This window comes from Eutrigla gurnardus (assembly GCF_963514095.1).
Source record: "Eutrigla gurnardus genome assembly, chromosome: 9".
NCBI classification, from domain to species: domain Eukaryota; kingdom Metazoa; phylum Chordata; class Actinopteri; order Perciformes; family Triglidae; genus Eutrigla; species Eutrigla gurnardus.
This window is the reverse complement of record NC_139923.1, coordinates 19750662-19811609: the sequence shown is the minus strand read 5'-3', so window position 1 is coordinate 19811609 and position 60948 is coordinate 19750662. Positions and strand designations below refer to the sequence as shown.

Below are 60948 nucleotides of genomic sequence, written 5' to 3'. Positions count from 1 at the left end.
CACTTTCCATTGTGTTAAATACGATAGAAGCGACTGCGCGCGGTGGATTGAATGAATACAACAGCCTGAATGTGTATGAAAAACATTACACAATGTATTCACACACAAAAAAAGTTACTGTTACAGACATTGATTTTGTGTGTTAATAAAGTTGATTCAAACTGATGACGTCATGGATTCCACGTTGGCCAGGCCGGACGTGGCAGTCGGCAGTAGTCCTGCAACCGGATCAGTTAGTGTAAAACTATCACACGTCGCGGTTGTAGTGGCTGTTATCATTGCTTCTTTTATATAATATATTCAGACATCATCGGTCAGCTATGGGACTCACTATCTCGGGAATGTTTGAACGGCTTTTTGGTAAAAAACAGATGAGGATTTTGATGGGTGAGTGAACGCTGTTTAGGCTAACTAACGTGAGAGAGGGGCACGGTTTTTTTACTAGCTTTAACGTTAGCTACTTTGATGAGCTTTGATGAGCTTTGAAAGGCAGTGTTATCAAACTTTGACAGTATTACATTGGGGCAGAAGTGGAATCAAACCCCAACTTAGCCATTTGATGAATTGTAGTTGCATAATATGTGTACATACATGATTAAACTAGCTTTCCACTACGAGTTACGTTAGCTTTTAACGTTAGCCAAATGTCGGGTGTTTCTTAAAGTTTGAGAAAGGAGTTGCTAACGACTTCTTTATTCGATTTAAAGTTTTAAGTAAAACATAACATTTTATTGACTTTTAATAAAACATGGTGGCTTCAATTGCCAAGTTGGTATTTTTGCCACTTCGTAACGTAACTTTTTATCTAGTTGGGATGTAATTGTTTGTCGTTAGTGATCATTTGAATTCGTTCACTTCAGTTGACTTAACTTCTCTACTTTGTATAACTTGTTATTGGGCAACGCGGTCCAGCTCATTATGACGTTGATGGGCAACTGTCAGCAGGCGGAAGCAGCAGGAGGCGGAGACACACAGCTGCGGTCCAGTCGGACGGTTTCACGCAGCCTCCACATAATTTACAGGAAGTTATAGAAGTAGTTACGTCCGGTTAGATGAAGTCCGTACGGTATCTGTAGTTTGTGATCTCGTTGGGATTGATAAAAGAAAAATGGTAATGTGTGTGTGTGTGTGTGGCATCGGATTCTCTTCTTTCTACTTGTAATGTCTGCACACTCCAATTGCTCGTTTTGATAAGGGCTTTAACCTTTGTTGTTGTTGTTGTTATTATTATTATACGCAACATATGTTTGTTATTGCTATTCTCTCCTGATCACACCCTTTTTCTTGTAGTTGGTCTGGATGCTGCCGGAAAAACAACCATCTTGTACAAATTGAAGCTCGGTGAAGTTGTGACCACCATCCCAACCATCGGTAAGAGACAAACTACTAATCACTTTAAGTCCACATAGGGTGGATTTAATGCAAAGCGTCTTTGAGTATTAAAAATATGTTTTTTTAAAATTGTTATGAGTTTATAATTTAATACACTGCTCAAAAAAATGCTCACATCAGATCTTGATGAATGGATTATTCAAGTTGAAAAAATGTTACTGATGTACATTGTATAATTTGTAAAGAACAAAATGAAAGAGACCAAAATCATCAACCCATTGAGAACTGGATTAAAAATCACACTGAAAATCAAAGTAAATACTTTAATCACAGGCTGATCCAAACTTGATGAATTAATTTCATCATAGTGACTCGGTCCTGGCCTGGGAGATCTCCTCCCAGACCTGGATCAGGGGATCAGTGAGCTCCTGGAGAGTCTGTGCTGATACTTGGAGGCATAGGATTCACCGATGCATAACGACCCATAGGTGCTCAATTGGGTACAGGTCAGGGGAACATGAGAGCCAGTCAACGGTATCGGTGCCTTCCTCATCCAGGACCTGCCTACACTCTGCCCACATGAGGCCGGGCATTGTCCTGCACCAAGAGGAACCCAGGGCTGCTCTGAGGAATTCATCCTTGTACCTACCAGTAGTCCAGTACTGTTGGTTATGACATGGAGGTCTGTGTGACCCTCCAAGAATATGCTTCCCAGACCATCACTGACGGTGGTACAGGCAGCAAATCTTTCACCACAGGTTCTCCAGACTCTTTCACGCCTGTCACATATGCTCAGTGTGATCCTGCTCTCATCAGTGGAGAGAACATGGCTCCAATGGCAGTCCTGCCAATTCTGGGGTTCTTTTGCAAATGCCAATCGAGCTGCTCGGTGCTGGGCTGTGAGCACAGGTCCCTCGAGCCCTCATGCCAACTTTAATGATTAGGTGTTCCCTTCATTTTTTTGAGCAGTGTATATACCTCAACACCGTGGACTCATTTAACTTTGTGTGCAATGTTATTAACATCTGTCCTTTCTCTTTGATCTGTGAAGGTTTCAATGTGGAGACAGTCGAATTTAAAAACATCAGCTTCACTGTATGGGATGTGGGTGGCCAGGACAAGATCAGACCTCTCTGGAGACATTACTTCCAGAACACACAGGTATGAGTGTGACTGCCCCACTGCTGGGGGACTACTTTGGTTTCATAATGCAAAGCTAAGAACATGTTTTATATAAAAACGTCTCAGATCACCACATAAAACTGGTTCAGTCCAGTACTTAAACCTGTACTAATGTCGTCAAAGTATGATGCTGAAGCTTCACCAAGTAGACCAGACTAGTTCCAAAGCAGCCACAGATGCAGCTTGGCTTGATATTATCTCATGTATTTAACACATTAAAAATATATATTTCTGTTGAATGTATGATTTTTTTTTCTGGCTAAATCAGTGCCGTCAGTAAAAATAGATGACTGTAATATTCACATCTCAAACTACATGCTTATACTCTAACATATTACTTATTTTTTAAAGGTTTTTATTTTATTCAATGAAGTTATACAATACTGTTGTACTATATATATAATATATATATATATGGGTGTGGGTCTTAGATCAAATTCAATAATTGGCAATTTCCCAACATCCTACATTGTAAACGCTAAATCCCATTTTAATCTCTGTCTATAAATCTACTCACTAAATTAAATACTCCCTGTATGGAGTGTTTTAAAGATTCATCCGTGGTTTATTTTCACAATTACTTAATGCATTTTTATGTCCAAAAAATGCCAGAAAATTGTGAAAAAATGTCCATCACAGTTCCCCAGAGTCCAAGGTCAAGTCTTAAAATGTCTGTAGAGTTATTCAGCTCACAACTGCAGAATATCAAAGAAAGCAGCAAATTATTCATATACAACTAAAAATGAATGTAAATGTTTTGATTATCAAAATTGTTGCCGATGTAATTTTCAATGATTATTGTACTAATTGTTGCAGCTCTAAAATTGAAGAAATGGAAACTCACCATTTTGCTACTATTTTATCTAGGGCCTCATCTTTGTGGTGGACAGCAACGACAGAGAAAGAGTGGCAGAGTCTGCAGATGAGCTCATCAAGATGGTATGTATTTAATATGTTCCGTTCAGCAGTGTTCATTTTGGCAATTATTGTAGATTTAGTCTTACTCTTCAGGTGAAAATGCTAACCCTAACCCTAATTAGTTTTAGTCACATCATTATCCTTCATAGTTTTAGTCTGTTTTTTTCTAGTAGTAGTTTAGTTACTAGATTGTAATCAAATTTGAGTCATAACTTTGTAAAATTCTTTCTTTCTTAATGATTTTAGCTATTTTTTCTAGTCTTAGTCCTGTGTTAAATGTCTGTGGGACTCCCTAACTCATCCTATACCATAGATTTTTATTTTTTGTGTTTGTTTTTTTTATTTTATGGAGCATATACTACGTATACTACAACCGGCATTTTGTTACGCAACCCGCATGACAGTACGAACCTTGCAACCTTGTATCTTATCATTGTGTGGTGACAAACAGATTGAATGATTAAGAATGCGGCTTTGCTACCTGGAGTCCTCCTGACTTTCGCATTAGGAGTGCATGGCTGCACCCACTGGCCTGTAATGAGAGCCAATCTGCCAAACATGCAAAAATATGCAGCAATCAACCACCTGAGCTCAACCGAAACCGCAAACGTGTATTATAATAACACAGTACAAGTAAAACCCACTGAGCGCCGCAGTATGTGTGGTTTAGAGAGAGAGGGGAAGAGAAGGCATTTTTGGAGGGACAGAGAGGGGGTATGCTGCATCTTTTTACGTCGCATTTACATCAAAGTAAAACCTATATTTGTTCATTTGGAAAATCGAAATGTGTCAATATATCCAAAAAGAGAAATCATTGGATAATCATGCTGACTTTTTCTTAGCACATTAAAATAGAGTTACCCAATCGTCTTAACCCTCATATTATAATTACCTTGTGCTACATCAGTGTTACTTACATAGCCTGTTCATTACAGTAGGTGTGGTCACTTCTTGATGAGTCACCCAAATATTCTTGTGAGAGCAAAGAAAAGAAAATGGACTCAATGAAATGCCACTTCACCAGGGCCAAAATGTTTGTAACAGTGCCTGGCACTTTTTTTTATTTGTTTTTACAGATTAGTTCATTGTATAATCAGCTCACATTGTCAGTCATTTTTTTTTCTTTCCATTACGTTGCCTGTATTTTTTTATTTAAACCTTTAAGTGCTGTAAGTTTTTTTTTTTTTTACGTATATTTTCTGGGGTTTCTTTGCTTTATTTGGCAGAGGACTCGCATACAACAAGGTTTTCCTAACTACTTTGATCTCGAAGGAAAACATCATGAAGTCAAGCAAAGATGTGAAAGAATTCATAATGACTTAGGAAAAGACAGCTGTGGTGCTAAGAGAATGTGACTGCACTTTCACTAAGCTACGTAGTTATGCAGCGGTGGATGGAATTAACCCAAGTCTGTTGTGGTGAAACTACAGTGTTCTGAAGATGGACTACTTAAAGCACATCTTAGGGCTTTTGTTTTGTTTTAATTGTTCTTGATGAAGAGAGAGCGAATGGGGCCCCCTGAGAAAGGACGCTGCACCCAGCTTCTTTTATCTCAGTCCTGCACCTTTACATATTGTATACAAACTTCCTAAAGTACTCATGACAAACAAGAAATGTCACTCTATGGATGCAATGTTTAATTTTAATTCATTTGTAGTTTTTAGCCCTAATATGAACTCTTGTAGCTGATGTTCCAATCTTTTCTTGCCCCTCTAGTTGAATGAGGACGAGTTGAGAGAAGCCGTTTTGCTGGTGTTTGCTAACAAACAGGACCTTCCCAATGCCTTAACTGTCAGCGAACTCACAGACAAACTCAACCTACAGGGTCTCCGCAACAAAACCGTAAGTAATGTGAACAACCACGCTCCTGCAGTAAGATTCACATCTGTAAGCATGTGCAGAGTTGCATTCATATCTTTCAGATATCTAATTTACACCATACAATCTCTGACCCCACAGTGGCACATTCAGTCAACCTGCGCCACCCAGGGCCACGGGCTCTATGAGGGACTTGAGTGGCTTTCCAAAGAGTTGTCCAAGAACTAAAGAAGGCACCGCTGGACAGATGACAAAGGAAGAGACTAAACACCACAGGACAGGAGAGACAGACATTCAATCCAGGATCAATTGGGTTTCTAGCACCAATGTTCACGTTGAGGACGAGGCTGGTGGACTTCATGTAATCATCTTTGGAAAATTTTAATATTACTTTTTTTTCTCTTTTTATTATCAATAAGGTTACCATATTATCTCTTGACATAGTCTTTATTTGTATCCTCCTGTTCCCCAAAAATCTACTACATGGCAACAACTTGGTGTTATGATGAGCAAACGGCCCCTTCGGGCATTTCTATGGAAACCGTGCCTGGGAGTACTGGGAGTTGTTTTCCCACTTGACAATTATGCTCCTGTCTACGCAGCATTTAATTTATAGTAATCGACCACTTGTATAATTGTTGGACTTACTTCTAACCATAACTGAGCGCAAGTATTGAGCCTGACGGACAACTTGTTCGTCTCCCCAGTCCCTTTGTGGATATTTGACTCCCTCACAGACCTGACCCTTTGCTCTTTACTGCTAATGTCTCACGTCAACTCATTTCTGTAGAATGAGATTAATGAGGATGGATTATATTTCACAGATATATTCTGTTGGTAGTGTGGAACCACGTGGCCTCCCACTAAACTGATCCAAAAAGGAACATTGTGCCTTCTGGTCCCTCTTAACGCAAATCTGAGTAATCCTTTTCACATCTCATTCTGAAAGTCATGCTTCCTCATAAGATGCTTTGGTGACTTTACTTTTTGCTTTTGAAAGTCAGAATAATGCAATAAGACACTCACTTTGTTCTGCAATGTATGCTGAGTTGCATCAGAACCACACTAGTGTGAGTGTACATCTTTACAACTTCACTATGAACCAAGTTTTTTTTCCTATTTACTTCTTTCCTTTTCTAATAACCACCGTGCATGAAAAAGGATTTAATTAAAATTTCCAGTTCTTTCTGACACTAACAGAAAATGATTTTTTACCCTAAAAGGAGGAAGGAAGTGTCTATTCAGTGTTGACACATGACCGATGTCTGTGTGACGCTGTGAAGTAGCATGTTTTTGATGTTGGAGTTGTACTGTATGAAGGCAAATACTTGTAAACAAAAACATCCCTGCACATCAGTTTATTTTTGTGTATACATTCCAACCTATGCTTGCAGATACTAGAGCTGCCACTCTTAAAATGATTCCCGAAATATATTTTACATAAAAAGCTCTGAATAAAGATGATGTTTAAAACAAAAGTGTGTTTGGGTTTCAACTCTTGGGAACAAATAAATCTAAATATGTTGAAAACATTTTGTGATTACTGTATTCAAGGAAGGAAAAATCAAATCAGGTTTACACCATTTTCAAATGTTTCATAACAACTGGCATCTTCTATCAGGAACTGTGATAAGAGGAAGTTAAAAATGTAGCTCTGTGACTTAAGACAGATCTTGGAGTGTCCAGTTATTACTCCCTTTCATACCACTACTTTTTTTTTTGTCATATTGAGGTCGGTGGAAACTCAGGAAATTAAGCAACAGCAAATGTGAAGTTAAGAACAAAGCCCATAGATGCAAACACACAATCAGACATTTATCTTTATAGAGTTTATTTATTTTTTATTTATTAAGTATAATAAAGAAAGTACACTACAAAAACATTAAGGTGTGCATGGAAAAGGCCTGTTAGTCCTTAAGATGAAGACATTAAGAGGAATAAATGTAATGTTCTTTAGGAAGTCAGGATTTTAATAGTTTTTCTAAATACCTTTAGGGTTGTTCTTCCTCTCATCCACTGTATCTTTAAATCTGTTCTGATAATATTAAGCCACGATAGATGAAAAACATTAAATTGTTCTTGCATCTCTGCATCACAATCACAGTAAAATCATATCTGAAGGTTTAGCTGATGCCAAGTAATTAGAACGTTCATATGGCGTCTATAGGTGGAAGTATAAGCATTATATAATTGGCTTGCTATCATGTTTGAATGTCCATCCTAAAGTATTTATGACAGCTAATCAGGCTTAGTGGAGCTGGGTCATCACTGTGTGTGTGTGTGTGTGTGTGTGTGTGTGTGTGTGTGTGTGTGTGTGTGTGTGTGTGTGTGTGTGTGTGTGTCTGTAAGCAGCAGTGTGGGTCAGCATAGAGGAGCACATGTTTGTTCTGCTTATTTCAGTACCCTTTTTCTTCAGTTTCCTGCACTATCGAAGCCTGGGAATACATTAAATGGGATTTACAGCTTCACTGACTAACATAATAAAAAAGGTACGTTCTTACTAATTGCATTATATTTTAAATATGTATTTTATATAATATTATATAATAACTATTCTGGATAAGTTAGTATTTTCTATATCCTATCCTTTATTATTTTTTTATTGTTTTTGCTAACTGAACTTCAGTATTGAAATGCTTGCCTACGAGGCTAAATTACAGCAGAAATGCAAATAACTCTACAAAAATCTTCAGTTTAGCAAACTGTGTTTTTGTCCAAACCTCAATTACAGTTTGGCAGCGTGATATCTCAGGCTGATCTAGGCCCTGTTGCAGGATGATGCCGACTTTGATACCAGTACCACAGCCTTCCTACTCGCAGGCCAGGGAGAACCTGGTGAAGGCTATCCCACCCAAGCTCCTCTGCCTGCTGGCCTGTGGAGGAATAGATTGCCGCTATGAAGGACCAGAGTGTTGGAAATTAAATCAACAGGTCATCAGAGGCCTTTTCTCCTCCTGGTGAGACTCTAGATGTTGCTGTGTTTTATATGCTGAGTAAAAAAATATTAGAAAAAGTGGCAATTTCCTGATTATGAACTTCTTGCTGGTGCAGGGTGACAGATGACATTATTGCCATGGCACGACCATCAAATCATCTAATTGAGAAGTACAATATCATAGAACAATTTCGAAGGTAATCATTGTTTTTTTAATTATTCGTGCACTGTTTGTGCTCATTGTATGTGTATGACACATGAGCAGTTGTAGGAATTATGAGCCTTCTTAATAGGTGTGACAACATTATTGTACATCTCCCTGTAAAAATCAGGTGGGAAAACTTTTCTAGATGAGAAATGTGTAAAATAAAATGCTACTTTGATTAGATAAAATAAGGATAATTAATCTGACCTAATTTAATAATAAATCACATTAATCAATTCATACAAAATTGCCTTTTTTTTAATGCTTTATCAAGAAACAAATGCAGCACTAGTGCCAACATTTTCCTCATAATGAAAAAAACCTGACTTTTTCCCAGGTTGAAGATCAGATCAATCATCAACATGCAGATCCACGGAGAGCATGCTCACTGTGGACCCCCCCTAGACCCGGAAAGTGGTTTCACCTACTCTCCACAAATCTTCATGGACAATGACAGTGAGATCTCGTTACAGTAAATACACAACATGGAAAACTGTACCATTGACATCGTGGGAAATGTAAATAAACAGGAACAGATAAGGTTGAACAAATAATATTAGAGACAGTTGTAGCATGTACTGTGTTTCTACATTATGAAATTGTCTACTAACAGAATTGGTCCTTACTTATGTCCATTATGATCCTACCTGCATTAATGTGAGAACATATCTGTACATTTGCAGTTTACTTTTACAACTTTGGGATGCAAGATTTCGGCGTGTCCTCTCTCGTCAGTATAATTGATGCGGTGAAGGTTTTGGCCTTTGCAGTGAGGGAAGGGAGAGTGGCTGTGCACTGCCATGCAGGTCTGGGCAGGACAGGTAGGAATCCTGTATCTACTGTTCATAGGAACACATGTCACGTCTCATGTATATTCAGTGTGTTCCCTTGTATGTTTTTACTTCCCAACAGGTGTCCTGATAGCCTGTTATTTGATTTACACTTTGCGCATCAGTCCAAGTGAGGCCATACACTACGTACGGATCAAACGGCCACGCTCCATCCAGACCCGGTCACAGCTCAGCCAGGTGTTTGACTTTGCTCGCCTGCTCGGCACGCAGCTGGTCCAATATCCAGACCACAACCTGCGGCATGGAAACCCTTTCACCCTGCAGCACTACCTAAACCGACAGGCAATACTGTTGCATGGTCAGGAGGCACGCACCCTCAGACAAACACCCAAGGTCAGGACTTTCATGGTACTGCATCAGCGCTTTGTCATGGACACGCCTGACTGCACAGGCGTACCTCCTCTTCGTTTTTGTCCTCCCATTAGGTGGTGTACCTCCTGTGTGTGCATCTCTCCTGCTTAGCCGTCGGTCTCCCTGCGCCTCCAGAGATCCAGGCTGAGCTGGAGAAGAGGTCAGTGCTGAGGACCCTGCACAGAACTGTGAGGGAGACTCTGGTGGCCAAACAGTACTTGCCCTTACTGAGGGAGGGTCGCAAGGGGTCCTGGGTGAGCTCAGACTCGGTGTCCTCCTGGGACGAGCCACTGGGATTCTTGGAGAGGAAGAGAGAAGTGCTGCTGGACAAACACAGCTACAGTGACTCTGACCTCAGCAAGATCACAGTAAATGAGGTCCAATTTTTACATTATTCATCCACATTTACATCAAGTTTCTGAATGTCTTCTGTAAATTCAAACTGGCCTTTGAGGTTGTTTTTTCCCCCTCTGTTGTATTCTGTCCTGAAGGATCAGGAGTTGAGTCCATACTGCACCCCAGCACTTGGAAGTGAGAGACAGTGGTGTGTACAGGATCTGATACGACCTGATCTGAGATCAGGTACTCCAATGCTTGCCACAGTTTCACCGGGCCACAGGACCACCAAACAGGAATCTCATACATGCAACATCCCAACATCTAGCATGACAACAAGCAACAACTGTGCTAAGAGGCCTAAGTGCACTGCTAAAAAGTCTCTTCCCAAATACAGCTCGAACATTGAGGTATGTGATTCTTGGTATGAAAATAAATAAAGCTAATAAAGAAAGCTTTGATGTGACTGCTTCAAACATTTTGATATCATATAAAGCTGTGCAGATATCCACATAATCCAAGCCCAACTTCAGTCGCCCGTGCTGTTGCTAAGGCGATGGCAGACCAAAGTCCTCCAGGAGAAACCATCCTACAAAGATCGGCTCTGCTACAGGTGAAAAACACTGGTGCATACCTGGCTTTACATCAGAGCACAGCGCTTTGATTTGAGGTCTAAAGCCTCTGAACTTACCATCACTCACTCTGTTAACAGGAAGAACTGAACAGTAGTGACTGTGGCTGGGCTCTGCTGGTCACTGAATCAGATCCTCAGGTTCTCAGTTGTCTGTTGTGGACCTGGATGGACCATCTAAGGGTCAGTGGCATCAAACAATATTATCATTTAGCCTTTACATTTTGATTGTTCAGTTTTAACTTCCCCTACCGTGGACAATATATTTTTCTCAGTCCCATCTTTCTTTCTTCCAACCTCATCCAGGAGCCTGTTCTCAGTGCAGAGGATGTAGACAAGTTGAGTTGTGGAGCAAACAACAGGAAGCCTCTCAGTGTGCTCAAGAAGGTAAAGAATGATCCGTTGAGAAACCTTCACACTCTAGGGTAGAGTAGAGTAGAGTAGAGTAGAGTAGAGTAGAGTAGAGTAGAGTAGAGTAGAGTAGAGTAGAGTAGAGTAGAGTAGAGTAGAGTAGAGGGTTTTTATTTCAAACATGTCAAAATGAATACAGAAAGTGTCATACAGAAAACACAATATTACACAACTAGAAGGCATAGAGATATATGAAAATATCTCTAAGTCTATTTTTTAGGCAAGTAAAGTTTTTTAAAACATACAATTTTTTTCTTGTGTATTCGTAAAAGATATGCATTATAGTTTCTTGCATATTCATTTAATTTGACCAAAAAATATATAAAAATATTGAGATATTTTAGTATCCAAACTATAAATTAATTCAGAATTGAAAAATAATAACAAAAAAAGTAAATAAACCTGAGTGGGGGAAAAAACAAAAACAGGAAATTGAGAAAGTAAAAATTACAATCAAAATAAGAAAACACCAATAAACAAAGAACATTAATGATAAACTCTTTATTTCGACATTGCAGCCACAGAGACACACGATCTACTGTCTGCTGAGCTGTGTGAGCACTGTGACCAGCCTGTGTCCACACAGAGAGGACGCAGTGCTGCAACGGCTGATGCAGGTCCTTACAAGGGTAAGATACATGTGGACTTATAGTATGTAAACATACATAACTGCAGTTCTATTAAAACACCCCTAGGGTGTGCTATTGAGTTCCATAATAAGTCTTTGTTTTAATCAACAGCGCCCCCAGGAGGAACTGGGAAGCCTTGCAAAATTGATGGCGGTCCTGAAGGAGAGTATGAGAGAAACCTTCCACAACTACACACACCTCAGGAGGGCCTGCAGCACCAATGCTACACTTTGAAGAGCAGAGTCCATATCTGAATACAAAAGTTAACTAAGCAGTTTTCTGGGCAAAATCACGGTGTAATAGGTCCTTTTTACAGAAGATATTTTGTATTTCACAGTAGGAAACACAGTTGTAAATTATAAATAATAATTATAGCTAAATTCTATTTAGCTTATAACTATGTGCTTTTCCTACAACGACCAGTTCAAATGTCTGCTGCAGATCAGGACAGGTCTTCGTCTTTTTGGAGGCCGTGGTGAGATTTGACTTCTGTAACCCCCTTTCAAATCTTACTGATCCCATCCGATTACATTCTATATTTTTATTTAGATCCATCAAATAACTTGCCACAGCCTAAATTGAGTTTAACTGCTGTCTCTGGCGCTAATATGTTGTTTTGTGTTGTGTTCTTACTTTCACACATAACCCCTCGTTCAGGGCAATAGATGCTCAAAAATATGCAATCCCTAAAAAAGTAACATAAGAAGTCTTACAGATGTTTTGTATTTCCATCCCTATCCTTTTTAAACAATCATTGCCCTTTTATGAACAATTGGTACAACGTCAGTAGATAAAGAAGATTGATCCCTCAGACCCACCTCATGTATCAGGACACCACAATTAAATAAGTTGTGATTTTTTTTTTGTCCCAGGCCTAATTCATGTATGACATGGGCCAGTCCTTATTGACGTTAGAATTCAACAATGATACAGTTGTAAATTAATGTCAAATTTGTATAGTATGTAAGCTACAGTACGAGGTTACGAGGTTAAATCCAAACAGTGTGTCCAGAGTGTGATGCTGTGGCCTGTTTCAGCATTTCATGCATAATAAATCATTTCCAACATCTGCATATTGATATATACGCAATAATTTCCAACATTAGATTAGATTAGATTAGATTAGATTCAATTTTATTGTCATTGCACAAGTCACAGGTACACGGCAACGAAAAGAAGATTGCATCCAACCAGAAGTGCTTTAGCAGTAATAATAAAAATATAGAATATACAGTATTGACATATGTAAATGCTATTGCAACGGTTGAATGGTTATAAACAGGCGATAATATGGAATTAGGGTATTTACAGGTTATAAATATAATAAGTGTATACAATATAAATTAGCTAGCGTATATGTACAGTAGTGCATGGAGATTAAGCAATGTAACAATATATACATAGTATATACAGTATATAATATGAACAGATGAGGTTACATGATAAGAGTGTGTCAGGAGGCAGAGTTCAGGAGAGTGACAGCTGTTGGGAAGAAGCTATTCCGGAACCGGGTGGTTCTGGTCCGGAGGCTCCTGAAGCGCCTCTTAGAGGGTAGGAGGGTAAACAGTCCATGGGCAGGGTGGTAGGAGTCTTTGGAGATGGTCCCGGCCCTTCTGAGACACCTCATCCTGTAGATGTGCTCCACAGCAGGAAGTGGTGCTCCAGCGATGCGTTGGGCGGCTTTCACCACCTTCTGCAGTGCCTTCCGGTCCGTGACAGAGCAGTTCCCGTACCAAACCGTGATGCAGTTGGTCAGGATGCTCTCGATGGTGCAGCGGTAGAAGTTCACCAGGATGTCTGAGCTACACTACATTACGCTACATGCTACACTATGACTTTTTTCTAACTTTTATCAACATGCTATACTGTGACTTTTTTCTCACTTTTCTGCATACTATACTATGACTTTTTTATGACTTTTTTCAACATGCTATACTATGACTTTTTATGAATTTTTTCAACATGCTTTACAATGATTTTTTTCCTACATGCTATGCTGTGACTTTTTCGACATACTATACAATTACTTTTTATGACTTTTTTCATGTTATGCTATGACTTTTTTGGACATGCTATACTATGACTTTTTCAGGCGGCCCAAGTGTTAAATTAAATTAATTAAATTCTGTCTGAATCGGTTCAATTTCTTTTCTTAACATTTGCACTTATTTTTCAAAAGAAACTATTCAAAATTCAGAAAAAAGTTATATTATAGCATATAAAAAAGTCATAGAATATGTCGGAAAAAAGTCTGAGAGTAGCATGTAAAAAAAAAAATACATAAAAAAAATACATTTATAGCATTTCAAAAAAAGTCAACTCTGACATTTTTTGTCAAATTTTGACCAAAATCATGCAATTTTTTCGAAAAATTTGGCTTTGGCTTTTTATCACTGGTTTGGATTTACTATACTCAGATTGTGCTGGGCATATGATACCATGGGAAATTATGACTTTTAAAAAAACATTTTTACAACATTCTATGAATTTTGTCAACTGACTTTTTTTTGTAAAATTTTGACAAAACATTAAGTTTTTTCCCCCAAAACTTTCAAAATTACTTTACCATGACATTTTTATACCATATCATACTTTGACTCTTTAATGACATTGTTAATAAAAACTCAGTTGGGATATCAGCCTATGAACACTTTGTCTCTAGAGTCTTTGTCTCTTCTACACCATTTCAATTTGGGGAGAGTCAATACATTGATCTGGTTCATTATCACTTTTTGCTGTATTTGGCTGCGTAAAATAATTTTGTTACGACCATCGTTGCCTTAGAAACCAAGCCCTTTTGGGGATTTGTGCCAAAGCTTCTTTGTCTACAAGAGATCAGAAGGAGAGGGGATCAGTCTGGATAGTGTGGACACACTCTCTCTCACACACTCACACACACACACACACACACACACACACACACACACACACACACACACACACACACACACACACACACACACATACACGGTTTGTTCTTAGATAGGGGATGTGTTAATGCACATGTTGGACTGAGTTGGAGCTCACAGTGTTGGAAACTGAGCTTACAAGGTATTACTGCAGACTGCTGAGTCACAGACAAGCACACACACACACACACACACACACACACACACACACACACACACACACACACACACACACACACACACACACACACACACACACACACACACACACACACACACCTATACACACACACTCAGCCCTTTAATTAAGGCCTGAAGCCACCTTCACATACAGAGTATTACTTTAATCAGGTTCAGTCTCTGAGCTTCTCATCTGTGTTCTTTTTCTATGAGGGAAATGAAGAGAGTAGGATCACTGCAACCAAAGCGGAGCCAGATTACCACTCTGAATGATTTCCTTTACTTCTTTGGACATTTGTAAATCAAGGGACCCCATGAAGATTGTAGCTGGGCTGGCTGACCCGAAGCTGGTTACAAAACTACACCCTTTGATATCTGATATTACAATCAAAACATATGTCACAAGATCCAGGTCACGTTAAAAGCTTTGGTTCCCAACCGTGTAATACATACAAGGAAATACTGAGCCTGGAGAAGTAAAGCTACCCCAATATTTCACAAGAAAAAAAAAGGGAAAATAATAAAAAGTGACGTTTTTTTTTAATTTTCTTTCATGCCAGTAATTGTCAGATGAATCAACTTCAAATCTCAAAAAACAGCTGTAAGGAGAGCACATACACACTACTAGGATACCACCATCAATTCATATACTACCATGTGATCCCTTATTTTTTTTTGTTTTTATTGAGATTGAATCCGGTGTTGGGTTAAATGTCAATTTTTGCAGTTAGTTTGACGAATGTCACAAGAACATTTTCTGCTGATATATTTTTTAAAAGGGCATGTGTGAATAAATCTAGTTTCACAAAGCTGTTACTCTATATCCAGAGTCTTCAAAGTCAGACTCAGGAGCCTCACATAAAGGCCCTTAATGAATCTGTTATCAGCAAAGTTTTACTGTGAGCAAATTATTGATGGATAAATGTATTTGTCAGTTTCCAACCAATCGTCCACAATCAACCTCACTCACACTTCAAAGTCTCACTAATACCGGCAGGCTTCCGCTTTAAACCTCCTAAATTGTCCTTACCCAACATGCATGTATCCCCTTTTCTAGTTATAAGGATAGAAGGGTGAGTTGCATTTTTTTTCAACTTAATAAAGTAGCTTCCAGAAACCCAAATACAAGAAAACTGACACAGGCACTTATTAAAATGTACTAATCTCCAGTCATAATCACTCAAAGTACTAATATAGAACAGTTTGGTTGAAAATATAGTTTGTTTATAGTAAATTGACTTCATTCCAGCTGGGCTTTATGTGTTTGATTTTTCATTTAAAGTCCATGTCTGTAAATCACTGGAAATTGACTTTTTACATTTCCTTCTAAAATATTTTATGATCTACAACTGTTTTGCTCCGTCTGTCTCTATAAATAAAGTTATGTGACTGTAAATGAAACATCACTGATGAATAGAAGGACTCCAGATGGTTTTTAATATGTCCTCAGTGTGTTAATGATGGGTTCAGTTAACTCTAAGTGGGCCAAGCTCACTCTGGCCACAAATAGAAGTCACTGTGTAAGAAGATACCCAATCCGATAACAAAACCTACAAGGACATCTAGAAGGTCACCATGACCTCACACTTACAGTACAAAAAAATAGGCCTACGGTAAAATGTACTTCTCTGTACCTCTAAAACCAAGATTATACGAGGAGACTTTAGTTCATTAGAGGAAAGGTTGCTGAGTCCTTGTTGAGGACAGACAATAAGCCTCCCTCCCCCCTCCTCCCTCCTCCCCCCTCAATCAGGCTTTATAAATGAGGGCGCTCCAGACTCCAGTTGCTCCCGATGTGAGCCCCAATGAGCTCCGAAGTTTTCGCGTCTTTTTTTTTTTTTTTTTTTTTTTACCAGCGTGTTTTCTTATTAAAAAGGAAGGCGAGTGTGCAGATAGGAGGTAGCAGCCAAGACTGATGCTGCAGTCACTCCATCCATACGTGACAATTTGCACCATAAGATTACTTCAAAGCTGACGACTCCGACAGAGTTTTGACTTGATTGTTTCGCTTGAAAAGAAAAATATATATTGATCTTGTGAGATCCGTCGCACCCCGGACAGTGCGTCTCCACTGCGCCGCCATGTGTGTGCTGCTCCCGGCGTGGCTGTGCCTGCTTCTCGGCCTCCTGCCTCTGGAGATCCAGTCCCGGGCATCGACTCTACAGAGCCTCACTCACAGACAGAGGTACCATTCCCTCACTCAGCTCCCCCGTCGCTCCTTCTGGCAACCGCTCAGCAACCAGCAATCAGTTCTAGAATGAGGCAACCATATCCACACCACAGGATCTAGATTTAATTTTGCTGTTATGGTTTTATAATGCTTCAAATGTTGTTTTAAATTATAGAAAAGCAAGATAGCTATATATGCATATATTTAGCCCATTACATAACTGTCTGCTTTAGCAATCTGAACTATTTACATAACACCTTCAATTCTGAGTACCTTAACCAAATCATGAAGCTTTTGTGTTGCAACATATTTAATGTTATGATATAGTGCTTTGAGCTGATACTATAAGTGAATCAATCAGTTCATGAATCAATAAAACATCTTCAATGTAATGATTTAATGTTTTTTCTCTGTTTATTGTAAATTTAATATCTTTGGGTTTTTTATTTGGTTCCAACAAATCAAAACACATTGGACTATAGGACCATGGGCATTTGTCACTATTTTTAGACTCTATTATCAGTCAATTAGTCAAGAAAATAATGACGTTTTCATCAATTACGAAAATAAACATGAGTTGTGGTGAAGGGCAGCAGTCGGAGAACATTAGCCTACATGTCTGCGTCTTTGCCTTCTGGCAGTCACTAATGTGAGAAAAGGGGCCAACAGCCAAATGAGGCAATTCCTCTCAGCAGCAGGAGGTGAGACAGGTGAGGGTGATTTAATGGGATTTGGGACAAGGATGCATGTACATGCAACACAGTCTCACAGCAGTTTGTTATATAGTAGCAAAATTAAATTCAGTCATTTGTGGACATGGACATGAATTTTCCAAACAAAAAAAAAATAGGAAAAACATAGCAAATGCATCATTTATCATCAACACGTGAAAGTTGTGGATGTCTTCTTTTTACCTGTAAACTTTCAAAATAGCCATAACCTGCAGACCCATGAATCATCACGTTCTTTTAGCCTCATCATTTTTATTACATATTACTCTTGCATTACAAGCATGTCTGCTATTATCAGGTAATGATGGATATTTGCTTTGGGAAAGGAAAATAAGTATTAAGAGCTTTGGTAATATTCTGATAAACTCTCAACTTTTGATTTTTGCATCTGATGGTTAATTTAAATTTATTTGTGCAAAAGAACACAGCTTTATGAAGATTTTATATAGGTTGGGGCGCAGTAAGTGTCATTACAAAACCCCTGCTAAAAAGAAAGAGGAGAGAGGTGCTCAATGTTATTGAACACTGACGGATGTAATATAATACAAGAACAGATGGAGAAAAAAAATGAAAGGCTCCTGTTTTAATTTGGAAAAGACAGAGAGAAAAAGAGGAGGAGAGAGTAATGAGTAGATCCGGTAACAGTTACTGTAAGTGAAACAGTGGGGATCTGATGAGGACAAAAAAAGTCTTGGTGCTAAGTAGTTTTGAGGAGTTACGACAGGAAGGTGTGTAGGTGTGTGTGTGTGTGTGTGTGTGTGTGTGTGTGTGTGTGTCTGCGTGCGTTTGTGTGTGTGTGTGTGTGTGTGTGTGTGAATGTGTGAGTGTGCATGTGCATGTGTGTGGTGGTCTATTGTGAACCAGTGGAAAGTCTGAGAGCAAAAGGAGCTTCTCCAACATTCCTCCCAAGTTGGAGCGCAGCATGGGGTTCTTCACAGAGGAACTCAACACACATGCATGCACACACACACACACACACACACACACACACACACACACACACACACACACACACACACACACACACACACACACACACACACACACACACACCTACACACACACACACAAGAAAGAATAACATGCAAGAGAGGTCCAAATAGAAAGTGATAGAAAAGTACAGAAACAAATGTTTGTATTCATCTCAACTCATCAGTACGGTTATCATGCAGTGTTGTGACAGAACCTTTCCAGCCATGCTATCGATGACAACGTTGGCTCGTCGGTCGTCCACTGCTGTGGTTCGGACTGAAAATATCTGACTTGGATGGATTTATACAAAAGTTTGCATGGAGATGGAGAATCCTAATTTGGTGATTTCTCACTTATCGCCACGATGAGATTGACATGTTGCTTTTGACTGAAATACAACAACGATTGCATGATTGTTATCATGTATTCAAGATAGGATAAACATAAATGACTTCTGACTTTTCACTGCACTATCGTCATTTCAAAAGTATACTTTGGCTTTTGACCAAATACCTGCAAAACAAATTATATAAAACTATAAACTAATACTATTCTCATCTGTACTTTGTGTTTAGTGGTTAAGGGTTAGCATGCTCAACTTAGCTGTGTGTGTGTGTGTGTGTGTGTGTGTGTGTGTGTGTGTGTGTGTGTGTGTGTGTGTGTGTGTGTGTGTGTGTTGGCAGTGAGAGCACATTTGTCTGGCCAGCAGAGTAATCAGAATACCAGTCAGGATTAACAGGATAAAGATCATATGTTATTCCAACCCACTCCAAACAAACACAAACATTATCCCGCTGACCGTGTGCCTTGATATTTTGTTTCTCACCTCTTGAATAGCCAACACATGTGAATGGGGAATTATACACCCAATAAGTTTCCATCCATACAAACTTCAAATATTGCCCAAAACTAAATATCAAGTAAAGACATACAAATGCTAAGTTGTTTTCTACGTGAGTGTTAAAAATGAGTGAACAGATTAGGCTGTGACAACTTATTGTTCTGAGTTTATTTAACAATCCTAAACTGGGTGAAAGCTGTAGAGCACCAAATGCTCTTTGTCCCCTGCTACTTTACGTGATCTTTACTAAGTATTGCATCATTTCTGACCTGTCACGTGGCCAAACAGACTGGGTCTCTCTAGCGGCTGAACTCTCGAACCACTGAGAAAGAGAGAGGGAAAAAAAACAAAACAAAAAAGTGAGACTACGTGAGAAAAAAAAGTATGCCAGACAGCAGGGGAGGTGAGAGAAAGGACTTCAAACACACTCAAGAGGAGTGTAGGAGCCACCATCTACACCCCGCTCTGTGGTGTTCAAAGATTTGTCAGCTAAGATACTGTTTAACTGGAAATCATTTAGACTGATTGACAAAGAGACATGTGAAAGCTAAAAAACAGCTCATCACTCTTTAACTGTATTTGCAGGTGAAGATGAGTAAGCGGGACTTAGTTGTCTCAAGTGTTTAAAGGAACACCTTGACATTTTAGGAGACATGCACACACACTTAGGTGCTGGATTTGTTCTGCCAGCGAGCACTGACTTGTAGAGATATGTGCATTTAAGAGACTCAAAACCCCCTGCAGGGTGCCTCTCAGTGTGACGGGAGCCATGTTTCCATTCTCAATTGCAAGCGGAGGTTTTTACGCTCGCTTGAGGTAGTTTTTGAAAAAAGAAAGAAGAGCTTTGCTGACTTGCATGACTTTGCATGACTTTTTAGCTATTTCTACTGTCGTTGTCTTCTCGGATATTCCCATAACGTGCAAATGCTTGTCAATGACTCCTGACAAGATGGAACATGGCCATTACTAGCTGACATGACAGAACAATTAAAACTTGGAACAAATTCCTGAAGACCTCTCTCCATTTTCCTCTCATAGATGGGTTCGACATGGCCAAGCCGACTTGTTGTGTTTCTGGTTCGCATCCTCTCCTTATTCTCCTGTTTATTAAAGCCATGCTAGCCTATAGCACCAACTTCTGACCAAACCTAGCAAACCTCCAGCTGGTTGCTAGCCCTTGAAGCAGCAACGTGTCATATGAAAGAGAGATGGCGAAAGGAGGCTCCAGCATAAAATCACAGGCTGGATTCAAACCGGGGCTGCTGCGGAAATGACTCAGCCTTTGTACATGCTGTGTCCCTGCCTTATCAACTTGTACTAGTACTTTCTGTGCCAACAGTACACTGTACTGTGTAATAATCAACACACAACACCTTTGCTGAACTTCCAATTGCTTATTTGCATATCAGGCAGTTACAGAGAAACCTGGCCTCCTGACACATGTACGTCTAATATCCACTCTCTTGTAGCTCTGTTTTTGGTCTCTACCAACTCCTGAGAAAAATATCTGGCTCTTTACCTGCTACGTGCTCCACTATGTTCACCAGCTTACTGTGTCCGTCTGCCTTTTGGTGCTGAGCGGGTAGAGTGCAGTGGATTGTCTGAGCTTTTTTTGCTGAACAGTTGCCTGCTGAAGCCAAACATAATATGAGACTGGTGAGAGTGAACCAAAACAACTGGAGGGAATTTTATACTTAAACAAGTGGAATACATTTTTGCACAGAGCAAAGATTGTGGAATTTTCCCCCCATAAATTACAATGACTGCGCATGAGGGAGGGTCAAAAACTAAATCCTACATAGGCATTAGGTTCATCAGTGAAATCAGATGCAGAGATTACAGAAAGTGCAGCTGGAAAAGTGAAGAATTACACTCCCACTTGTTCACCACCCTCTGTCGATCTCTCCTACTATCTTTCCTTCTCACTTTCTCTCTCAATCCACTCTCTCTGTTCCGTTCCTTGAAAAAAAAAGAGACAGGGTTAGTAAAGTGGACATTCCTGCAGTACAAGCCTGACTTCCTGTGAGGCATTTCTACCTGTATAGCGATCGAGTTTCACTCAGAAACACAAGACGCCGACTGATGCTTGACCCAGCATCATATGTGAACAAATCATCTAATCATTCTCTCTCTCTCTCTCTCTCTCTTTCTCTGTGTCTTAGGTTGAGTTTACCCAGAACCTCAAAATACCCAAAGTCTTCTAACGCCGCCATCATGCCGACTGTGTCTCATGTCTCTGCTGCCGTTGACAACCACATCACCGAGGGAGACAGACATATCATCTGGAGGGCCCTGCTGCACAAAGAGCCCCCGCCAAGGTTGTCCGACCTGTTGCGTGACCAAAGAGACAGCGTGCTATGGGAAGCGCCGGGCCGGCGGCGTGGGACACGGGGTCGTCGCCACGTCAACAGCGGTGGCGGGAGGGGCCACGGCCATCTAATGAGGGTGGGGTGTGTCCTAGGCACCTGTCAGGTTCAGAACCTCAGCCACCGTCTCTACCAGTTAATTGGACAGAGTGGGAGGGAAGGCTCCTCCCCCATTAACCCTCGCAGTCCTCACAGCTACGGCTAACAGCTACGGCTAACAGCTACGGCTAACGCCTTCACCGTCAATCGCTTGCAAATCAGCCAGGTTGCCAATTCAACCTTTTCTGTTTGTACTAAATTGTTTTTCCAATTGTGTTTTCCCAAATCAAAAACAACATCACCGGCTGGACTATGTTCAGAGTTTTTTTTTTTTTTTTTTTTTTTAGTCAATGAAGCAGGTTCATAACATCTGCTTGCAAGATCCAAAATGTTTACCATCGCTAATAATCATCATCAATTACTGAGATTTGGGAATGTGGCGACATCACTCAAAACAATTCAGATGGAGCCGGAGAAGAAACACAAGCAGAAATACAGACTTTACCCCATCTTAGCCAAACTGACAAAACATTGAATTATAATCAATTATTTTGGCAAGTGAAATTTCGGTATTATTTAACATATTTAACATTACAGCTTCTATTTCTGTGGAGGTGTCAGCCAGTCTTAATGGGAGATTTCCAATTTGTTGCAGTGAAACTAGATTCCAGGGTGTTTTGGCATTGATACAGTAACAAGCATCCATTGTGTAAAGAAGGAAAACTGTGAATGAGAGAAGCCTCTTTCTAACTGGCCTACCCGACTAATGTCTACTATCGTCATCGTTGGAGATCCTGCCGGTCTAAATTCACCTTAGCTCAGAGTTAATCCACACCTGTCTCTCAAAAGGATCTTCATCTCCATCTGCAAACAAGTAGCTTTACTTCCGTGCAAACAGAAATCCAGAATAACCTCCAATTGAACCACGTTGATCCTTCACCCAAAACCCCACACAGCACACAATTAGCCAAAATAACCACTAACCCTAATCCATGATCTGCTGTGACGTAATCTAACATCTCTTAACAAGGACAGCTGTACTGTAGTGCTTTGTAAATCCGTGATGCATCATTTTGATTTGTGTCACTTTGAAGTCTATTTATCAGCCTTAATTGCTTTAATCACTAAACAGGCCTTGTTATGTTATGCCTTTCGCTTATCTCTCCTAAGCATCACTGTGAATGATGACTATCAAAGTGTTATTTAAAGCTTTATAGTCTCCTGCTTTTCTTTGTGTGCCAGTTCAGCATAAAAGTGTCAGTAGTTAAATATTAATAGGAACGCATGAAAGCACTTTATTCTTCTTTACATTCAGTATGACTTGAATTTAAAAAAAAATGTGTTATTTAACTTAAACTTAATAAAATAATTGTGCTGTAAATATCCCACATTACTAAATCTTCCCTTCAAGTGTCCTTTTGAACCTATGTCGCTTTCATGTAATACATTGTTTTTATAATAGCAGCATTGTGTAATAAAACTCCAGTCAAACTTCCATGTGTATTGTATCTGTCTATTAGCAGTGTGAGGTGCGAGTGTGACCTTTTTTGTGCTACAGAAAGGAGTGAAAAGATAGCCTCTATCACCCCCCACCTCACCAACCATGTGCTCATGTTTGTGCAGTTAAGGGTTTGGTGGACTTGAACCTGGAAGAGGTCGATCTTTTAGTCCCTAGTGTAGCACAAGCTCAAAAATCACTGGATCCTACATTTTACATAATACAACTATTTTATTAGAGCGCAAGAGCCAGTTTGTTCCACAGGCTTCCTGTTATATACTGTATCTATAGTCTCCACTCAAGCCGAGATTAACCCCGATGCTTGTTTCATTTGCACTTTGTCCTTTGATCTTTTATGTTAAGTGCTTTGAATTACCTTGTTGCTGAAACATGCTTTATAAATAAGCCTGTCTTGCCTTGATGATTGATGAATTTACGAAGAAGCTTCACAGCATTTTCTCCCAATTCACTTAAATAAGCGATCTGATAAGAGACATTTTAGGAAGAAACCAGAGTGTAATGTCACTGCAACATGTCTATTTCACAAATAAAAATATAGTAATGGAGAAAACAGCAATGTCATTTAAGGAAATGCTTAACTTATTGATGTACTTATGTCATATTTTGTGATCACACTTAAGAGATACAGACTGTGAATATTGCCTGGTGCAGTATATGTGGCAGGTATCTTATCAGTGGAAACGATGACTTATATCATTTCATGGTAAATAAATACAGGTTTATCTTCACTTCTTTAACTTTATCTGAGGATGACCTGAGGTGGAAACAATTCCAGTTATAACCACATCAAATTCAAATCATATACATGTTTCAATTCAATTGTATTCATAGTGTCATATCACAACAGAAGTAATCTCAGGACACTTAACACATTGAGCAGGACTAGATTACGCTCAAGATTTTCAGAGTCAATACAATTTCAAAGTCTCAACATCACCCACATCAAATAAAACACTTGGAGGGGAAAAGACAGCAGTGTTCATTTATTTATCATTTCTGAAATGACTCGCTTCTCACGTATTTTTTTTTTCAGTAAATACTACTGTACTGCTGAGTAACTTATACTTTTATTTTAGTACAATTTTTGGCTATCCTACCCACCACTATTGAATATTAAACTCGGGGTAATAAATGTCTGAATTAATACATTTGGAACTGAACATCCAACCAATCATAAAAAATGAAAAAAAATAGCTGGGGGCGATATTTTTAAAGGGGGAGTGAAAGTAAAAGTAAATTAACACGATTAGTTCAGAGTTCATGCGTTTTTCTGTGGCTAAATAATAATAATAATAGCAATATTAGTAATAATAATAATAATAATAATAATAATAGCAATGATAATAGTAATAGTAGTAGTAGTAATATAATAATAATAATAATAATAATAATAATAATAATAATGATAATAGTAATAGTAGTAGTAGTAATATAATAATAATAATAATAATAATAGTAATAATGATAATAGTAATAGTAGTAGTAGTAATATAATAATAATAATAATAATAATAATAATAATAATAATAATGATAATAGTAGTAGTAGTAATATAATAATAATAATAATAATAATAATAATAATAATAATAATAATAATAATAATAATAGTAATAATGATAATAGTAATAGTAGTAGTAGTAATATAATAATAATAATAATAATAATAATAATAATAATAATAATAATAATAATAATAATAATAATAATAAATAAAATAAAATAAAAAATGCATTGATGACTAGGTGCGTGTCACGTGCAAAAGTGCGCCGTTTCCTCATTTATCATGGACAGTTACGTGGCTGCGTTAGGACTGTTAGGAAGAGAGTACGCCAGTTTGGTAAGTATGCTTAACTCGCTAAGTCAATGTTTCGCCGCAGGAACGATGGTCTGTTCATGCAAACGGGCTGTTTGTGCAGAAAACAGGCGCAAACTGCTGCCACTCGACCACAGAGAAGTAGAGAAAAAGGGTCTCTGGTATGTGTAAACTTCCCCCATGTCGCTGTTGTTTTCCGTTCTTTTCCGCTTGAAAACCTACAACACCCAGAATACACTTGGTTCGCTGCAACCAAACAGAGATAGTGAGATAGATGCACAACAACTACAGTGATAGACGAAGTCCTGTAAACTCAAGCAAGCGTTCCTGTCACCTCCGAGGAGAAGTGTTTACAAAAGATCTTCTAGGAAATAGTATAACTAATAATCATAGGAAATAATAACACACACATACACAGTTTATCTATCAGCTCGGATGGTTTCGACGTCAAATCCAGTGTTGTCGTGTTGTTTCCTGCATTGGGAATTTAAGGCATCCTCACAAACACGTGATTAAAACCAATTAAATAAAACAACTGTGGAACAAAGAACTGAGTCATCCTTTATCTGCCCAAACCCTGATAGTGGAGCACTTCCTATAGACTCGACATACAGTATAGACACGCCTTTGCGTCGGGTGAAGTTTCTTTAAGTGTGGGTGCACTTTGTACAGACAAACATTAACGTTTAAACTGGCAGGAGAGGAGCAAACAGACAGACTTCTCCATTCAGCCATGAGTGTCGTCAACACTGTGTGTCTTTTACTAGTTTAACTTACTTTTAATACTGCTTTTACTTTGTTTTTTCATTTTGAAAGCATGTTACTTTGCTTTGCAACTCCTGAAAATGTCTCTTGTTGTTTCAAATGCAGGGTCCTGACCCGTCTCTGGCATATCGGCCAAATTTGAATATGACGGAAAGCAAAGACAAGGAAGGCTACAGGAACTATGAGGTAAGTATTCACAGCTCTCCTGTGTGCTTATTTACTCCCGGATCTCTGTTCCAGAGGCGGACTGTGGTTATTTGTCACAATTCTCTCAGTCATAATGAGGGGCAGACATTATCCCTTATTTGCCCAGCAGGCGAGGGATTTACTTACCAGTGTTTTAAAATCACATTTGTCATTTTATTTCTTATTGCAGAAATTGCTACACCAATCATTTTTGTGGTTCTTTTTTTTTCACACCATATTTGTAAATCAATTGTTGTGTGTGTTTCAGAGTGGAAAATTAATTGACCGTGTGTTCAACACATACAAGCTCATGCACACCCATCAGACGGTGGACTTTGTGAATCAAAAGGTGAGTAAATCAGGAGCTAATCAGGAGTCGCTGAAAGTTTAGTATGATGTTAAATGTTATTCGGCCTCAAAAGGTTTGTTTTTTCATCGTCAAAAAGTAATTATGCTGATTTTGTCATTTCCTTGTAATTTGCAAGTTCCTGTTTTTCTCTGGATAATTCAGCAAACAAACGTTGACCTCACTTTCACTTTCACAAACGTCACGCAGGGACACTGTCCTGTTATATATGTGTGACGCAGTTATTAGTAGCAGAGAAAGCTGATTCGTCTCATCTCATCGTCTACCGCTTATCCGGTGTCGGGTCGCGGGGGCAGCAGCTTTAACAGGGGACCCCAAACTTCCCTTTCCCGGGCCACATCAGCCAACTCTGACTGGGGGATCCCGAGGCTTTCCAAGGCCAGTGTGGAGATAGAATCTCTCCACCTAGTCCTGGGTCTTCCCCGTGGCCTCCTCCCAGCTGGTCGCACCTGAAACACCTCCCTAGGGAGGCGCCCGTGGTGCATCCTTACCAGATGCCCGAACCACCTCAGCTGTCTCCTTTCAATGCAAAGGAAGCAGCGGCTCTACTCCGAGTCCCTCACGGATGACTGAGCTTCTCACCCTATCTCTGAGGGAGACGCCAGCCACCCTCCACCCTGAGGAAAGTCATTTCGGGCCGCTTGTACTCGCGATCTAGTTCTTTCAGTCACGACCCATCCCTCATGACCATAGGTTAGGGTAGGACTGAAGATCGATCAGTAGATCGAGAGCTTTGCCTTCCGGCTCAGCTCTCTTTTCCTCACAACGTACAGCGAATGCAAAGATTGGGGTGTCTCTTACTTTCCTGCAGCAATCTTCATGGAGCGGCTGCAGCCACACTCAGATGGCGATGATGGACGCCGTCATGTCTCTGGACCGGCTCGTGGACGAGTCCGATCCTGATGTGGACTTCCCCAACTCTTTCCATGCCTTCCAGACCGCCGAGGGCATCCGTAAAGAACACCCCGACAACGGTACCATACTGGGAGAGAGACATAAATACACACAGTTTGTACAAGTACATATATAAATATCTGGATTCACTGTCGTCCCCCCCCAGACTGGTTCCAGTTGGTGGGTTTGATCCATGATGTTGGGAAGATGTTGGCTTTCTGGAACGAACCCCAGGTAGGACACATGGTCTGGTGTTACAGTTCTATCAGGCTGAACTTTGAACATCACTGAGGATTAAAGGTTACATTTTATGCTTTAATGTCACTTTATCAGATTTTGCTTTCCCTCAAACTGAGGGTTGTGACTATTTTTTTAATGCATGTTTGAATAGAGATATAATGAATAAGAAATACTAATAGCAAACTTAATGTATCTCTGCAGTGGGCTGTAGTGGGCGACACTTTCCCAGTGGGTTGCAAGTTTCAAAACTCCATTGTGTTCAGAGACAATAGCTTCCTGGATAACCCAGATGGGAAAAATCCCAGCTACAAGTTAGTATGTTCATGTTACATAATCTGTGAATAAAGGTAGACCCAAGTTTCCCCACATTCTTCACTTGTACTTTTTTACGTTTTGATGAATTTAATAAATACAATGTTTTGTATTGACGTCATATTGGCAAAACTACTTGTTTAAAGTATTGGGAATTTGTCCTGTTTTTCCACTCTTTAGTACTGAATACGGGATCTATGAATCAAACTGTGGGCTCGAAAAAGTCCTCATGTCTTGGGGCCACGACGGTAAGAGACGTCATTACAACAACACACACTGGAACATTTAAAAGAAGAAAACGTGTACCGCCATTGAAGCCTGTTGATCTGCGATACTGTACCTGAACCCTTGCATTGTCGTCTTCAGAGTATCTTTACAGAGTTCTGAAGTTCAACAAGTGCCTTATTCCAGAGCAGGTCAGTAAATGATTGAAACGGTGCAATTAGTTTTCCCTCCTCGCAGGGCTTACTGTACAGGTTCAGTTATGGATCTGCACCTTTTCTGTCTCTCTTCAGGGGTTGTACATGATTCGCTTCCACTCATTCTACCCCTGGCACTCCAAAGGAGACTACATGCACCTGTGCAACGAAAAAGACCTGGATATGCTGCCCTGGGTCCAAGAGTTCAAGTGAGCGTCTTCCTCTTTCACGTGCACATTATCCTGCTCTCTGCTTTAAAAGCTGCATCTTCCATCCTTCCCACAGCAAATTCGACCTCTACACAAAGAGCGCCGAGCTCCCCGACGTCGACGCGCTGAAGCCGTACTACCAGGCTCTGATCGACAAGTACTGTCCTGGAACGCTGAAGTGGTGAAACGGACAACGTTGAATTCATCAAGCAACACTATTTAGATATGGAGGGTGATTACATGCTGAGCAACTCGATGATTTAGTGAGCGGTTGCTCTATCATGATAAAATAGCTGGATTCAGTCTACACAGATTACTAAAACAAATCAGGTTAGACACACGTGTCTCATACATATGATTTTTAGATTACAAAAAAATACAGAAGAGCATCTCTATTTAATTGTACTTTAATATGTGATTTAAAAAAGACATTTTTAAAAAATACATCATTTTGTGTGATGCGTTTTATTTCTAACATAGACAGAAACAAAAGACACATTTGTGGGCGGGGGAAAGACAAAGTGCAGTTGCTTAAGTTCAGTATATACAGCAAGAGACAAGGGACCACAGTGATGAAACCAAAATAAAATACACAAAGCAAATAAACTCTCACATCAGTATTAATAAAGAAACACACATTTACTGTGAATGGGCAGAACAGAAGCTCGCCTTATATTTTAAATTCTATATTTCCTCTTTTCTTTCAACGTGATTGAATGTCCGACATGAGTCAGAACCGAACAGGAAGGTATTAAAATGTATGGCGAGATCTGCTGAATCAAGCACTTTGTTTCTGATGTAGACAACTGATATATGAAAAGGGTGTAGGTGGCGAAAGGCAAATAAACCTATTTTTCCATAAGTGGCTGATCAGGAAGAACAAATATGCACAGAACAACTTCTTTGGTCATTTTGAGAACATCTACATGAAGGCAGGTGGTGAGAACACTCTACTAAGAGATTACCTTTTTCTGTCCCGTTTTCTCCTCCAGTGTCTACTCCTTTTCATCGTCGTCAACAGTGTCTTTCTCCTCTCCTTCCTCGTCCTCCACCTCATCTTCACTGTCCTCTCCATCTTCCTCCTCCTCCTCCACTAACTGCTGTTCATCTGACTTGCCACGGTGGTCTGAAGAGCCGTCAGGTTCATCTTCTGTCTGATCGTTCACTGCGGCCTGATGAGTGAGCGGGGTCCTTTCTGTGTGTTTGTCCCTGTTTTGCAATCCCTGGAGCAGACAGAGGGTGGCGCTGCAGGCAATGATGGTCCAGATAAGTATGTGGGTTGGAACACCTCTGACCTGAGTGCGCACCCATCTCACTGCCTGGGCAACAGTGGTGTTAGATATACGTCGTGGCGGAGATTTGTCCTACAAAGATGAAGATTAATCAATATTCAATAGATAGAAAATGAAAAAAGGACATTTCCTACCCACATCCTCCATAATTTTTAATAATTTTAAGGTAAATTTACCTTGAGTCCATACTGATTGAGCATGCTCTCCAGGAAGGCGCTGCCCAGGTGCACTGTGGGATAGAATTCCTCATCGTAGACTCTCCTCCACCATCGCTTAGTGTAGGAACTGCCAACAAAAGACTAGCCAATCAGTAGACATCCTATGTTTTGAAGACATACGTTTCCACTGGAAAAAAACAAGTGAACTTTGATGTCTTATCTAAACCTGCTGAACTAAAAAAATCTGACAAAACTACTGAGAATTTTAATTAATCATATCATGTAGATGGGTTTGAATTTGGCTGTAACGTCTCAATGTGTGCTGAGTCACATCGTCGCCTCAAAGCCAAGAACAATCAGGTGTCTTCAGTGCCTAGAAACATTGAGACGGAGAGCGAGAGCGTGCACTGACCCGTCAGCCTTCGGTTCAGTAAACCAGTATCTGTAGCGGTGGGCTCGGAGGTAGGCAGGAGGCTGCTGGTGGAATGGATACTGCGATACATCCGTCTGGATCAACTCGATCACTGCACAACACAAAACGAAGCTTTCAGAGATCTACGTGTTCTTGGTAATGTAACAATGAATCGTTTAGGGTAGAGAAGAATTTTCCACAGTGTACTCTGAGTTGCAACATTAAAGGTGATTCAAAAAGGTGATTGGATGAACCATCCCTCGATCAAACTCTTGCTGAAAGCCAAGAGAAGAGCGAATACATCTGAGAAAAGTTTTGTGTGCCGTTCTTTTCTCTTCTTTCAATTAAGAAAAACTCTCCTGCTCTGTAACTGGCGGCAGAATCTATATCACACACACTTAAGCCACGCCATTAGCTCCTCGCACCACATTCATGTCACATGATCTTGTGTCATTGCCAGAATCCAGCTGCTGTGCAAAGTGTTCTTGTTGAAATGTCCTTTAAAAGATAAAGAAGTGACAGGAATACACAGTAAGAAAGTACATCGTCACTGTGAGGTTGCATACCATCTCTTTTGCCCTGCAGCAGTCTGTGTATGAGGCTGGTGAACCATGGAGCCTGTGTATGAGGCCCGAGGGCAGCAAACCACATTTGCCAGTCCAACCTGGGCTGGTGAGGTGCCACTACAGCAGGAGATGAACTTAGGTTGCCTGGCTTATACATAAACTCAATTTCCTAAAAGAAGAGGGGGAAAAACATACCGATAGGAATCACTTACTCACTACAGTGTAGCAGCAGCCAGTCTGCACAATTATTAACAATGAAATTGTTCAGTACTGGACTATTTTACTATATTATGTGTTAACACAGACTAGGTATCGTTAACCTTCCTTGTTCTCATCATCCAAAGTGAAAGAAGATAGGAGATCCTGTTTAAGCCACTGTTCATGAGAACCTATTTCGCTCACCGTCCATGAGATTCCATCGTTGCTTCCCTCAATGACAACCTCCGGCCGCCCAGCGACCCCAGTCATCCTTCTGAAAAGTCCGTACGAGTTCACCAACTGGTAGCGATCCACCAGGCCATACGCCCGACGCACGCCCGGCCACAACCGGGCGTTAGAGTCATACTCGATATAGGTGAATGGCACCTGGGAATATCAGAACACAGTCAACATAAAAGAATAACAGCACCCAGGTTTGAAGAAATATTTTTGAAATATGATGACGTCTAAGTTCAATCATCATTACTGTATTTCCAACAGCACCCACCAGACTAATAGTGAACATCGCAGCAGTGGCGGTAGCAAGCACAGTCCACTGGAGGGTTCCCCAAAACCTCTTCAGGAAACCGGAGACACACGCACACCTAGAAACATGTCGCATATATTGTGTTTGTACCAAACAACATGCAACATAATCAAGCACCCAGACTGGGAGAGTCCTACCTGAACATGGCAGTGACCATCTCCCAGGTGAGAGAGAGGACACCGATCCAGATGGAGGGGATAGTGACCGTCTTCAGAAACTGGTTAAACTGGTGGAATGTGAATTCTGCCAGGACAAAGAAAGAAAAGAAAAATATAAACTAAAAAAATGTAATTGTACCTATGGTAATGGAACTATAAGTACACAAGTACACACTTACCTGTCCTAGAGAAGATGCTTTTTTTTGTTGTATCCACCTTCAGGTTAAAGCATACTATTGATCCAAAGATCATGAGAGACCAGACTGCCAGCTCCAGCAGGTAACACAGCCACGACCGCAGCCTCGAGTCTGTCCAGATCAAAGAGAGAGCATGAAGTGTTCCTCTGTAGGCGGGATTCAGATTTTCATTTTAATAAAAGTATAGCCTGCATATACAGGAGTTATGTTATGCACGTGTGATGTGTACCATTGTTGCTGATCTTGTCTGTCTTGCGTAGCCAGAAGTGTACATGCTGGTCGTCCAGAAGCGACAGACAGAGGGCCAAAGTCAGCAGGTTGAAGAAATTGTAGTTACCCGTCACAATGATGAGCACTTGAAGAAACACCTACACAAGAAAAATAAATTAACCAATCACTTCTTCTGCTGCACACAACCAGCAGAAAGACACTTTACATGCAAACCCTCGCTATTATATCTGCTAATGGTAGATTTGAACCAGTTTGAGAGGAGCACTTGGATTTCCACCTACCTGTAAATAAAAAGCCCCAAGTCGGAGTCGGCGCAGCGGGCTGAAGAAAAGTAGAGGAACAGCGATCTCTATAACGAAGGCCCCCACCACACTCAGCTTCTGCCACCACACCGGCAACTGGTGGGCAAACCAGGCCAGCGGGGTGGGGATACACTGAGTCTCATAGTGATATGTCATCGCTGTTTAACACACAACAAACAAACAAAAAAGACATTTTATGAACGAGTCAAGATCCTGAAATACAAAAGGAAATATGAATTGTCTCATACATACCTGTGAGGCCCCACCATGTGGGACAACGAGACGTGAGTTTCACCACACCGGAGGCAAACATGAGCCTGAATAGTAGCCAGCGGATCAGCCAGAAGGTCACGCGATCGTGCTCTCTGACCCCCCTTGACCCTCTGATTAAGGTCAGCGGAGCAACAAGGATGCAGAGGAACCCCACCTCCAGAAGCAAGTTGTCCCTGGACAGTGGTGAGGAGAAAAGGGCAACGGGAAGCAATGAAAGAGGAGCAAGTAAAAGACAGACGGGGAGGACAAGGGAATCAGGGATGTCATTCTAGTTAATTGGTGTGAACAGTGTTGTTGCACAGCAGCAGAGCCAAACATTACCAAGATGTTACTAAACAGTGGACTGGGGATGACCATTGTGTTAATTACAAATAAAAATCACAAATCTACATCGCTCACCATTGGAAGTAGAGGAAAACCTGGCCCACCTGAAATGAGAAACAAACATGACCAATGAGATTAAGGCACACCATGACAGCAACCTGTGAAACAACCATCTTTCCTGTAAACTCACCTGGTACATGGACAGGTACAAGGCCCAGAGGCAGAAAAACACCACGCTGTCTCGGAGTCTCTCCACCAGCGTGGCGGCGAGGCTCAGCGCAGCACCTACGAGACACAGCAGCTCCATGGCGGTGTGCGTGTCCAAGCCGAGCCGAGGTCCCAGCCACAGCAGCGTGGGCGAGGACAGCAGCTGCTCCCCGAGAGTCTTACCGCCGTGTCTCAGCTGCCAACGGGCAGGTAACAGACCCTCGTTACCATAGAGACCTAGAAACAGATAAACAAGAAAAGCAACTATATGAAAATGAAGATTGCATGAAACCATCCGTGATTCACTGGCTTGTTCAGATGTTTGTTTATTCTTGCCCTGCCTGTCTCTGTCAGTGGATCCACTGTTGATAGTCTAGTACTGATGGATCCATCAGTACTAGACTATCATCAGGATCAATGCAGCTTGAGATGCCTGTGGTTAAAGCAGCCTTATAAACAGAAAATACCTGATATGTATTTTAAATGTTAAAATTTAAATAGTGTGTGTGTGTGTGTTATTTCAATACATATTCCCGGTGTGTGTACAAAACTTTGGAAATACATGTCTGGAATGGCTTTGAATGAATTGTGGAAAGCACTGTGGGAACATGTATGTACACATTTCCTTAAAGATTTGGGGCGTGGGGGAGGACTTCTGCTTAGCCAACATTCCGAAAATAAAGCTTCCTTGACCTATGAAAAGAGAGGGGTTGTGGGTACTGTAGTACATTACATTACTATTGTCTGCGTACATTTACAACAGGTCGGGTCTCTCCCGGCAGCTGTTTAGCTCGTAAAGTTACGTCAACGTTTCTGGCGGCAAACTTCACCACAGAAGACGAGGCGCCCTGTTGCTTTGCTAACAAGCTAACGCGCCCGTAGAAAGTAAGTGAGCTAGCTTCCACAGTTAGCGAAGTGGGTGACTCTCACCTGGTAACTGCACGTAGAGGGACACAAACGCAGTCAGGTAGATGGCCGCCATGCTCCAGAGGAACATGCGCCGTGGCAGGATGATTCCCCCCATGTCTGAGCCGTCGCTCTTGGAAGGGACAGGCGCTTCTGTCGCTGCCGAGTTGCCGCAGTCAACTCCTGGAAGCAGACAGCCGGACGGGAAGCAGCGAACCAGATTTAACCCTAGCCCGGGGTTACACGTAGCGATGAGCGGCCGATGAGAAGTTCGCCCAAACGGCCACAAGATGTCGCTGCAGTTATTTGAACCTTATGGTTAATTCACGTGGCATTGGATGAAACGAGTACAATCGTAAACTGTTGGTCGTTTGTAGCCAACACAATTTGACCAAAATATATATAAGTAAATATAAATATAAGTGGGCCTACATTTATGTAACAATTTCTACTTTATTCCTGAAAGAGGGGGAAAAAAGAGCATGTTCACTCATGAAAAGATGATGATCAAACAGATGCCTCTTGGTTTGACTAAGTTTATTGTGCAAGGCGAGCATAAAGATTCATGGCAATGAAAAGTGGGTCTGCATGCTGCTAGTCAGTAAGCAAAACCATCAAAGTATGTACATTCAAGTTTTAGATACATATATATATGAAAATTATCACAAACTGCACACAAACATATGAGATAGTACCACATATTCTCTGAAACAATGAGTCAAAACATCAGGAATAAGTTCCACAAACAAAAAATAGCAGTTGTTTCATACATTTTATATTACAAAAATACAAAAAATCTGATTTTAGAGAACATTTACAATTCATTTTCAGGTGGCACCTACAACAAGAGATGCTTTTTTTCCAGCATATGACATGAATGTCGAAGCAATATTATAGATTATTATTCCTAATATGAGTGCCAAAGCAACAGTGATGAAGCTGGATAAAGGTATGTGAAACCTTACACTGACAGGGAGAATCATCAAGAGGAAATGATCCTAGGGCTAGGAATCAAGGAAGAGTTTATCTTCTGAGACATTCCTGGTGTTCAACCTCAAAGTGTCGCATTACACCCATCACTATTTCAAAAGGCATTCACATTATGCCTTTTCATTTTACCATTTCACAATGAAGCAATTAAAAAAATATTTTAAAGGTGTTCATTTATAAAATACTCACTGGAATAAATGGTAATGGCTGTTCAAAAAAACTCTTTCCCTACAAAAATGACATGCATATACCAGTAACCCTGGCATGTTTTTTAGTATTATTATTATTATTATAGATGACATCGTTATTTGACACTTTCTGAAGACATTTGATTATTTGTATGATACTACCTGTGAGCAATACTGTGACAGTAAGACTATCCATAAACAAATACAATCAATTAATACAAATCAATACAAAATCTAATTTAGACATTGAAATTGGACTCCAATTAACAAGTAGATAATTATAACAAAATGGCTTTACAGGGTTGTCTTGTTTTTTTTTTAATTCTACCTTCAAATTTTGAGGAAGAGCACAAGCTTTGCTGACATTTAAATACTTGCCTTGTTTGACACATTCATAATGCAGCCACTCTGAATGAAAATAATCTGAGTAAGAATTTGATTGTTTTTAAATCATCTGGTAGTATATAGACTGTGTCCCTTTTAGCATGGCCATTTACTGACTCCTGTGAGCTGTGGATGGACAAATTAGTCATAGCTGCCTCAAGCGTCACTTGTGCCCAAACACAAAAGGAATGGACAACATACTGTAGCTCTGGACAGATGTAACACAAAAGTCAGACGCAGAGGGGTCCTGTGGCTGTTTTTCAAACACCCAGATGACCCAATTCAGTATCTCCTGGACAAAAGTTCTCTTTAAACATAGACAACACAGAAACATCCTGCACTCTCATATTAATCCAGACTGCATATTGTTGAGTGTGTGTGAGGATTTCTTTTTTATTACCTGGGTCCAAACCTTTGGACCTTTTACAGAGTTTTAAGGCAGGCAGAAATGACTCATATTTGGACGGCTAGACTTGTGCGAGGCTCTGTGTTTCATTGTCATGTAGCCCCGTTTGTTCCACTAGCACAGGGGTGTCCGATACTCGTCGTTGAGGAAGTGGGCTCCTGGTCCGTTTCCCTGACACAGATGACGGCATCGCCACTCACATTAATGAGACACTGAGCCTTAAAGAGGAACACATGTTTTACGTCAGATAATTTCACTTATTCTTTGTTATGGGTATGTTACGAGGATTTCAAGTAATATAATATAGAATCACCTACTCAACCTTTAATAACTGTGAGGTCTGAGGAGGTAGCTCATTTTACTCTCATGTATAAATAGACTGTAACAAGCAAATGTTTCAATTGTGTATTTGAGTACCTGGTTCTTGTTTGGATTTTCCATCAACATGCACTCTTTCATGCTGTAGGACACCACTGCATTGCCACCCAGGGCTGCTACGTGGGCTCGAACCATCGCAAACACCTCTGCTATGAATGTATGGAGGAAGCCACTGACACCACCTTCCTGTAGAGGACAAACACACACATTTCATGTTTACAGGCACAGCTACACTCTGCACGAGATCACGGGGCCTGTGCATGCTGTCGTGTGTACTTGTAGTCGTACCTCCCGTAACGACGTGGTCTCTCTGATAAAAAACATGTTGATGATACCAAGGTATTTAATGATGCGCGTCCCGGGGAGGAAGGAGATCGGCGTCATCTTCACCACGGTGACTGAACTGCCCCCGAATGAGCGGGTGGACCTCAGCGAGCGGGAACGTCCCTCGGGCAGTGGACTGCAGCGCTCCAAAGATGAGACTGCGGGTTCAGAGGGAGCAGGTAGACGTCCAAAAGAGGGAGACGTGAAAAGAAAACAAGAGGAAGGAGAGAGGGGGGGAAAAAGACAAAAAGGGAATGGAGATACCAGAAAACACTCAAAAACATTGGAAAAATAAGAGCAGCTGTGAACTTTAAAGCAGAACGAAATGTGGATGTGGAATGTACGTGCAAAAATGCGACGCTCTTGGCGTTTCCACAGCAGGAGTCACACGTGTTACATTTTTTGCAAGTATGTCAGGTGTCTGTGTGCATTCCACACACGTGTGTCTAGACATGCAGTGGAGTGGATGTGTGGTGCCAGGACAAATCACTTTTAAATCGTGCGCTGCCATGCATATCATGCAGTTGAAGCAAACAGACAAGACAAGTTTAACAGTGTCTGCAGACAGACAGACAGACCTGGGCACAGCTGTGTATGTTTACAAGTGTGAATACAGTATTTGCAGTACAGTGAAGTACACGAGAGAATAATTACATCCGTTTGCATCTGTGAAAGAGGCTTGAGAAATGGAGACGGACAGAAACAGCTATGAGCTCAGCTGGGCACATGTACACGAGCCAGAGTGTGAAAGATGCTCCAACGTCTTACTGCAAATTTACCTGATGTGGCTTACATCCATCAAACCAGGAACCTCCAGAGCCATACATTAGATTGTAGTTCACTTACTGTGCACAGGACTGAAAATCATACCAGATGATCTTGCAGAAAAGCATTGCCACCCCCCCGCCCTTGATCTCTACCACATTTTATTGGTTCAAATCTGTATGTGTACAGTATATATCCTCCAATCATGTGATGCCTTCATTCAAGTACATTCACTGATGCAAATGCAGAGAAAAATCAGAAGGAAATCTTCCAGTAACTGTCATCAGATTGCTGCAAACCCATCCAACCCTTACAGCGCTAGAAAAGGACAAGCACGCTGAATGTAAAAAAAAAATTACTTCCTATTAATTTCAAAGCCAAGCTGCTGATTGTGGATCCCTCTGAGGGGCGGGGCTTCAGCGTTCACACTCTAGCTAGAAAGCTGGTGCTTGATTTACGATGCTCCGCCCCCCAGCGGCATGCATGGAGGGGTGTGTGCGTGTATGCGAGCACATGTATGTGTGTATGTGTGTGTGTGTGTGATTGCTTGTCAAACTGTGTTCTGTATTTGTGGGTATGATCACCAGAGTGTGCTAGAGACTGTGTCCTCCTACTTGTCTTAACTGATCCTCGTCTTATGGTGTGAGCTTTCAGCCTAAGCAGCTCTAGCCAGGTGCTGCATCTGTCTGCAAAGGAACCGTAATCAACGGAGGTAGCTGGAGAAAACACACACACACACACAAGCACACACACAAACACACACACACACACACACACACAGGCCCACGCCCGAACATACACAAACGCAACAACAACGACAACAAGAGAGAAAAGAAAAATAAAAAAAAATAAAAACAGGACACAAAAAATGAACAGAAAAGAACAAAAGTGGATGAGGTTTGGGAGTGTTGCAGAATAACTGTCCAAGACAAAAGGATGGAAAGTCAAAACAGGGCAGTGTAGTAGTTTTGGTCGCAGGGAGAGATGGTTGTGGGGAAAGGGGCTCACCTCTGGATGAGACGTTGGTACTCTCTGGGACACCTGTCACACACACACACACACACAGACATCAAATTCTACCTTTACACTTAGCTGGGAGCGAAAAAGGGTTCAGGATCAATCCCTTGCCTTTGCCACAAGGCTTACAGAGCATCCGTTACTTAGCTTTCACCTCCAAATCGAAATATTTTGTAAATCAATATGCACCATCTATAGTCAGGACTTGCTATAGATGGAGCTAATTCCTTTGTCTTGTTACGGTGTTCATTTCATGGGAACAAAAAGGAAGCCATGCTGTCGTAGGAGCATGACATCTCGTCTAGACAACGTCACAGGGTCATCTAGGTTCACATCAAAGTAGAACACACTGGCCTACGACACGCCACTGTTTATTTACCTGGTGAACGAACCATAACCAGCTGATTTTGGCAGAGTTTTGCAGCTGGGGTGAGTAAAGAGACTGTACCTAAAGTTGTTAGTGGAGGAAATGGGCAATGCCTGTTAGTGAAGCAGAGCAGAGGACGAGGTCAGGGAGGGAGCAATTAAAAAAAAACATTGGCTCATGGCTACCTGAGGTTTTGGCTGTTGGCTGAGTGCTGGCAGACGATGAGTCGCCACATAACTCCATGGGGAACTGCAGCTGCTCTTCTGTCTCACTGCCTCCTAAAAAGAAGCACATATAATCACTCTGGTGCTTTCGCCTGATTCCTATGTGTTACACTATTTAGAGTAGGATAGTTCTGTTTTCTCCTCTTTTGGATGAGTGGAAAACTTCCCCAAAACCATACATTATCCCCTTTGACCAGACAAACCTTTGGTGGTGGGCTTGTCTGCTGCCTTCTCCAGAGTCTGGTCTTTGTCAAATGTCATGGCAACCGCTGTCACTGCAACCTGGGGGGGGCAGACAGGCAGGCAGACAGACAGGCAGACAGACAGTAGGTATAAGAACATTTAAATATAACTTATCAATCCGGTTCCGTTTGCACAAATCAGAGACGGCTTGAAACATCTTACCTGTATGAGTTCTTCTTCTGGCACTGCTACAGTGAAGTTGAGCTGACACAAACAGCAGGGGATCATGGAGCGCAACTTGAAGTAAAAACTCTGAAACAAACACAATGACGTTGAAACCGTGTATAACATGCCTAATACAAAAGGTTAAGCATGGCACCACACATGGCATAGTTACAAGCTGATCAATAACGGCTTCATACCTTCAGCAGATTCTCACATAGGTCAGTGAAGATCTTGTTCAAGCCTTGGTTAGTGAGATTGGCGTTACTCAACCTGAAGACCCTCACCGATGAAAACATCTGCAAGTCAGCAACAGAAACAAACAAAAAGACAAAAATTAATTCACATAATTAACTAATTTGCAGGACAACCTCTGCTGGTTGACAAAATACCAAATTTGCACAGTGGCACAATGTATATGCAGGGGAAAATGAATGGTGTTTGAGGAAGATTTGTTGTAATCTGTGAAGGCAGTGACACAATATTATGAAGAGTAACCTGAACTCCTGAAGTCCAGTTGTAAACCCCAGGCATGATCTCAGTGTTGCAGCTGTAGAAACCTGAAGACAGAAAAGTGAAAATGGCAACACAGACGATGAAGTAATGACATAATGACATTTGTTTGCGCTGACTGTGCATGTGCAGTGCATAATGATGCGGTGTAACTGCTGTGGAGTGAGGAGATAGAGCATACCTGCAGGGGTAGGAGCATCAGTGAGGAGGGAGTGGATGTCCTCCACAGCATCCGTGTCATCAATCTGTGGGAACGACTGCAAATGGTTACGCTTGTTCATGGAAATAGTTGCATATAAAACGTATTTATTATTCTAATCGATACACACCTCCAGGACAAAGGCGTCCTTCTTGCCATGGGAGAGATCCAGTTCTGACAGTTCATCTGAGCTTTCTGAGTGAGAGCGGAAAAGCCTGGATCGTTGCCTGGGTTCAGGGATCGGAGAACCCACCCCTTCCTCCGTCATCTCCTGCAAGCAAAGGGACACAAAACCCGAGCAGACGGGATGTCAATGTGAACGCCAGAACTCCAGAGCAACGTCGTCTCACATGTGCCCAGACTGTACAGCTATTAGAAAGTCTATGTTAATAACACACCACATGCTCACACTCACTCAAGTACCCAAATGAGCTTTTTATTCACACACACACACAAACACACACACGGCTGATGTTAATTTGAATATGGTTCTGGGAGAGTAAGGAGTGGCTCACACACACATAAAAACATACACAAGTGAGTGTGTGAATGGGCAGAGAAGATGGTCAAAATCCATTAACACAGATAAAAATGAGTTTACAGTGGGTTGCCCTTGACAGGTGACTCCGGAGTGGGTTACACATCTACCTGCTCCCAAACGTCCCCAGTTAAGAGCAGTTACAGTTATAGTAAAAGTGGTGTAGCAATTAATATCGTGAAATATTTGTCATGCTTTGCTGTGTCACACAGCTAAAAGTTGCTGTGCTCAGTACCATGTTTATGCCGCAGAACACCTCAGGGTCCAGGGCAAATAATTTCTTTAACGGCCAGAGGGAGACAAGAGGAGTAAGTTTATCACGATTCACAAAGAACAGACTGTAGAAAATGTAGGATTACGGACATGACTTTAAGACTAAAAAGAAGAGAGAATTATATCCAAAATAATGGAATCGGTTAAGCACGGAATGTATCTGTGTACGTTTTTTTTATATAAAGTTGATATAACACTGTATATGACAAGTACATGTATTTAAAGGCCATAAACTGTAGATATTATAAGCCCTAAAACATTTGCACATAACATTGACCTACGATACAGGTAAATTCAGTGTATCAGGGTAAATGTTATGTAAGCATTTTGATTGAAACAGGTTCCCAAATGTCTCTGTTTACAGTATTTACTTTCATGTAAAAGGGCTTCCACATCGACCATGTTGTGGGCTGTGGGCCCACATGACACCCTGGCTACTGTAGTGTTGAATGAAACCTACTTAACAGTGATAATCTGGCATACGAGGTGAACATTTGCAGGCTTAATCACAAAGCTCCTCTTCCATAGATTTATTTACCGGCCATGCATGTGTCGTGTGTCTCACCGGAGGGTTAATTTGATAGAGCTCTTTGTTCTTGGCTATGGTGTCATTGATCCTTTTCTGGATGGTGAGGATGTGGTGCTCATTGCTCAGGTCACCAGGAGTCTTCCCTGCAATCTGGATGCCCCCTGGTGCCGGCAGGGCCGTCAGGTACACTCCTGTAGCAGACTGAACGCACACATTTTAACGGGGTTGCAGCAATCACACGTACGGCTGATTAAGCTGTTAACCTAAAACGTCAACCTACAGCGAGACCCAGCAGCATGTTCTCCCCGACACTGATCTGGATGTGCAAGCCAAACAGAGCGTTCATGCTCCGCAGCTTCAGCTTGTTCATCAGCTGAGTGTGCAGCTCGTACTCCATGAAAGGCAGCAGGTTGGAGATGGCCGTCGCATTCACTTCACCCTGAGCCTTCTTTTTTAGACGACACAGTCTAGAAGACAATAAGCACCGGCATTAACTAACTTTGGTCAATGTGTTCCATGTGAGGCTCCTCTATTTAACTGTGTGGTGTTTCACCTGGCCTGGATGAGGCAGCCCTTCCCCGTTACAGCTGCTTCTGGTGGCAGGTCGATTGTTGTGAACAGCACATCAGGAACCTTGAAAAAACATAATTATCATATTTACTTTATACTGTTTTTTCCCCCACCAAATTGCATTCATGCACGGGACAAGTAAAGATATGTGTTACATGTAAGAGTCTGATTGAGGCAAACAAGAAAACATATTTGAGACCTTTTGTCGCCTGCAGTGGTAACAGTAGGTGAGCTGGGCAGGAAAGGGCATGTTGAGCTCATCATAAGGGATGTGGCAGAAGCCGCAGCTCGGGGGAGATGGCTCCTCAAACCTGGCGAACAAAACACACTAACAGTCACACTAACACACTAACAAACTAACAGCCTGCGTAGCTCAGCTGACATAGACTGTACACATACAAGGATTTACAATCATTAAGCTCAGTATCTGAATCATAACTACCTGTGTTCGGTGATTCCGATGTCTAAGCAGCCTTCGCGCATATAGCGAGGATTCAGGATGGCTGCTGTGCCCGACGCCGACAGGATACACACCTCCTCACTGTGTTAAAGGACGGTGCAAAGATCAAGACAGGAAGAAAGGCAGGAGGGCTGGTTTATAACATGAACATCGACCACAGGCTAATAAAAGGATGAATGTGTAATCATTTTTCATGTGTGTTACTATGTACTACTACTTCTACATACCAGATGCTAGTGCTCTCGCTGTACCCCACAACAGCATGGCAACCAAGGGCTTTGGCATGAGATTTGATCTCCTGGCGAATCTCCTCCCACCAGGCGTCACGAGTCTCCGGCTCATCTGCAAAACACAAAATCTGGAATCAGACCAATTTCACACAAAAAAAAAAATCTGATTGACTGAATAAACTATCAAAATCTCACTGAAGACTGACATCTAAGAAAGTTATGAGTTAACGCTAGACCAAGCAAACTTGTCAACATAGTTGAATAGCTTTAATACATTTTTAGAAAGACTACCTGACAAATGCAAACACTCTGAATGAGAAATCTGACTTTCTGTCTTTATCTAAACTAATGACATTACGTTGATTTGACAGAAAATAAACAGACATCAAACAGTACACTTTGTATTCTACCAATTATCAATTTGTGAAACGATGTGACAATGAAGAAATGGAGAGTTTGAGAATGATGATGAAGGCAAAGTCAAAGGTTAGGTTAATTGTGTGTGTGTGTCCTCACTGGCATTTCTTAAATGAACATTATCTAAAAAGGTATTGTCTCGCTGTTCTATGTCTCCTTTCAGTCAGGCACACTAACAGAAAGGACACAGGAAAGAGCCATTAGGGGTTATGTTTTGGCTGTGGTGGTCTCTGACGATGGAAAGAAAATCTTGCTGGCTGGTCAAAGACAAATTAAATTAAAGACCCTGTGCCTAATGTGTTTAGAGTGTTTCCTACCCTGGTGAAACGGATTTTAAATTCAAAGGGATTGAGCCTTCATCATATTTAGGCTAAACCATGGGTGTGTTTCAATAGTCTCATGAGGCTTTACTCCAATGCCACTTCTGTTTTTATTAACATTGTCCATGAGAACATGAGAACCTAATCATTGCCAGTTGTGAGTTTAATCTGACTCATTTCTGGATTACTGAAAAAAACAAAACATGAACGAAGCTACATTAGAGTATTGAGCCGCACCCCATGACTCCCTGAGAGGGTCACATGCTGACCGAGCCCCCCAAAAAGGAGAGAGGGGAAACTAAAAAACTCTGGGTGAGCCAGGGGAGAGGAATGAATGGGAGATCAACTGAAGAGATGAAGAAGAATGACTGATGGCCAGGCATCAGGCCCACCAGGTGGGTTCCTTTAAACCAGAAGCAGCATGTCACATGTCACACAGGCACAGGCTCACCAACGTGCACGCTCATGACTATGTGCACGCTCATGGGCAGAGAAGGGCCATATTCATTCACCAGAGTCCATCAAATCTACTACATGTTTTAATACTGAGTGATGTCATACTACCTCCATTTCCCGAGCTCACATCTTTCCTTCCATCCCCGTCATACACCCCAAATCCCAAATCATTATCCTCAACTTCCACCATTTAAATCAACCTGCCTTGCATGCATCCATCCATCCCTCCGTCTCTCTCTCTCTCTCTCTCTCTCTCTCTCCAGCTCTCAGTATGAATACGGCCCGGTGAGTTAGGGATGCACATGCCCGGTCAGTGGCTCTCAAGAGTAAACCTCCTAAACCTCCTCCGGTCTAGACAGGTTTGACGACGCTGCTCATTCAGGAAGCGTTAGAACAGCGTTGGGACAACATTAGGGAAGAGCTACTGCTCTTCTGTGCAGCAGGATGAGCTGGGTATGGGGGGGGGGGCCAGGCCAGGCTGGATGGGGTGGGGTGGGGACACAGCGCATGCTCAACTCAGCTCAGCACAGACACTCACACAGATTAGAGGGAGGATAATGGCAGCTCACTGAATTCATCAGTTTTCAGCGATATACTATACAGCTAACTTGTACGTGGATGTTGGCACTCTGCATTAGCTAAATGTCTGTGTTGGGCGGTTGCATGCTAAGAGGGCAGACGTTTAACTTCACTGAGCTGCCATCACTCCTGTGGGTGAGAGCAGTAAAAGGGGGGAAATACCTGCAGTGACACTATTCCAGTCTAGCAGTTTGTATGAGCGCGTGTTACCCAAGGCTTGGCCAGAACACACCGTTAGTACAGAAAAGAGAGAAAAAGAAAAAGAGAGAAAGAGAGAAAAGAGAAAGTCTAACAAACAAGCACAGCACAACAGCAGCACCCGACAATCACTATGCAAAGACAAACATCACCCAACACTCACTATGCAAAGACAGACAGCACTTTAAGTCACTACGCAAAGACAAACTATATTCAGGCCTACTAACACAATCTTGAAAGAAGAAGACTGAGGGGGGGGGAGAGGAGAATGGAGAGTAAAAGCTACAGGTCTAGCCAACATTTTAAAAAGAGTCTTGGAGAAGATAGACTATATATACCGGTATATATAATTTAAAAAGTTGCATGCAGCAGCAGTCTAACGCCAGGTTCAAACAAGACGCAGAAGCGCCGCGCTGTCAGTTGTCACACGAGCCTGGCTGATCACACCAGAAGCGCATTTCTCTGCATCTTATCGTCGTCGATATAGATCTCATTTAAAAAGTCTAGGAAATACAACAAAGGATTTCAACACAGAGATAAGAAGCCTGCTTGAAAACTCAAGGGCATATATATAAAACACCACAGTGCCAACTGCAGCCAATAACACCAGACAACAGAAGCAGCAGGCAACAGATTGGAGCCATGCACGACTATTGCACCTCACCACTTGGGGGCAGCACACAATTACACAGTGAGAGCACGCACACAGCACACACACTGCGCGCACACACACACACACACTTGATCTGCACATGATGATACAGAACACAAAGTCAGCCAGTCAAACCACGAGGTGAAAGTTGCCCCTATCTATATGAAACTTTTTGACACATCTGATGATGATAGCCTAAGCTAATTCCCATCCAAATGCTACAAAGCTGCAGCCTATAAGTGAGACCGGGAACAGCTTTCACCTGCTTTTGGACTTGTACGTAACTTAGAATAAAAGCCTCGACATAATGTCTCCAAACAGTCAGACAGATTGGGACTAGGACCATACACGGGAAACCCGTTTAACACAAGAGGATAATGGGCAGCATTAACTAACAGCCAGTTGCAACAAGACTGGACACTCACACGATACCGTAGGTCACTGGAGGAGCTCACGCGTATCGTTTCACAGGACAGTGGACATTGGGACATTGTGCGTTTGAGTGTGCTGCACTCACCAGGGTTGTGTATACGGTCCAGCAGTTTGACGGAGCGAGCACTGACCACTCCACCGACATGAACCAGAAAACTGGGTGGGAAAGACGCCAAGGTGAAGAAGGGGAACTCCTGCAAATACAAAACAGCCGGGTCACTCACAGTAAGGGAAACACATTTGGACTTTTTCAATGCATTTTTGCTTATCATATTTAGTGAGTGCTCCATGAATTTAACATTTTATCAAATATTATGGTATTTTCTACAACATCTGTGTCTTTCTGTTGACTGTTTCTAATGTTCCATGTTCTGTTTTGGCTAGATGGAGTAAAACATGTAAAAATAGAGACATAAAAGCACTTTGTTGTAGTAAAATTAAATGTTTTTTTAAATTTCGTTGTCTCTCTAGACTTATTGTAAAAATGTGTTGATTAAAGAGAGCGGATTTTCAATGCAGTGGATCTTTAACTGATGTCTGTAGACTTGGGTGATAACACTGCTACTGTTACACTCTGAAAAGTGCCAACATGCAGCAAGGATCGAGTGTGATGATGCCGCCCCCCCTCCCCCATGCAATGTTCACCCCAGACGAGACCCCACTCGCTTCATTCCAGCGTATACTTGTAGACACAACTCGAGAGCATTTCAAATAGATCTGGAAGCGATTCAGAAATTGTATATTCAATTAAGCGATTAATTAATGAAATCCTTACAAATCTATATAAATGCTTTAATTAGGTTTGTAGTTGAAAACACACACACACACAATCAGGACTCTGATTTAACATGCTTTTATGTCCACTAGCGTGACTGCTAGGCCTCTGCTTCCAGGCAAATAATGTGAATGCAAATCCATGCAATCACAAGAGTAGTTGAACATACTAGGAATGCCTGTTAGCATCATGGTATTCATTATTGGTGGAAGCGACGACCATCTTCTGAGGGACCTTGTGATTTCCAACCATGCAGGGATATATGAGGAATGGCTTTTGTGGGGGAAAAAAACAATTGGGTGGGACTACCCATACGTTTCTTTCTAGTTCAGTACTCCAGCAGGGAAGATAAGCCACTAATTTGACTGACATCACCTCCCACTCGGAGCAAGAATGAGGTGATACGGTGCACATGCTCATTCCTGTTGTTGACACAGGAAACCAAATCAGATCAGGAAAGGACGTCAGAAAGGGAGGGAGGTATTTGACATAAGTATCCAGAGGGCGCACACACGCAGTCACACACCCTTTCAAACATGAAAGGAACACAACTACTAGCAACCAGCCCTCCGCAAAACATGTCTGTGAATCTTTCAGTGTGGCGGCGGCCAAGCAAACACACAGGTGGGGTCACACAAGGACCCACTGCCATGTTGCTCAGCCCAGCCTGCTCCTCTGAGATCTACACACAGCAAAGGAGGGATGGGTTAGGAGTTGATTGAGATATGGTGGTGACCATCGGCTGGTCAGGGTGTTTGGGGGGGAAGGTGGAGAGAGAGCGAGAGAGAGAGTCACACTGATGGGACATACCCTGGCGTTTAACATTAACCCAGAGGAGGACGCTCCCTGAATAGCACAAATGATCAAGAGGACAGAGAAAGGGAACATTACTTGTTCATAACACCCGCTCCCCGTTAAACATTTAGGTGTAAATTAGTGATCTTTCACAAACAACGAAGCTGTGTGAAAAGTACCATGCAACACACAGTCCTAGTGTCCTATGTGGAGACATCTGAGGTGGATAGGCAATGCAAACTGGATGTCAAAGTAGTAACCGTCAAAAAATGCCATGCCTAGGTCGCAGCCTTGATTTGTGTTGCAGCTAGTTAGTCAATCGAGGCCCCACCTTAAACAATACACAATGTCTGCGCATATGAAATTCAGTGAAACTGGAAACCGTTTTTTTTACAGCGGCGTCTCAAATGTCTGCATATAGACTGAGTGAGTCAGTCAATACATGTATGAGCAATGCATATGTGAGCGTTGAGTCATCGTACCCTCTGCTCTAGAGCCGTCTGCGTCTGCTGCCTGAGCAGGGTCTTCAGAGGCCCTGCCTCCTTCCCGGCACTGCCCCCACTGCCCATTCCTGATCACAGAGGAGAGTCAAGCTTCAGTTTCAGCACTTTCAAAACACAGGTCAATGGACTAAAGAGACAGTAAAAAGTATATTATTACATTGTAGTATAAAAAATTATTATGACACACCAAGTGAAAGCAACCGCTGGAGTTGAGAACAGTCAATAAACCTGCTCTATCCTCAAGTTAAGACTAGTCTACTCATGGCATTTTTCCTATTCAGGCATAAATACTGGACCTGGCAGTCTGACATCTAACCACATGCTGGGGTAGGACAATCCTTAGTAGGGCTCCGAACTATCACTGTCAGTCATGTTGTTTCACAACAAGCTCCATGCACGCTGAGTTATTTGTTTGTGGATAACTCCAGTCAGGTCAGAGCAGTCCTCCTACAAGAGGCACCAACACTACACTGTTGTAAGGTTGTGTTACTTGATGACACACAGTGGTCCTACTATACCGGAGGCTGCCAGCAGCAGGTCCTCGGTGAAGGACACGCTCTTTCTCAGCAAGACAGTGTCTGAGTGGATGGTGGAGGAAGGGGGTGGGGTGGAGGCTCTGGGGACAGAGCTGTGACCACAGCCCACTGAGCCAGTACCAGGAAGGGACAGAGTGTCTGTAGAGAGGGTGGGGGAGCTGGGGCAGAGGAAGATCCCAGGCCTGCGTCTCACTGGCTCCACTATCCAGCAGAAAAACAGATGGAAGCGTGGAAGTGGAAGTGTACAGAAAAAACACAAATATATAGAGAGGATGGAGAGGCACAGCGATAAGGAGAGTGGTCAGAAGCACAACAGATATGGAGGGGGAGAAGGATGTGGTGGGGAGAAAGTAGACAGTAGGGTAGAGAGAGAATAGCCTGATAATTGGATTGAGGCCATTTTGTTTCACTTCATTTATTGAGCATGACACTTTGTTCATGCTACTCATTTTCTTGTTGATGTTGGTGTTTTGTTTCTAATCATGTCTAATCGCTCTGTAGCGAGTGACATAGCCATCCATCCTGTTTTTCAGGACAAAAGGAAGACGTTTAAGAGTTGTTGCTTTGCTTGAATCGCTCCCATGGATTCGGCTTGCAAGCTATGCAAAAAGATAACAGCTACAAAGATTCTGATTGGTCAACTGTTTCTCCAAGTGGGAATATATCATTAGTGGGCCCACCTCAGACCTTTGACTTGCAGAACAAATAGAGATGTGGGAGGCAATTCAGAGGTGTGGAACCAAGCTACAGAAAGGGTGTATGCAAAGGATAAGGACAGACAAGTTTACACAAATGAGTGAGAGAAGGTAAAGGAGAAGAAACAGGGGCAAGAAAAGTAAAGGACGAGGCAAAGAAAAGTAGTGGAGTGGAAACCAGGAGGAGTGAAGTCAGCTTGGGTGCTGCTCCCCTCCTGAGGGGTCACAGGAGCAGCTCTGGTGAGAAGGTTCTTAAGGTTATATAGTATTTATAGCTGATCGGCATTAAAATGTGCTCGAGTTGTCCTTGGGCAGAGTTGTCCTCAATTATTAACCATAATGGCTGCTAATGAAGAAGTGACCTTAGATTAGCAACAGCCCCTCATGAGACACAGTGCTTCTTTTAAAGACCACAACAACGAGGGGAGGGGGGGGGGGGGGGGGGGGGGGGGTCTGGTGTGTCAGACAATACTGTAGCACGTTCTATACAAACTTGAATATCTTTTAAATAGTGTGGAAAAAATAAGACACACCAGGCCACTGGGGACAAGGAGAGAAGATGGGACACAGCTAAATAAATATTTACAACACAATTTACAATAAAATAATGTTAGGCTCAACCACAAAAAGATGTGAAAATAAATAAATAAACGTAAATTCAAAAACCACCACCAGAGTAGCACCACAATGAGGTGAGGGAGAGATGAGAATGGGGGAGGGGGAGGGGGCCAAGTGTTCTTACCCGTCTTGGGCGTCAAACTGAGGTCTGTGTCTGATGATGAGGACTGGCGGCTGCATGGCTTGGAGGGAGAGAAGGGGGGAGGAGAGGAGGAGGTAGTGGGAAGGGCTCTGAAAGGGGTTGGCGGGCCGGAGGACGAGGTCAGGTCCTCACCAAATACCGGCCTGCCAGGAGAACATGACACACACACACACCCACGTCAGTCACCACCTCACCCTTTGAGAGTGTGTGTGTGTGTGTGTTGGCGTGTATGTTTATATATGGGATGCCATTAAATGGGAAGGTATCTGTTTTAATGTGTGATTTGTTTTGGGTGAGGTGTGTTTGAGGTGCTACGGATGGCTGGAAAACAAAAAAAAAGCAAGCATGGAAAGCAAAAATGTTATATTAACGCAAATTAAATGCACACACACACACATTAAAACGAAAGAAAGCAACATGAAGAACACAAAAGAGGTCAAATTCAACAGAAGATGAGGAGCTGAAGCATGTGTCCCAGTAGAGTGAAGCTTAGGTCAGGTGACTGCCGAGAGAGCACAGGCCCTTTGCTTGGAACCTGAGTGCCCACCCTCTATCATTGTAAAAATGATAGAGATATGAGGCTATATGGGAGTATTAAAGTTTGGTCTTTCTCTGAGAAAACGTATGTGGGTCTGCCTTCCTTCCTTTTTCTTGATGCCTGAGTCGACACTATTGCTGTATTGTTCCTCTGTGACTGTCAACCTACTAGACTCCAGCAAAAATATATTCACTGTTCTCCTTCAATATAAACATCACTGTCCACTTCTCTCTGCAATTCACTTTCGCTTGTATCTATTTCCTTTCCTGCCTCTGCATACCAGTGAAGATGAGTGTGGGAACAGAGACAGAGAAGTTCTGGGACAGTCTCTGGGAGCTGCAGGCCGAATGCACTGGGCTGTTGTGGGTGGAGCGGCATCCATGGGCAAGGGGAGACCTGGGCCAATCAGCACGCAGAGGGAGGAAGACAGAGGACCAATTTGGACACAAGCAGTGAGAAACGTCCCAATCCAAATGTAGCCAGAGAGCCAGAGAGGGAGAAAGAGACGCACACACAACAACAACCAACACCACAACATTGTAAGAGTGTTAAAGGAAAAATGTGTTTTTACTCCCTCTCTATGCCCCTGTTCTTCAATTTCAATCTATGTGAAAGCAGCAGGAAATTCATGCATAGCTCTCAGCTAAAACTCTCAGCATCATACAAACATGCACAACAGGGATGCAAACACTACAGGAAAATGTGGCAAAGTTCCAAACAGGCACAGGGACAAGCTAACCCGTTGAAACCTGATTAAGTCCCCATTACAGCTGAAACAACAACTATCAAATAAAGACGGTAGGTAGAACTATTGCAAAATCACCAAAAAGGTGTTCACATCCCTGATATACATAAACTCACGCTCTGATATACGCAAATACACTCTATAAATGCAAAAAAAAAAAAAAAAAAAGATGCACAAATGCACTCAACTGTAGTTATTCTAACAGTAATTGGATGGAATCACAAGCTAACCACTCAATAGCCAGGGTGAGGAGGACAACAGTACAAAGTGAAGGAGCACAATGTTAGAGGTTTAGCGGAACACGTGTGCTAGATACTCACTAAAAGACGCAGCACTAGAACATGCAGAGGCAGAGCAGAAAGCCATGCAAGACCGGTCTAAAAGAGCAGACAAGGCAGGAGGGGGTTTGAGGATGGCTGTGTGTGTACGGTGCATGTGTGTGTCTCAGGATATGTTGTGTGCGGTTAGTTTCATGATGCAATAGACGTGACACAATAGACAAACAGAGATTCTGAGACACACACACAGGAGTTACTAGACTACCACAGTTAGCATTCAGTATATTCCATCCACACGCTCTCCCTCTCATGCACACATCCATCTTATTTCCCCCATTCTCTCAAACTCAATTTGCAGTGAAACTTGCACATAAAAAGAAGCAGGGTCCATGCTTGTGTTGTTGGTTCACACTTACTCCTTTCCATCCTTAGAAGGGGAATTGCAGGCATTGGAAGCGGGGGCTGTGTTCGGGTGACTATGTGTGTTGGCGTTTCCAGTGCTCAGTTTGTCCAGTGTGCAGGCAGTACCAATGGCCCGGACCACCAGGCCTGACTCTCCCTCCAGGTCGAAGCACTGCAAGTAGCCCACCACTGCATTCCCACCCATCTCCAGTACCTTAAGCCCTATTTTCCTCTGCAGCTCTCCTAAATGGGGTGTAAACACACAGCGACTGTTAAAAGAGAGCACAGCACGGACCAAATTCCCCTTCCTCCGCACCAACAGAAAAAAATGATCACTGGGAATTTTCTCACCAGACATAAGAGAGATGAGCCTCTGGCGGGCCTCATTGGAGGCCCGAGGAGTTCTTATTCGGTCGATCCACTGGTACTCTGGATCTTCATTCACCACAAGTTCCTCCACAAACCCATGCACCATCGCTGCCCTGTAGCACCGTGGAATGGATGTAGCTACACATACACAATTAGACAAACACCAGATAGAGGGAAAATATCTTAGATCCAATGGGAAAAGTTCCTTCTAAACTTCTCTTCAGCTGTTCTTCCACTTTTAGCACATATTCTTAGGTGACAATTTCTTGTTTACAGATAAACTATAACCACTTGCAGCTTGTAACTCTGTTGATGTTAGAAATTACACATTTTCTGCACACATTATACGACTGAATAAACTACTACTACCCTATATACTTTTAAGATTATTCACACAAATTGTGTCTTATGATGCATTTTAAAACAGTAAACAAACAATTGTGAACCAAAAGTCAAGTCAGACATACTGCAGAAGAACTTCACTCCGCAGGAGGACTGTCTGAAGCGGTTTAAATCATTGAAAAGCTCCACTTTGACGAGGACATTAATCTCCCCTCGGATACCTGGTAACAAATAATAAAAATACATTATAATAAGGATTAAGGACATTAGGCGAAAACTGTGCCATTATCATTGTCAGGTACGTTTATTCTTGTACCATGAATTGTATCATAGATGGGAAACCAGCCAGAGATGACAGGGGCAGCCTCACTGCAAAGCAGTGGGTCAATGTCAATGTACACTTTCCCTATGGCATCATTAGCACTGTACGTGTCGTGATCCAACACTGTGAGCTGCAATGGTTCATCCTGCAAGTCCTCATCATCAACCTACACAGCAAAGGGAGAAGGAAACGGGAGCAGCTTTAATATTGTTAGAGGTTAATCACTGCCGGTCGTGTTAAAAGAGAAGCTTACAGGCTTTTACCTCAAATTTGAACCATTCTGAGTTCCATAGTGGATTGAGGGATTTGGGACAGACATCAGTTTTGAAAGTTGTGTTTCCAAACTTAACCTGGGAAATAAAAGGCACAAGAAACATCTTTTGAATGCAAACATACCGAAATCCAAAAGTTGTTATTGGTGTGGATGGTTTTATTAAAAGAAACAAGTCTAGCTCTTCAAGCTTCACTCACCTCTACAAAAGCATCAGTAAGGTCACTGGCTCTGTCCATTACAGGCAAGTGGCGCCCGGCCACAATTTTGGCCTTCAGTTTCCCAGGCATGGTTCGCTTTTAACTTGATCTGTGAACAAATAATACCAATAAAGATAACATATGTATCAACTGACACCTGTAATCAATACATACCAATAAAGATCATATATGTATCAACTGACACCTGTAATCATCTGCAGGATTCAACGCTGCTGTCTCTTACAACAGTGAAGCCTGAAGGGTCGCACACTTAACTACATGGGCATATGTTGTTGACAGATAGCCCCTTCCCTTGTTTTACTTAGCTAGCTTATAAGCTAGCCTCTAGCCAAACAAGAGTTTAACGCGTCGGGCGTAACTATAAATAGCTTATCGACATGGTTTAAAGGTGAACCAGTGACCGTTTGTAAACACGACAGCAACTGTCAGTTAGCTAGCTGACGCACGATGATGCTAGCAAAGCGACGGCTAGCAAGAAAACCCATTAACGCTAGGTCAACTGCATTGCAGTCAATCTGCTTAGCTCTTACCTGATCGGCCATGTTTTTACAATCACACTGCAAAATCCAACGCCTATATAACAACAATATAATATTGTTTTACTCCAGGTGCAAACGGGGCCATCCTTACCAGTGCTAGAATATCAACAAACGGCTGTCAAAGCGGCAGCGGGCTCGTTTCTCGGACATTTCTGTTGACAGCACGCCGCTCGTCTGACCTCCATGTATCTCCCATAACACGAGACGCTAGTAGCCACTACACCAGGCGGGAGAGTCTCGTTCGAGTTACAAATATGAATCAACTAATGTTACGGCTAAATAGATACGGCTGCGTAGTCCGCGACCGACTTAACACGTATCCCTGGTTAGCGCCAAGAGCTAACGGCTAGCTTGATAAGGATACAGCTCATGATGAATGAGTTTTCACGGGTTACTGTGTGCTACGTTCACGTTACCTCGGAAACCCGTACTTCCACTTGAAACGCTACACTTCTGGTTAGAAAAAAAACCGAAACAAAATAGCAAAATTAACAACTATTCTCACTGAAAACATAACAACGTATACATATCAATATAATAAGCACTAATAGTAGAGTTTGGCCTGTTTCGCTGTATTTTACGTTGCAACATAATCACAAAAGTACAGTATTCCGAAATTACCCAAGGAGAGCATTAGGGTCTGTCTTGGGCATGTGCAATATACTCACTTATTGTTATAAATATTATGAGATGTTGAGTCTAGTGTTATTGGTCAGTCATGCTGTTGTATAACTTTTATGTCATTTGACTTCTTTATTTCTTTATTTAGCCTGTGACCTGAATGCGCAGAATATTTTACATTACTCTTGTTGTCAAGAAATCCCACAATGCACTTGCTATATTGTTTCAGTGCTTTCTGAAGAGGCGCTGGCTGAGACCTATTTGAATATCCCAATGATGAACTGTGTGGCTGGTGGATTTGTCTGAATTAAATAATAAAGCCTACAACTTGTCACCTCTGTCCAGTGGGGGAAGTCAGACCACAGGTTGGTATTTTTGGTCTGCATGAATCTATGATGACAAATGACTGTGCCATCCCTGGAACTATGGTGAGGGAGTCATCACTCAAGATTAGGTTACAAGTGTATGACCATTTATAAGTGTTAATATAATGACCTCATTTTATCTGGACCCATTTAAAGGTTACATTTAAAACGTTACATAGCTGGCTGACATCGCTAGTCCTTCGTTCATTTAAACAAACTTGAAATATTTACAGAGGGAAAGGAGGACAACGGGGGACTTGTATATCCGAAAGTAGTTATTGTGCAAAAGTTGTGTTGCATGCTGTCTCGTGTGGTAACGACAATGAACCTGCCTCTATTTAAATCACAACGTGCTTTTGTTCATGTAGGCCCACAAAACATATCATCACTCACACAGAACGGAAGCATGCCAGAGGAGGCTGACACCATCAAGGTCAGCACTTTCCAACCTTTAAAGGAGGGCCGTAAAGAAGAAACACATGAACACCAAACCCATATATTATACGCGTTTGAATCATGTCACAAACCACACACACACACACACTTTGATCCAAAGTGATTTAGTCCGTGCAACTCTATTCTTTTTTCAATGCAAACCCAGAGACACAAGAGAAAACGTTACAAAACGTGTCCATCTTTGAAAGCGATGACAGGGCAGACATTCATGACATGCTCTCCTGGTAATCTCACATAAACCTGTAAACATCAAGTTGGAAATAAGAGAAATATAGGCTCTGTGGTTAGTACTGTCACCTTACATCAAAGAGATGCCCTTGGTTTACATCTCAGCTGTGGTGTTTGTGTTTGTCCAAAGATTTACATAAATCAGGAGGACCGGGGCATAGCCTTCCTTCCTTCAGTGCATGATGGTTCTCCTGGGATCCTGAAAAACAACACGCAGGCATGAAGAATGAGTGAATGTTGTAGGCCGAACCTTTGAAGTTGTCATTCAAGTCTGTGCAGTGGTCATATTACACAGTTGTCCCCAGCAATTATTCATTCAGGCAAAACAGAGGGAGTCCTCTTCACAGCAGTTTGCTTGCTCTTCTTGGCCTGAATGTCAGGATATTGAATGTCAGATACTTTACATTTACATTCATGTTTTATTTATGGGTGACAGCCTACACTTTCTATTTACATCAATCACCGCAGATGCAGGTGTTTTATATACATATTCAGAAGATGGGACACCAGCGGGTTAAAGGTTTTATTTATTCCATAAAATATCTCCACATCTACTGGATAAATTCACACAAAAAAAATTGATCAGACATGCACGCGTCCTACATGATGAATTCTACTGGCTTTGGTGATCCCCTGGCATTATCTATTCACTACCATGAGGTGGACATTTGTGTTTTCAGTCAATGTCTAACTTTTCATAATAACTTTCCCTAGTTTTTCCTCTACGCCATCTTTGGGTCAACACTTAAATGTTCTAATACTTTGAGTTATGACCAAATATCAGTAAAACTATGACATTCCCATCAGCTTCAGCTGGACTCTGCACTAACGTTTGCTATATTTTGTAGTCACATGGTGCACATTCCTAATGAAAGACGTCTCTGTGCTTGATGGGATTTTTTTTGGCTGTTGCACCCAGTGCCCCGAACAGGCTATTCCTACCATGTGTTTAATAATGACTGCACTGCGTTGTATGGATGACAGACATAGCATTAGAAAGGTTATTGAATATAGCAACGTGACCTCTTCTGTGAAGCAAACACAAACACAAAGAACAATCATGTCTGTTGTTAAGTTTTCTAAAAAGTGTCTGTAGCCTAAATAAATCAAACATAGGGTTTATAGGGACTCATGACCAAACGTTCACAAATATGTCACATAAGGGGAATATTGTACGGTATTCTTCTTCTTCTTATTTTCTGTTATTCCTCTGAAATGACAGTCCAGGATTTAGTCAAATGCTTTAGTTTCAGTCTAAGGACATCATCCTTTCGGACAGAGGTGTTGATCATGTCAGTCAGTAGTGAGATGTTGAGTTAACAAGAGGAGATTTCCCGTTAATCCCGGTGAAGCGACCAATAATCTCGAACTGACAGGTGGGCGGTGTCCGAGTAGTGAGCAGAAGAGAAGACGTCTCACTACGCCATTGTTTCAAAGTACCAGGATTCCCGACCGAAACACATAAAACATTAAAGATTTGACTGGATACAACTGTGTGTAATAAACATTGACATTTAAAGCTAAAAGTATTAATATTTCTTTGTGATAAATAGGATTTGATGATCATTTTTATAAAAAAAAAAAAAAAAAATCCTAGTTTTATGTAAGCAGAATGTGAGTGCAGGTGTATGAATGATGAGCTAAGAGACAGAAAGCAGCTGGATGTCAGTTATTACTTAAAAAAAAACCTGCACAAGGGAGCAGTTCTTTTAAACAGAAGATTTAGTGGAGTGAACCATCTTCACAAAAGAGGATCTTTGGTGAAAGAATCGACATATAAAAGCGAACTGCTGTTAAAAACCACGTTGATGCATGTGCTGATACTGAAGCTATCGTTTTCGGGTTTACACTGGATTTATAATTGTTTCTTTTGGTGTCTTTTTTTTTCAAATCTAACAGAATCCTTATTATTCCTTTCTCAAAGGTGCAACAATGTCTGATGAGTAAGTCCTGTCATCACACACAGTTTAAAAAGTCATTTTCCAGAGTGTTTAATTGGCCTGTGATGAATCATTTTGTCACAATAACATTGTCTTTTGTTTGCTTTGTTTCTCTGGTGCAACACATTCCCCATGACCATCACAGCTATGTAAGTTACTGCATGTCACACCACACTTTCTAAACTTAATGACTGTGAAACAGTTATAGCTTGATGTTCAATGAAGTTCAATGTAATGTAATCCCCCTGTTTATCCTTTCCTCCTCAGGACAAGCCAACCCCATTGGCCCCCAAGGCAGGGGTAAAGGTAATACCTATTTGAACTAACAATATAATAATTCCATTTTGTTAACCTGTTATACACTGAATATTTTTACTCAGCTTAGCAGCTTCCCTGGACGAAATTAATATTATAAAGCACAATAAAATAGGGTGCTAAGTCTAAAAACACAATATATATTATTATGTTAATTATAATGATATGTATTATATTGACACTGGCTCACTAATTATACACTATAATACACTGTTGCCTTCCAGTTAGATGCTGCTACATAGTAAATCATAGTCACATAGGTGAGTGAGCAGCTACTCCAAAAATAGCCTATTTTAACTGCAGGAACAAAGTGTTCACAATTATCTATTTTTTTACATCATGATAGTTAAAAGATCAGGTGTAATGTCAAATTTTCTTAATTATTTTCAGCCCAAAAGCAAGATTTCAGCCTCCCGGAGGCTATCACTGAAGGTAAACAATGCATGTGTCAATCTCTCTTCTGTACACAAATCTATTAATATGAGAGAACAGCCAAAAAGTTACACATCAACATTTCACGTACTTCCTTCCATGTTGACCTCGACTCATGCAGCTCCTCTTGCTTGCTCGTGCAACAGAAGAGCTTGAGGCAGAGAAGGTTGCACGGGAGGAAGAGAAGGTCCGCTACCTGGCAGAGAAGCTTCCTCCGCTGCAGTTCACCGGTTTAAACACCGAAAACATGCAGGTGAGATCGGAGACTAACCATGCAAGATGCATTGTGTAAAAACAATAATCATGAGTCTTGTTCGTGTACTTAAATATACTGTGGATATGTCTTCTGTTTTAAGAAACTCTGTAAGCAGATTCATGAAAAGATTGACAAGGTGGATGAGGAGCGGTATGACTGTGAGGCCAAAGTCATGAAGAACTACAAAGATGTATGTCATGCACTGATATAGATGCACATCAAGAGAAAGAGGTCTTTATTAATAAATAAAAAAGTCACCAGCTAAGCCTTTCACCATCTCTAGATCAACGAACTGAATCTAAAGATTCAGGACCTCGGAGGAAAGTTCAAGAAGCCAGCTCTGAGGAAGGTGCGAGTGTCGGCAGACGAGATGCTGAAAGCTCTGTTTGGATCCAAAAACAAGGGCAATATGGACCTGAGGGCAAACCTCAAGTCTGTGAAGAAAGAGGACATCAAACAAGAGAAGGTACGCCTACTCCATCAGACACAAAATAAAGTAAAAACATTAAACTGCAAATAACCCTAATGGTCTGTGTGTGTGTTTGATACCAGGAGCTGACCATGGAGGTCGGGGACTGGCGGAAGAACGTAGAGGCCATGTCTGGTATGGAGGGCAGGAAGAAGATGTTTGATGCATGATGTTACCGGATGAGAATTGGTATAATAAATATAAAACAATTACATAATGTTACAAAAAAAGGCTGCCTTTGTTTTTGGCAGACATGTAATCATACACATTATTTTCAAGTCACTGTAGTTGTTATTCTGTTCTCAAGTAGACCATTTGTAAAATAGTGTTGTGAATACACAGCATGTTACTGCCGAGTATTGCTGTCGTGTAAAAGAACACAATAAAATTGTACATATTGCCTCTCTTTTATTTCACTTACATGTATTCACAATATTGAAGAAAATATGTAAAATAACTATGTAGCTGCTCTGCTCGACACTGCAGCACAGACGATTTTTCTTACAGTGAGATGTTTGTTTTTTAAATATCTGAAAGAAACCGTTAGTAAACACAACATTGAATTTCCTTTAATTGCAGTTGACTTGACATTGCCCTCTGATGCACCTATGAATGTACAGTGTCTCCACTAAGTTATGCCAAAGTGACAAAGCACCAGAGATATTTGCGTCGGAGCCAGGGTATACTTAGCCTTTGCCCTTGACTGGAAGTATTCCTGTCGGATAATAAACGGTAAACATTGTCACACACGCTAGCCGTCCTTGAGCAGACATCAGAGAGCGTCGGTGAGACGAAGGTTGAATAATGGAGGGGTGGAAAGGATGGAGTCGGCAGCCTCCGAGGAATTTACGAGTGCGCGTGAGCGTCTGTGAAAATACAGCATTCGCCTGTGTGGACGCCAGTGTACCGTCAGTTATTCCTACTGTGCAGAGCATTTTCATCACTGTTGTTAAAGCTTAATACGGCCCTCGTGCACCACAGCTGGTTGAGACAGATCATGTAGGTGTATTTCTCTGTCATTGCTTGTGTCTGCTGTTCCAACACTGCTGAATGAAGGATGGTATGCTAAAGGTGTGTTCAAGCTTCCCTAACACACCTTTAGGGAAGCAGAATGTCTCCCATAAGCCAAATTACAACATCAAACGTTAATGTTTAACATCGACTAGTACTATTATATTGTTATTGATATGATCTGTGTTCTGTGTCAACCTGCCGCAGCAGCTTGTGGCTGGTATTGTGTTCCCCGAGTGTGTCATGGCAAGATGTGGTGCTGGAAACACCTACTAGCAGACCACAGAAGTGGTTTTGAGTACTTTGCCAGGTGTTGTGTGGACATTTTGCCACCGCGATAGCAAGATGCAGTAACCAAAACCTTTATGTGTGTGTAGTTCAGATTAAAAGGCCGGATTCTAAGGTGGTTGTGGTCTAAGCAAGGACAGACACACACACACAGACACACACAGACACACACAGACAGGTTTCTGTTTTGATATTTCAAGTCTTCAGACATATGTTAATGCAAGAATACCATAGTTTTGTATCAGTTGGAATGCAGACTCAGTCCACTATTTGCATATTAACTATTAAAGAGCACACATTAAAATAGAAAGATCAATTTATTCATCAGATTTGTCAAGGCACTGTAAAATGGAAAGAA

The 60948-nt window shown here is 41.5% G+C and overlaps 8 protein-coding genes across 29 annotated transcripts in view; 5 read left to right on the top strand and 3 right to left on the bottom strand.

Moving 5' to 3' along the window:
* Positions 1-208: 208 nt before the first annotated feature.
* LOC311019206 (ADP-ribosylation factor 4-like) lies at positions 209-6728 on the top strand. Its single transcript, XM_084018471.1, has 6 exons — positions 209-387; positions 1291-1371; positions 2384-2493; positions 3382-3453; positions 5149-5274; positions 5392-6728. The coding sequence occupies exons 1-6, from the start codon at positions 321-323 to the stop codon at positions 5476-5478; spliced, it is 543 nt and encodes a 180-aa protein (XP_083874597.1). The 5' UTR covers positions 209-320; the 3' UTR covers positions 5479-6728.
* Positions 6729-7599: 871 nt separating this feature from the next.
* Positions 7600-12696, top strand: LOC311018381 (protein tyrosine phosphatase domain-containing protein 1). Of its 3 annotated transcripts, none has more exons than XM_084017317.1 (13): positions 7600-7739; positions 8025-8207; positions 8302-8382; positions 8728-8846; positions 9074-9211; positions 9303-9574; positions 9667-9969; positions 10084-10338; positions 10425-10541; positions 10641-10742; positions 10866-10946; positions 11489-11599; positions 11711-12696. In XM_084017317.1, the coding sequence occupies exons 2-13, from the start codon at positions 8026-8028 to the stop codon at positions 11831-11833; spliced, it is 1884 nt and encodes a 627-aa protein (XP_083873443.1). In that variant the 5' UTR covers positions 7600-7739; position 8025; the 3' UTR covers positions 11834-12696. The 3 variants fall into 3 exon arrangements, with proteins under 3 accessions (XP_083873443.1, XP_083873444.1, XP_083873442.1); XM_084017318.1 differs by having other exon boundaries at positions 7982-8207; positions 9667-9960; XM_084017316.1 differs by having other exon boundaries at positions 7982-8207.
* Positions 12697-16489: 3793 nt separating this feature from the next.
* Positions 16490-22337, top strand: adm2b (adrenomedullin 2b). The gene is made up of 2 exons (XM_084017264.1): positions 16490-16873; positions 21565-22337. Exons 1-2 carry the CDS (start codon positions 16770-16772, stop codon positions 21971-21973), a joined length of 513 nt encoding a protein of 170 aa, XP_083873390.1. The 5' UTR covers positions 16490-16769; the 3' UTR covers positions 21974-22337.
* A 2772-nt stretch (positions 22338-25109) lies between these two features.
* miox (myo-inositol oxygenase) lies at positions 25110-28897 on the top strand. Its single transcript, XM_084017463.1, has 10 exons — positions 25110-25165; positions 26012-26092; positions 26361-26441; positions 27271-27433; positions 27520-27587; positions 27795-27904; positions 28086-28153; positions 28272-28321; positions 28421-28533; positions 28610-28897. The coding sequence occupies exons 1-10, from the start codon at positions 25112-25114 to the stop codon at positions 28716-28718; spliced, it is 897 nt and encodes a 298-aa protein (XP_083873589.1). The 5' UTR covers positions 25110-25111; the 3' UTR covers positions 28719-28897.
* Positions 28898-28924: 27 nt separating this feature from the next.
* lmf2a (lipase maturation factor 2a) lies at positions 28925-34512 on the bottom strand. Its single transcript, XM_084017462.1, has 14 exons — positions 34329-34512; positions 33382-33635; positions 33267-33295; positions 32847-33040; positions 32574-32752; positions 32291-32429; positions 32044-32172; positions 31844-31949; positions 31668-31764; positions 31364-31546; positions 30962-31130; positions 30396-30507; positions 30002-30110; positions 28925-29897 (listed from the first exon to the last, which is right to left on the bottom strand). The coding sequence occupies exons 1-14, from the start codon at positions 34420-34422 to the stop codon at positions 29529-29531; spliced, it is 2163 nt and encodes a 720-aa protein (XP_083873588.1). The 5' UTR covers positions 34423-34512; the 3' UTR covers positions 28925-29528.
* A 318-nt stretch (positions 34513-34830) lies between these two features.
* Positions 34831-54583, bottom strand: c2cd5 (C2 calcium dependent domain containing 5). Of its 19 annotated transcripts, XM_084018228.1 has the most exons (33): positions 54301-54583; positions 53650-53758; positions 53442-53528; positions 53173-53344; positions 52982-53077; positions 52497-52652; positions 52160-52388; positions 50165-50325; positions 48710-48928; positions 48171-48259; positions 47704-47739; positions 46204-46312; positions 44999-45052; positions 43062-43176; positions 42817-42915; positions 42574-42685; positions 42358-42437; positions 42085-42271; positions 41841-42005; positions 41238-41282; positions 40595-40735; positions 40447-40510; positions 40251-40312; positions 39953-40051; positions 39753-39842; positions 39551-39629; positions 39309-39401; positions 39136-39204; positions 38748-38780; positions 38354-38425; positions 36939-37132; positions 36690-36836; positions 34831-36490 (listed from the first exon to the last, which is right to left on the bottom strand). In XM_084018228.1, exons 2-33 carry the CDS (start codon positions 53737-53739, stop codon positions 36365-36367), a joined length of 3570 nt encoding a protein of 1189 aa, XP_083874354.1. In that variant the 5' UTR covers positions 53740-53758; positions 54301-54583; the 3' UTR covers positions 34831-36364. The 19 variants fall into 19 exon arrangements, with proteins under 19 accessions (XP_083874354.1, XP_083874355.1, XP_083874357.1 ...); XM_084018229.1 differs by lacking the exon at positions 39136-39204 and having other exon boundaries at positions 38324-38455; XM_084018231.1 differs by lacking the exon at positions 39136-39204 and having other exon boundaries at positions 38354-38455.
* Positions 54584-57881: 3298 nt separating this feature from the next.
* On the top strand, positions 57882-59679 carry tnni1c (troponin I, skeletal, slow c). The gene is made up of 7 exons (XM_084017635.1): positions 57882-57968; positions 58087-58125; positions 58525-58566; positions 58688-58819; positions 58923-59012; positions 59106-59288; positions 59375-59679. Exons 1-7 carry the CDS (start codon positions 57885-57887, stop codon positions 59459-59461), a joined length of 657 nt encoding a protein of 218 aa, XP_083873761.1. The 5' UTR covers positions 57882-57884; the 3' UTR covers positions 59462-59679.
* Positions 59680-60888: 1209 nt separating this feature from the next.
* b4galnt3b (beta-1,4-N-acetyl-galactosaminyl transferase 3b) overlaps positions 60889-60948 on the bottom strand; it is an 18169-nt gene continuing 18109 nt past the window's right edge. For both annotated transcript variants that reach the window (XR_014597788.1, XM_084018469.1), the window contains one exon: positions 60889-60948. This exon is cut by the window's right edge. The gene's annotated coding sequence lies outside the window, so the exon portion shown is untranslated.

What these genes read in the sequence shown, in the direction of transcription:
- LOC311019206 (XM_084018471.1), top strand. Translation starts at nt 321, where the DNA reads ATGGGACTCACTATCTCGGGAATGTTTGAACGGCTTTTTGGTAAAAAA. An exon ending in ACAGATGAGGATTTTGATGG is followed by an intron (nt 388 to 1,290) that starts GTGAGTGAACGC and finishes TTTTTCTTGTAG; the next exon opens with TTGGTCTGGATGCTGCCGGA. An exon ending in CAGATGAGCTCATCAAGATG is followed by an intron (nt 3,454 to 5,148) that starts GTATGTATTTAA and finishes TTGCCCCTCTAG; the next exon opens with TTGAATGAGGACGAGTTGAG.
- miox (XM_084017463.1), top strand. Translation starts at nt 25,112, where the DNA reads ATGGACAGTTACGTGGCTGCGTTAGGACTGTTAGGAAGAGAGTACGCC. An exon ending in GAAGAGAGTACGCCAGTTTG is followed by an intron (nt 25,166 to 26,011) that starts GTAAGTATGCTT and finishes TTTCAAATGCAG; the next exon opens with GGTCCTGACCCGTCTCTGGC. An exon ending in AAGGCTACAGGAACTATGAG is followed by an intron (nt 26,093 to 26,360) that starts GTAAGTATTCAC and finishes TGTGTGTTTCAG; the next exon opens with AGTGGAAAATTAATTGACCG.
- tnni1c (XM_084017635.1), top strand. Translation starts at nt 57,885, where the DNA reads ATGAATCATTTTGTCACAATAACATTGTCTTTTGTTTGCTTTGTTTCT. An exon ending in CCCATGACCATCACAGCTAT is followed by an intron (nt 57,969 to 58,086) that starts GTAAGTTACTGC and finishes TTTCCTCCTCAG; the next exon opens with GACAAGCCAACCCCATTGGC. An exon ending in CCCGGAGGCTATCACTGAAG is followed by an intron (nt 58,567 to 58,687) that starts GTAAACAATGCA and finishes CGACTCATGCAG; the next exon opens with CTCCTCTTGCTTGCTCGTGC.
- lmf2a (XM_084017462.1), bottom strand. Translation starts at nt 34,422, where the DNA reads ATGGGGGGAATCATCCTGCCACGGCGCATGTTCCTCTGGAGCATGGCG. An exon ending in CCTCTACGTGCAGTTACCAG is followed by an intron (nt 33,636 to 34,328) that starts GTGAGAGTCACC and finishes ATCTGTTTCTAG; the next exon opens with GTCTCTATGGTAACGAGGGT. An exon ending in GTTTTCCTCTACTTCCAATG is followed by an intron (nt 33,041 to 33,266) that starts GTGAGCGATGTA and finishes ACCACTGTCCAG; the next exon opens with GGACAACTTGCTTCTGGAGG.
- c2cd5 (XM_084018217.1), bottom strand. Translation starts at nt 53,739, where the DNA reads ATGCCTGGGAAACTGAAGGCCAAAATTGTGGCCGGGCGCCACTTGCCT. An exon ending in CCTGCTGCTGGCAGCCTCCG is followed by an intron (nt 48,260 to 48,709) that starts GTATAGTAGGAC and finishes CTCTGTGATCAG; the next exon opens with GAATGGGCAGTGGGGGCAGT. An exon ending in AGACGGCTCTAGAGCAGAGG is followed by an intron (nt 47,740 to 48,170) that starts GTACGATGACTC and finishes TGTGCTATTCAG; the next exon opens with GGAGCGTCCTCCTCTGGGTT.
- LOC311018381 (XM_084017317.1), top strand. Translation starts at nt 8,026, where the DNA reads ATGATGCCGACTTTGATACCAGTACCACAGCCTTCCTACTCGCAGGCC. An exon ending in ATCATAGAACAATTTCGAAG is followed by an intron (nt 8,383 to 8,727) that starts GTAATCATTGTT and finishes ACTTTTTCCCAG; the next exon opens with GTTGAAGATCAGATCAATCA. An exon ending in GCAAGATCACAGTAAATGAG is followed by an intron (nt 9,970 to 10,083) that starts GTCCAATTTTTA and finishes TCTGTCCTGAAG; the next exon opens with GATCAGGAGTTGAGTCCATA.
- adm2b (XM_084017264.1), top strand. Translation starts at nt 16,770, where the DNA reads ATGTGTGTGCTGCTCCCGGCGTGGCTGTGCCTGCTTCTCGGCCTCCTG. An exon ending in AGCCTCACTCACAGACAGAG is followed by an intron (nt 16,874 to 21,564) that starts GTACCATTCCCT and finishes TCTGTGTCTTAG; the next exon opens with GTTGAGTTTACCCAGAACCT.